This window comes from Halichoerus grypus, chromosome X, assembly GCF_964656455.1.
Source record: "Halichoerus grypus chromosome X, mHalGry1.hap1.1, whole genome shotgun sequence".
In the NCBI taxonomy this organism is placed as follows: Eukaryota; Metazoa; Chordata; class Mammalia; order Carnivora; family Phocidae; genus Halichoerus; species Halichoerus grypus.
In genome coordinates, this window is record NC_135727.1 from 92,301,714 (window position 1) to 92,373,802 (window position 72,089).

The 72,089-nt window shown below is 42.9% G+C and overlaps 2 protein-coding genes across 25 annotated transcripts in view; one reads left to right on the forward strand and one right to left on the reverse strand.

Moving 5' to 3' along the window:
• Positions 1–19,924: 19,924 nt before the first annotated feature.
• Positions 19,925–48,776, forward strand: ZNF674 (zinc finger protein 674). Of its 12 annotated transcripts, none has more exons than XM_078065397.1 (7): positions 19,925–20,351; positions 21,138–21,241; positions 21,901–22,418; positions 22,712–22,756; positions 26,587–26,713; positions 27,025–27,120; positions 46,715–48,776. In XM_078065397.1, exons 4-7 carry the CDS (start codon positions 22,742–22,744, stop codon positions 48,205–48,207), a joined length of 1,731 nt encoding a protein of 576 aa, XP_077921523.1. In that variant the 5' UTR covers positions 19,925–20,351; positions 21,138–21,241; positions 21,901–22,418; positions 22,712–22,741; the 3' UTR covers positions 48,208–48,776. The 12 variants fall into 12 exon arrangements, with proteins under 12 accessions (XP_077921523.1, XP_035960550.1, XP_035960551.1 ...); XM_078065395.1 differs by lacking the exon at positions 19,925–20,351 and adding an exon at positions 20,402–20,818; XM_078065396.1 differs by lacking the exon at positions 19,925–20,351 and adding an exon at positions 20,416–20,556.
• Positions 48,777–55,178: 6,402 nt separating this feature from the next.
• LOC118543525 (KRAB domain-containing protein 4) overlaps positions 55,179–72,089 on the reverse strand; it is a 26,769-nt gene continuing 9,858 nt past the window's right edge. For 3 of the 13 annotated variants that reach the window (XM_078065064.1, XM_078065057.1, XM_078065056.1), the window contains exon 6: positions 58,984–59,242. In XM_078065064.1, the coding sequence (XP_077921190.1) occupies positions 59,025–59,242 (218 nt within the window). In that variant the 3' untranslated portion in view covers positions 58,984–59,024. The other 10 variants (XR_013444762.1, XM_078065060.1, XM_078065061.1 and 7 more) reach the window with 9 other exon arrangements.

The following is a 72,089-nucleotide window of genomic DNA, read 5'->3' on the forward strand; positions in this document are numbered from 1 at the left end:
GCTCTGCCGCACTCAGGCACCCCCGGTCTTTCTGTGACTCCGAGGGTCCTGAGACCACACTGTCCCACGAGGGTTCCACCCCCCGCTTAGCCACCGGAGCGACGTCCCTCAGCGGAGCCGACTCTAAAAGTTCCGATTTTGTGCTCCGTGGCTCTATCACTTGCCGGTAGCGGCTGATGGAGGCCCCTCCCCCACCGTCTATCCTCCCGAATATCCCCTCGGATTCACTTCTCCGCACGTCCTACCTTCCAGAAAGTGGTCGCTTTTCTGTTCAGAGAGTTGTTGCTCTTCTTTTCTTCGATCTCCTGTTGAGTTCGTAGGTGTTCAGAATGGTTTGATCCCTATCCAGCTGAATTCCTGAGAGGAGACGAAATCCAGGTCTCCTACTCCTCCGCCATCTTGCTCCGCCCCCCTCATTAAGAGTCTCTTATGGCTTGTTTCCCTCTCTCCTTTTTTTCTTTCCAACTTCCCATATGTTCATCTATTTTCTTTCTTAAATTCCACATGAGTGAGATCGTATGGTATTCGTCTTTCTCTGACATATTTCACTTAGCATAATACACTCTAGCTATATCCACGTAATTGCAAATGGCAAGATTTCATTTTTCTGATGGCTGAGTAATATTCCATTGTATATATATACCACATCTTCTTTATCCATTCATCACTCAAAGGACATTTGGGCTCTCTCCATAGTTTGGCTATTGTTAATGCTGCTATAAACATTAGGGTGCATGTGCCCCTTCAAATCTGTATTATTGTATCTTTGGGTAAATACCTAGTAGTGCAATTGCTGGACTGTAAGGTAGCTCTATTTTTAACTTTTTGAGGAACCTCCAAACTGTTTTCCAGAGGGGCTGCACCAGTTTGCATTCCCAGCAGTGCCAGAAGGTTCCCCTTTCTCTGCATCCTCGCCAACACCTGTTGTTTCTTGTGTGGTTAATTTTAGCCAATGACAGGTGTGAGGCGGCATCTCACTGTGGTTTTGATTTGTATTTCACTGATGCTGAGCATCTTTTCTTGTGTCTGTTAGCTATCAGGATGTCTTCCTTAGAAAGGTGTCTATTCATGTCTTCTGCCCATTTCTTAACTGGATTATTTGTTTTTTGGGTATTGAGTTTGATAAGTTCTTTATAGATTTTGGATACTAACCCTTTATCAGCTATGTCATTTGCAAATATCCTCTCCCATTTGCCTTTTAGTTTTGTTGATTGTTTCCTTCACTGTGCAGAAACTTTTTATCTTGATGAAGTCCCAGTAGTTCATTTTTGCTTTTGCTTCCCTTGCCTCCGGCAATATGTCTAGTAAGAAAATGTTATGTCCAATGTCAAAGAGGTTTCTGCCTGTGTTCTCCTTTAGGGTTTTGATGGTTTCCTATCTTGCATTTAGGTCTTTGATCCATTTTGAACTTATTTTTGTGTATGGTGTAAGAAAGTGGTCCAGTTTCATTCTTCTGCATGTTGTTGTCCAGTTTTCCCAACACTATTTGTTGAAGAGACTGTCTTTTTCCATTGGATGTTCCTTCCTGCTTTGTTGAAGATTAATTGGCCATATAGTTATGGGCCCATTTCTGGGTTCTCTGTTCTGCTCCATTGATCTATGTGTCTGTTTTTGTGCCAGTACCATACTGTCTTGATGACTACAGCTTTGTAATATAGCTTGAAATCCAGAATTGTGATGCCTCCAGTTTTGTTTTTCTTTTTCAGAATTGCTTTGGCTATTTGGGTCTTTTGTGGTTTCATACAAATTTTAGGATTGTTTGTTCTAGCTCTGTGAAAAATGCTGGTGGTGGTATTTTGATAGGGATTGCATTAAATGTGTAGATTGCTTTGGGTAGTACAGACATTTTAACAATGTTTGTTCTTTCAATCCATGAGCATGGAATGCTTTTACATTTATTTTTTTAAAAAGATTTCTTTATTTATTTTAGAGAGAGGGAGCATGAGCAGAAGTGGTAGAGGGAGAGGGAGAGAGAATCTCAAGCAGAATCCACGCTGAGCACAGAGCCCAACCCAGGTCTCTATCTCCTGACCCTGAGATCACGACCTGAGCCAAAACCAAGAGTTGGATGCTTAACCAATTGTGCCACCCAGGCTCCCCTGCTATCCATGTCTTTGTGTCCTCTTCAATTTCTTTCATAAGTGTCCTATAGTTTTCAGAGTTCAGATCTTTTACCTCTTTGTTAGATTTATTCCTACATATCTTACTGTTTTTGGTGCAATTGCAAATGGGATCAATTCCTTGATTTCTTTTTCTGCTGCTTCATTATTGGTATATGGAAATGCAATGGATTTCTGCAGATTGATTTTATATCCTGCAACTTTGCTGAATTCACGTATTAATTCTAGTAATTTTTTGGTGGAGTCTTCAAGTTTTCTATATAGAGTATCATGTCGTCTGCAAATAGTAAAAGTTTAATTTCTTCCTTGCCAATTTGGATGCCTTTTATTTCTTTTTGTTGTCTGATTGCTGAAGCTAAGACCCCCAGTACTATGTTAAATACTAATGGTGAGAGTGGACATCCTTGTCTTGTTCCTGACCATAGGGAAAATGCTCTTAGTTTTTCCCCATTGAGGATGATATTAGCTGTGGGTCTTTCATATATGGCCTTTATGATTTTGAGGTATGTTCTATCTATCCACACTTTGTTGAGGGTTATTATCAGGAATGGATGTTGTACTTCATCAAATGCTTTTTCTGCATCTTGTGAGAGGATCATATGGTTCTTATCCTTTTATTAATGTGGTGTATCAAGCCACTCTGAACACCCACAAAATTAGCCTGAGATATAAGATTATATGTCTGGATCTCTATGGGGGCAGAGGATCATCAGTCAAGAGGGTGCACCTTGCCTGGATTGTGGTTGATATTTTTGACTGTACATCCCCTCAACCACAACTCAACAGAATGACTAGGAGGAGGAACTCCCAACAAAGAAAAGTCCCAGAGACAATGGCATCTCCTGCAGACTTAATGGATATTGATATAAGCAAGATGTTGGAAACAGACTTCAGGGTAACAGTTATGAAGATGATAGCTAGAATGGAGAAATCGATTAATGGCAACATGGAGTCTCTAAGGGCAGAAATGAGAGCTGAACTGGCAGAACTTAAAAATGCTATCAATGAGATCCAATCTAATCTAGATATTCTAACAGCTAGGGTAAACAAGGCAGAAGAATGAATTAGTGATCTAGAAGACAAACTGAAAGAAAAGAAGGAAAAAGAGGAGGCCTGGGAGAAACAGCTTAAAATCCACAAAAAACAGAATTAGAGAAATAAGTGATGCCATGAAATGTTCCAATGTCAGAATTATTGGGATCCCTGAGGGGCTGGAGAGAGAGAGAGGACTAGAAGATATATTTCAGCAAATCATAGCTGAGAACTTCCCTAATCTGGGGAATTAAACAAACACTCATGTCCTAGAGGCAGAGAGGACCCCTCCCAATATCAAGGAAAACAGACCAACGTCCCGGCATGTAATAGTAAAACTCGCAAATCTTAGAACCAAGGAAACCATCTTAAGGGCAGTTAGGGGGAAGAGATTCCTTATGTACAGAGGAAGGGACATCAGAATAACGTCAGACCTATCCACAGAGACCTGGCAAGCCAGAAAGGGCTGGCAAGACATATTCAAGGTACTAAATAAGAAGAACAAGCAGCCAAGAATACTTTATCCAGCAAGGCTCTCATTTAGAATGGATGGAGAGATGCAGAGCTTCCAGGACCAGCAGAAACTGAAAGAATATGTGACCACGAAGCAGGCCCTGCAAGAAATATTAAGGGGGGGTTCTATAAAAGGAGAAAGACCCCAAGAGTGATATAGAACAGAAATTTACAGAGATAATCTATAGAAACGAGGGCTTCACAGGCAATATGATGACAATAAATTCATATCTTTCAATAATCACTCTCAACGTAAACGGCATAAATGCTCCCATAAAACAGCACAGGGTTGCAGACTGGATAAAAAGACAGGACCCAGCCATACGCTGTCTACAAGAGACTCATTTTGAACCTAAAGATACATCCAGACTGAAAGTGAAGGGATGGAGATCCATCTTCCATGCCAACAGACCTCCAAAGAAAGCTGGGGTAGCAATTCTCATATCAAACAAATTAGATTTTAAGCTAAAGACGGTAGTTAGAGACACAGAAAGACACTATATCATTCTTAAAGGGTCTATCCAACAAGAAGATCTAATAATTGTAAATATCTATGCCCCCAACATGGGAGCAGCCATCTACATAAGCCAACTGTTAACCAAAATAAAGAGTCATATTGATAACAATACGTTAATTGTAGGAGACCTCAATATTCCACTCTCAGCAATGGACAGATCATCTAAGCAGAAAATCAACAAGGAAACAAGAGCTTTGAATGACACACTGGACCAGATGGACCTCATAGATATATACAGAACATTCCACCCTAAAACAACAGAATACTCATTCTTCTCAAGCGCACATGGAACTTTCTCCAGAATAGACCATATACTGGGCCACAAATCAGGTCTCAACCAATACCAAAAGATCGAGATTATTCCCTGCATTTTCTCAGACCATAATGCTTTAAAACTGGAATGCAATCACAAGAAAAATTTTGGAAGAAATTCAAACACTTGGAAGCTAAAGACCACTCTGCTTAAGAATGTTTGGGTCAAACAGGAAATCAAAGAACTTAAACAATTCATGGAAACCAATGAGAACAAAAACACATCGGTCCAAAACCTATGGGACACTGCAAAGGCGGTCCTAAGGGGGAAATACATAGCCATCCAAGCCTCACTCAAAAAAATAGAAAAATCCCAAATTCACCAACTGTCTTTACACCTTAAAGAACTGGAGAAAAAGCAACAAATGATGCCTAAGCCACGCATTAGAAGAGAAACAATTAAGATTAGAGCAGAGATCAATGAATTAGAAACCAGAAACACAGATCAGATCAACGAAACTAGAAGCTGGTTCTTTGAAAGAATTAATAAGATCGATAAACCACTAAGCAGACTTATCCAAAAGAAAAGAGAAAGGACCCAAATTAATAAAATTATGAATGAAAGGGGAGAGATCACAACTAACACCAAGGAAATAAAAACAATTATTAGAAATTATTATCAACAATTATATGCCAATAAATTAAGCAACCAGGAAGAAATGGATGCCTTCCTGGAAACCTATAAACTACCAAGACTGAAACAGGAAGAAATAGACAACCTGAATAGACCAATATCCAGTAACGAGATGGAAGCAATGATCAAAAACCTCCCAAAAAACAAGAGTCCAGGGCCTGATGGATTCCCTGGGGAATTCTACCAAACATTCAAAGAAGAAATAATACCCATTCTCCTGAAGCTGTTTCAAAAAATAGAAACAGAAGGAAAGCTTCCAGACTCATTCTATGAGACCAGCATTACCTTAATCCCCAAACCAGGCAAAGACCCCATCAAAAAGGAGAAATTTAGACAGATATCCCTGATGAATATGGATGCCAAAATTCTCAACAAAATCCTAGCTAATAGGATCCAACAGTACATTAAAAGGATCATCCACCACGACCAAGTGGGATTTATCCCCGGGATGCAAGGGTGGTTCAACATTCGCAAATCAGTCAATGTGATATAACACATTAATAAGAGGAGAGAGAAGGACCATATGGTCCTCTCGCAGAAAAAGCATTTGACAAAATACAGCATCCCTTCCTGATTAAAACTCTTCAGAGTATAGGGATAGAGGGAACATTCCTCAAGTTCGTAAAATCCATCTATGAAAAACCCACAGCAAATATCATTCTCAGTGGGGAAAAGCTGAGAGCCCTTCCCTTAAGATCAGGAATACGACAAGGATGCCCACTCTCACCACTGTTGTTCAACATAGTACTAGAAGTCCTAGCAACAGCAATCAAACAACAAAAAGAAATAAAAGTTATTCAAATTGGCAAAGAAGAAGTCAAACTCGCTCTCTTCGCAGATGACATGATACTTTATGTGGAAAACCCAAAAGACTCCACCCCCAAATTACTAGGACTCATCCAGCAATTCAGTAATGTGGCAGGATACAAAATCAATGCACAGAAATCAGTTGCTTTCTTATACACTAACAATGTAACTGTAAAAAGAGAAATTAGAGAATCAATTCCATTTACAATAGCACCAAAAACCATAAGATACCTTGGAATAAACCTAACCAAAGAGATAAAGGATGTATACTCTAGGAACTACAGAACATTCATGGAAGAAATTGAAGAAGACACAAAAAGATGGAAAAACATTCCATGCTCATGGATCGGAAGAATAAACATTGTTAAAATGTCTATGCTACCCAGAGCAATCTATACCTTCAGTGCCATCCCAATCAAAATTCCAATGGCATTTTTCAAAGTGCTGGAACAAACAATCCTAAAATTTCTATGGAATCAGAAAAGACCCTGAATCGCCAAGGAAATGTTGAAAAAGAAAAACAAAGTTGCCTGATTTCAAGCTATATTACAAAGCCGTGATCACCAAGCCAGCATGGTACTGGCACGAAAACAGACATATAGGCCAATGGAACAGAATAAAGAGCCCAGATATGGACCCTCAACTCTATGGTCAAATAATCTTCGACAAAGCAGGAAAAAATATGCAATGGAAAAAAGACAGTCTCTTCAATAAATGGTGCTGGTAAAATCGGACAGCTATATACAGAATGAAACTTGACCATTCTCTTACACCATACACAAAGATAAACTCAAAATGATGAAAGACCTCAATGTGAGAGAGGAATCCATCAAAATCCTAGAGGAGAACATAGGCAGTAACCTCTTCGACATCGGCCACAGCAACTTCTTTCAAGACACATCCCCAAAGGCAGGGGAAACAAAAGCAAAAATGAAGTTTTGGGACTTCATCAAGATAAAAAGCTTCTGCACAGGAAAGGAAACAGTCAACAAAACAAAGAGGCAACCCACAGAATGGGAGAAGATTTTTGCAAATGACACTACAGACAAAGGGCTGGTATCCAAGATCTATAAAGAACTTCTCAAACTCAACACCCAAAAAACAATAATCAAGTCAATAAATGGGCAGAAGACATGAACAGACACTTCTCCAAAGAAGACATACAAATGGCTAAGAGACACATGAAAAAATGTTCATCATCATTAGCCATCAGGGAAATTCAAATCAAAACCACATTGAGATACCACGTTACCAGTGAGAATGGCAAAAATTGACAAAGCAAGAAACAACAAATGTTGGAGAGGTTGTGGAGAAAGGGGAACCCTCTTACAGTGTTGGTGGGAATGCAAGTTGGTACAGCCACTTTGGAAAACAGTATGGAGGTTACTCAAAAAGTTAAAAATAGAGCTACCCTATGACCCAGCAATTGCACTACTGGGTATTTACCCCAAAGACACAGATGTAGTGAAAAGAAGGGCCATATGCACTCCAATGTTCATAGCAGCAATGTCTGCAATAGCCAAACTGTGGAAAGAGCCCAGATGTCCTTCAACAGAGGAAAGAAGATGTGGTCCATATATACAATGGAATATTACTCAGCCATCAGAAAGGATGAATACCCAACATTTGCATCAACATGGATGGAACTGGAGGAGATTATGTTAAGTGAAATAAGTCAAGTAGAGAAAGTCAATTATTATATGGTTTCACTTATTTGTGGAACATAAGGAATAGCATGGAGGACATTAGGAGAAGGAAGGGAAAAATGAAGGGGGGGATATCAGAGGGGGAGATGAACCATGAGAGACTACGGACTCTGAGAAACAAACAGGGTTTTGGGGGGGGTGGGGAATGGGTGACCCTGGTGGTGGGTATTAAGGAGGGCACGTACTGCATGGAGCACTGGGTGTTATATGCAAAAAATGAATCATGGAACACTATATCAAAAACTAATGATGTACTGTATGGTGACTAACATAACATCATAAAATAAAATTAAATAAATAAATAAATAAATAAATAAATAAATAAATAAATAAATCTTAAAAAAAAAAAAGAAAAGAAAATCCACATTTCCAAAGGAACATTTCCAGAAAGGACATGGGTGCATGTATCTTTGCTTGTTTTTTGAGTTAACTTTTGTTCAATCCCTGAGACATGCATTCTACCCTTGCTCTTTTGGTTTTCCCACACCAGAGAGTAACCTTAAGGAGAGTCAATGACCAGGTTAGGGTGACTTAGTTCCTGGTGGCATGGACTGGAACTAATGCCAGGAGTTCGTGACACCAGGCCTACCTGTCATTCTTGCAAATGAACTTCCTGAGTGGGATGCTTTGTTTTGTTTTGCTTTGCTTTTGTTGAGCAGAACGCTGTGCACCAGTTACCACCACAGGGGAGAATTCCAAACATCTCAGTCCACCACATCTTGGTATTGGAGTCACCAAGGAAAACACAATGCAGCCAAGCACTGGATGGAACAGCGTGTTACTTACATAGATAAAAGACAGAGCAAGATCAGCTTCAGTAGTGGGTGTTGGTCCCCCATGGCCAGCGGGTCTCTCCCCACAGCTGAACCAGGGCAATTCGCCTATGAACACCCTTCTTGTCCTTTCCCCTTGTTGGCCAGCAGTGGGGTTGGCCAGGTGTCATATGACACACATACTTAAGCAGAACAAAGGCACATACATTGAACTTGCAACAGGGAAAGATATTCACATGAGCACAGGCTGCATGGAGCTCTTCATCACTTGGTAAGGACGTATTCCAGCCCCAAGACCCATTCTTATATGGCCAGGTGGGAATCAAAAGACTGAAAGATGATACTGCGTGTCCCAATAGTTTTGTTTTTGGCAGGGGCCTGGGAAGGCAGAAGAAGGATTTACTATGAAGAGAAACCAGGACTGGAAAATGTCAGTGAACATCATAGACACATGAAGAAGCTGGCAAAGGCCAGCAACACTGAATTCAAGAGGATCTCAGTCACTTTGGAATACTGACAATAATGGCTAACCCTTATATGGTGCTTACTCTGTATCAAATACAAATAGGCACTGATTTATTTAGATAAATACAGATCTTATCTAAATACCGATAAGGCACTGTTCTAAGTACCTTATTGATATTAGTTCCATTTAGTCCCCACTCAATAGCACTAAGGAGTAGGTATACTTATTATTCCTATAATAATACAGACGAGAAAGCTGAGGCACGGATAGGTTAATTAACTTGCTTAAGACCACACAACTAATAAGTGGCAGAGGCAGGCTTCAAACTCAGGCAGTTTGGCTCCAGAGCACATGCTTTTAATCACTGTGTCACGATGACTTTTAGGAAGACAAGGAACTCATTGCAGTCTGACTGAGACAGGACCAGATCACCAAGATGGAAGAATACCCCTTGGATCTGAGAAATACAGAGACTGATGCCAAGGAGAAGAAAATGAATACAACCCTTGACTGTGTACCAGTGAGGCTGGTAGTTGGACTAGATGTTGTCAGTGTCATAAATAAGCATTGTTAATATGTTCCTTATAAATGCTTTATTTATTGATTATTTATGTGTGATAGGGAGAAAAGAGAGTGTAGGTCAGGTAGATCTTTTTTTATAAACCTAGTTGAAAGTATTTCCTACTTTTTATGTATTGGTTTTGAGAAAATTCATTTTGAGTAAAGCATTTAATTAGGCTTCCCTTTTCATGAGGCTAATTGTCATGGAACTCTAGAGATAGGTACATGGTGTTGGTCTAACAACTTTGGAACTGGGCAAGAGACATGAAGTTGCTTTGAGGTAGCAGCACAAGGATGTTGGGAACTCCTAGAAAGGAAATGTAAGATGTGAGCACTGCAACCCAGGCAACTGAATTAATTATAAAGAAAGAAAAGTATAGGGGTGTCTGGCTGGCGACTCAATCTTGGGGTTGTAAGTTCATGCCCCATGTTGGGTGTAGAGATTACTTAAAAATAAAATCTTTAGGGGTGCCTGGGTGGCTCAGTCAGTTAAGCGTCTGACTCTTGGTTTTGGCTCAGGTCATGATCTCAGGGTCATGAAATGGAGGCCTGCGTCAGGCTCAGCACTCAGCTGGGAGTCTGCTTGAGATTCTCTCTTCTTCTTCTTCCCCCTCTGCCCCTCTCATTTGCATTTGTGCTCACTCTGTCTCTCTCTCTATCTCAAATAAATAAAATCTTTTAAAAAATAAATCTTCGAAAAGAAAGAAAGACAGACAGACAAGTACAGACCAGTATCCCTCATGAACAAGGGATACAGAAATCCACAACTAAATATTAGCAAATCGAATCCAGTAATATATAAAAAGATATATCTTATTCCAGGAATGCAAGGAAGGTTTGATATTTGGAGAAATCTATCGATGTAATGCATCATATTAACATTCTAAAAAAAATGACTTGATAAGATCCACTGATGCAAAACAAATTTGAAAAAATTCAACATTCATTTATGATAAAAGTCCTTAGCAAACTAGGAATTCATCCTTTTGACGAGGGCTTGACTTGTGTTAGATGACGGAGGCATTTGACAATGATATGAGAGGGACTGATGAGAACAAAACAAAACAAAACTTGCCTTAGAAAAAATTCTCTCCTTCAGGTTCCTTTCACAGGCTTTTCTTCTTGTCTGTTTATCTGGACTCAAAATAGAGCCCATGTACTCCAGTGGGTGAGGATATGAAGTCACACCATTTTCACTCATAGGAGGTTACTGTAAGGGAAAGATCTCATTGATCACTGAAAGTCTAAAGAACCCATCACTTGTTCTTCAGTCTTTAACTCTTCTAGCCTTCTCTTTCCATCATTCCCTTGGCCCTCACTCCAGCTCCAGTTTTATTACTTCCTACCATCATCCATTCCCTCCATCTCAAAAGCATCATACAGCCTTGATAAGTAATGTAATAAAGCATATAGTATATGCAGTAGTGTGCCTCTCAGATGTCTCCTTCAGAATTAAGTAACTCATTCTCTCAGGTAGCTAATAACTCTCATCTGAGTCTCTGTCTAGGCACTTCCCTAGGATGAAGAAAGTTACTGACCAAAGTTATGTACCATCTCCAAGGGCAGTCCACCTCCAAATAACTGGTAGATGTGGGGTTCAAGGTCTGGCCCCCTTTGCCTCAATTAAGGATAACATTGAAGGGCATTTCCAAATCCATGAAGACTTTATACAATTCACCAATTAACATAGGGTTCCAAAGCTTGACAATTCAATTCAGAAAATTTATCCCCTTATATCTGAGCTGGATATTTCTCTTTGCCTCTACAGATCCACTCACCACCTTCTCTATCCTGCCTGTGTGTCTAAGGAGGCTGGCCTCTGCATCTATCAGGCTCTCTTGCCTTCTGGTTTCTAGTCGGATTCAGCCAATGGGGGAACCATCCAGAGAGGCTACATGAAAGGCAGGAGGGAGTTGAGAAAATGGGAATCCAAAAGCAATTATTAACAGAGTAGGAACATGGGAGATAGTAAAAAACTCCATCTCAGAGAAATTTTTTTTTCATTAAAAAAGCTCTCTGTGCAGTTATGAGCCTGAATTAGACCTGTCATCCCTCTCTATTAAGGTCATAATGAGATTTCTGCCGTGAGAAGACAATTAAGGCACTGGTTTGACTGTAGTACTTAAAATCAGATTAATTTTTCTTAAAGATTTTTTTATTATTTATTTATTTGACAGAGAGAGAGACAGCGGGAGAGGGAATACAAGCAGGGGGAGTGGAAGAGGAAGAAGCAGGCCCCCCGCTGAGGAGGGAGCCCAATGAGGGGCTTGATCCCAGGACTCTGGGATCATGACCTGAGCCAAAGGCAGATGCTTAACAACTGAGCCACCCAGGTGCCCTAAAAGCAGATTAACTTTAAGGGTTACATATTTAAGATATTACTTCTCAAATGCACAAATTTAAGACAAGGTATAAAACCTCCCATTTATTTATCTAGTCATTCAACAACTATTTATTGAGCATCTATTATGTTCCCAACAGTATTCTAGGCACTGAGGTACAAAATATACAAAAATCCCTGTTCTCATGGGGGCTTATATTCTACAGAAGTGGTGGAGAATAATAGCATATCCATGCCTGAAAAAGACGACCTTACCAGAAGATTTAAGGTGTGTTTTTGTAATTGTTAAATTAAAATTTAATTCACATAACATAAAATTCACCATTACAAAGCGTTCAATTCAGTGGTTTTTAGTATATTCACAATGTTGTGCAACCATCAGCACTCTCTTAACTCCCAGAAAATTTTCACCACTCTCAAAAGAAACTCCACACCCATCTGTTACAGGTTGAATTGTGTTTGTCCCCCAGATTTCATGTTTAAGGCCCTAATCCCCAGAAAGCAACCTTATTTGGAAATAGGGTCATTGCAGATGAAGCTAGTTAAGATGAATTCACAGAGGGGTAGAATTGGTCCCCAATCCAATATGACTGATATCCTTATAAAAAGGGACATTTGGACACTGAAACAGACACACACATAGGGAGAATACTAGTGAAGATTAGATTTAGGCTGCCACAAGCCAAGGAACTACCAGAAACTAGGAGAGAAGTCTAGAACAAATCCTTCCCTAGTACCTTCAGAGGGAGCATAGGCCTTGGTGACACCTTGATTTCAGACTTCTAGTCTCCAGAACTGTGAGACAATAAATTTCTTCTTTGTGTGTGAGACAATAAATTTCTGTTGTTTATGCCATCCAGTTGTGATACTTTGTTATGGCGGCCTTAGCAAACTAATAAACCATTAACAGTCACTCCATTTCCCCTTCCCCTCAGCCACTGGCAACCACTAATCTACTTTATGTCTTTAAGGATTTGTCTATTCTGGATATTTCTTCTTTTAAGATTTATTTATTTGAGAGAGAGAGAGCGCACGCGCGCTCGCACGCGTGGAGGGAGGGGCTGAGGGAGAGAATCTTCAAGCAGACTCCCTGCTGAGCATGGAGCCCAGTGTGGGGCTGGATCCCATGACCCATGAGATCACGACCTGAGCCGAAATGAAGAGTAAGACGCTCAACGGACTGAGCCACCCAGGCACCTCTATTCTGGATATTTCTTATAAATGGAATCATAGAAGGGGTACCTGGGTGGCTCAGTCGTTAAGCGTCTGCCTTCAGCTCAGGTCATGATCCCAGGGTCCTGAGATCGAGCCCCGCATCGGGCTCTCTGCTCTGCAGGAAGCCTGCTTCTCCCTCTCCCACTCCCCCTGCTTGTGTTTCCTCTCTCACTGTGTCTGTCTCTGCCAAATAAATAAATAAAATCTTTAAAAAAAATAAATCTCAAAAAAATTAATGGAATCATAGAATATGTGGCTTTTTGTGTCTCGCTTTTTTCACTTGTGATTTTGTCAAGGTCCATCCATAATTGTTTATTGTATCAGTACTTCATTTCTTTTTATGATTAAGTAATATTTTACTGTATGGATATACCGCAATTTGTTTATTCATCACTTGATTGACATTTGGTTTATTTCCACTTTTGGTTACTAGGAATAACACAGCTATAGACATTCATGTACAAGTTTCTTTGTGTATGAACACATGTTTTCAGTTCTCTTGGGTATACACCTGGGAGTGAAATTGCTGGGCCCTATGGTAACTCTATGTTTAACTTTTTGAGGAACTGCCAAACTGATTTCCAAAATGGCTATACCTTTTTACATTCCCACCAGCAAAGTAGGAGGGTTCCAGTTTCTTCTCAGTAATTTTTTTTTAATTTACTTGAGAGAGAGAGAAAATGTGAGAGAGCATAAGAGAGAGAGAGAGCACAAGCAGGGGCAGGGGTAGAGGGAGAAGCAGACTCCCCACCGAGCAGGGGGGCCAATGTGGGGCTTGATCTCAGGACTCTGGGGTCATGACCTGAGCCAAAGGCAGACACTCAACTGAATGAGCCACCCAGGCACCCTCTTCTCTGTAATTTTAATGCAATGATTGTATGTTACCATGTGATTAAAAATACGATGATGAATTTGTTTGGGTCTTAATAGATTTGAGGTGTGAATTTGGTTTCCAAGCATTAAGTGCAGTTGGCAGCAGGAAATGTAGAATTAGAGCTTAGAAAAAAGTCAGAGTTAGAGATATGGATATGAGATTCATCACACTTCCCCCTCAAATATGAACTTCCTTTCTTCCACCTTTGAAACACAGTGTACCATTCAAAAGAAAAACAAAACTAATTTCAAAATAATTACAACTTTTTTCTTGTTCTGTGATTTGCCTCTTCATATTCTTCATTTTTCTATTTGTATATTCTCTTTTACATAAGAGTTTGTGGGGACATTGTTTATCAGGGATACTAACTCTTTGTCACAAATGTCGCAAATATTTTCCCCGATATACAGTTTGTCTTTTGATTTTTTTGTGGCATATGTTCTCTTTTGGATTTTTATGTTTGTTCTATTTGGATATCAGAAATATCCATGTTTATTTAAAAAATTTTTTTAAAGTAATCTCTACACCTAATGTGGTGCTCAGCTCAAACTCACAACCCCAAGATCAAGAGTCGGATGCTCTACCAACTGAGCCAGCCAGGTGCCCCTTCTTTTGGATTTTAAAGAGGTTTTATTTATTTATTTATTTATTTATTTATTTATTTATTTATAAGATTTTATTTATTTGTCAGAGAGAGAGAGAGAACACAAGCAGAGGGGAGTGGCAGGCAGAGGCAGAGGGAGAAGTAGGCTTCCCGCTGAGCAGGGAACCCGATGTGGGACTTGATCCCAGGACCCTGGGATCATGACCTGAGCCAAAGGCAGACACTTAACCGACTGAACCACCCAGGTTTTCCTTAAAGATGTTTTAATGAAGTCTAGGATTTACTTTATGGCTTCCAGTTTGGTTTTGTTTACCCAACACTTTTATCATATATTATTATCCATATATGCATGAATATACACTGGACATCTTCTACTTTTTTGTCAGCCATTATAACCTAGCATTAAGTAAATTTATAGAAACTTTATATATAGTAAGTCAAATTCCCCTCTCAATTTCTTATTTTTTCATACTCTTGTTAGCTAAACTTGAGACTTTTAGTGTTTCATATACTTGATTCTGATTTCTTATTCTATTTCAGTGATCTCTTTAATTCTGCTCTACACCACGTTTTATATTTTTAAATTTTTTTTGTGTGCCACGTTTTATTTAGTGTAGTTTATAACGGAGTATAATATAAGTCTTCCCTTATTACAACTATCCTCAGAATACTCTTGGCTGTTTTCATATATATATATTTTTTCCCTGCCAATTAAAATAAAGATTGTCCTATAGGCCCTCCATCCTACTGAGGATATTGATTCAAATTGCCTGAAATTCATGGACTAGGTTTATGGGCAATTGGGTTTTTCCAGTATTTCATTTACATTCAGAAATACAGTTTATTTTCTTTTTTTTAAAGACTTTATTTATTTGACAGAGAGACACAGCGAGAGAGGGAACACAAGCAGGGGGAGTGGGAAAGGGAGAAGCGGGCTTCCCACTGAACAGGGAGCCCGATGTGGGGATCGATCCCATCATGACCTGAGGTGAAGGCAGATGCTTAATGACTGAGCCACCCAGGCTCCCCTATTTTCTTTTATATAGATGATGTGCAATCTTCTTAGGTTTATTTAGAGTTGTATTTTTGCTTTTTGATGTGCATCATTCTTCCTAGTATATATTTTACTCATTATCACCAACATGTACCTGATGGCTAATCTAGATTCTACAAAGTCCCTAGTCGGTATCTAGCTAGGAGGTCCATGCATGCTGAGAATGACACAATTTTCATTTTAGAAAAAAAAAGTGACAATGCAAAGGTTAATTTGAGAAGCAGAGGGGAAAAGGGAAGCATTTCAGGTAAAAGAGAGTTATCCATACTAAAGAAAAACACTGAGAAAAGAAGAGGCAAATGTAACTGGTGAAGGTTTCCATTTGAAGTCAGTGGTTGTTAAACAAGAGCATTTTCACAAAAGGAATTAGAGAACCACAAGAGTATATGTATGATCAAAAATTCCCAAATAAATTTAGTTACAATAAAGCAAGCTGCTTATGCAAAAGAAACCCCCTTGAAATGAAATGGACGTGAAAAGAATTCTACTCGTTTGCTCAAGGACAGAGATTGTCTTTTGGAGAAAAGACAGACTTTTATGTAATGCTTAGACTTTACGTAACATCAGAGAATGCAGAGAATTCAGAGAGCACAGAGAAAGCCTACGATTTAAATCAATTCGCAAATGCATTTAGTTCTGGATTACAATTTATTCAGCATTAGAAAATTCATACTGAATAGAAACCTTGTTAAAGTTAGGAACATGAAGGGGCACCTGGGTGGCTCAGTCAGTTGGGTATCTGCCTTTTGCTTGGGTCATGGTCCCCAGGGTCCTGGGATCGAGCCCCGCATCGGGCTCCCTGCTCCGTGGGAGCCTGCTTCTCCCTCTCCCTCTGCCTGCCGCTCCCCCTGCTTGTGCTCTCTGTCAAATAAATAAATAAAATCTTTTTTTAAAAAAGTTAGGAACATGGAAAAGCCTTAGCCAATACCCACAGCTTACTCAACATAAGAGAATTCATATTGGAGGGAAATTCTGCAAACGTGTTGAATTCGCCAATCCTCACATCTTACTCAACATCATAGCATTCATACTGAGATGAATATAAATGAAATAAATATATATAAATATATAAATGATGTGAATGAGGAAAGGCCTTTAGACATGACTTTGCCCTCATCAATGTGAGATAATTCTTGCTGGGGAGAATCCTACAAATGTATTATATTTGGGAAATCCCAAATACAGACATGGTTGCACTGTTGGCAAGCATTAGAGAATTCATCTCGGAGAAACCCCTATGAATGTAATAAATGGAGAGAGGAAGGAATGTGTTCATCTCCTACTCAGCACGAGAGAATTCATATAAAATAGAGATAATATGAATCTACGGTATGATCTTTTACCCAAAGCTTATACTTTAGTCATCAACAGCTAATTTATTATAGACAACAAAATAAAATTAAAATAATTGTAATTCATGGGTCATCCCTGGCTTAGCATGGGAAATTCACACTAGAGATGGATATTAAGAATTTTGTTCCGTGCTTCAACATTAATCAATAGGAAACCCATATAGAGATAACCAAAGCGGGTAGAAATGTAAAAATCTATTTGATTGTAGGCAATAACTTTCTTACATGAACCAGTATTACACCAAAAGTTACCTACTGAAAAGATGTCTGGCAGAAACAACTGATAAAGTCACAGGAGACAGTGACTTCAACAGAGGAGGGGACTATAAAGCACAGATGAGTACAGGGACTGGCCCTGAAGACCTTCATTTCTGACTATAGCAGCACCACTCACTCTTGGTCCGCTCCTGCCTGTGGCAATCTGAAGGGTCAGTCGGAGAGAGGGCAGGGCGGTCTAGCCAGGAGAATGCCTGCAAGTGGCCTTCCATTCTTGACAACGACTCATGCAGTTCAAAGAGCAGAATACCATCCAGGCATAGTTTGCCAGGCCTGTCACCTGGGCCATTGTGGGGAAGAACTCCAGGAAGAGGCAGGTACCGGGGATCCTCGGCAGAATGCAGCAAGAAAGCAAGCTCGCTCAGCTCCTGCTCAGGCAGGGCACGCACCCAGGACCTCTGTTTCTCAGCGATGGAAAAGCACAGCTGCGCCCTCCGGATGCCGCTGCTCGGGGCTGCGACCCGCCTATTGCTGAGGGCACAGTCGAACTGGGTTCAGAAGGTCCACCTCCCGGGATGGCACAAACACACGGTGGAGCGGGTAGCCATCTGAGCATCTGCAGCAACGCGGGTCTCCAAGACCACCCGCAGGCTTGAGGATTCCCCAGGACTCGTGCCTCAGAAGAGCGGTTCTCCTTCTGAGTCCCGGGAGGCCTTCTGAGCGCTTGGATACGCGGCTAAGACTTCTTGCAGGGAGAGTGTGCAGAGTGGAAGCAGTAAAGGGAAAAGGGGCGGGGGGGAGGCCCCGTAGCAACCAGGCACGACACGGCACTCGTTTCTTCCCAAAGGGGTCCCACGGTCAACGCATAAGTCGGCCAGGACTGCTGTGCGCCCAAACCTGCGAAGCTCGGCGAGCCAGGGAAGCTCACCCAGGCCTAGGGGCCAGGGGTTTTCTTGGAGGTTCTGCGAGCATGCAGCATCCCTGTGAGGACTTTAGCTACTCAGGCCACAGCCCTCCAGATGTCAAACTGATACAGCACGGCCCGAGGCCGCACGCAGACATAACCAGATGTTCACCGTAAGTCACCCTGTTTGCATAAACCACCGGGCCAACTTGGAACAGCGATGCTTGGAACACAAAAACCCTCCCACTAGGCAGAATGTGACAGGGGCTTAGTGGTGGTCTCCCAGGAGCCAGACAAGGACCAGTCCTCCTGAAATGGGATTTTCGGGGGCATGGACGGGCCTTGAGCAATCCAGGCCTCCTAGGTTTACCCTTTACAATTCGTTTTCACTTAATTAGAAGGCTTAGTGGCCGACGGAAAAAATGTTTTCAGTTGAGTATGAGTGGTAATCCTGGGTAAGGTTGGAACCGGGCACGGGCACAATCGTGCAAGGAGGCGGCAAAGGGGGAGCCCACACTATGGGAAGGTACAGCAATGGCACCAGCACGTTACCGAGTGTGTATGAGAAAACAATGTAAACTGCCACCACAGACCGGGAGCCTGCCCTGGGCTAAATCCTGGGGGCTCTAAGATGCACCCTACATCAGTCACAACAGCCCTTTAGGCAGGTGGTCTTCAGCTATGACCCGAGGGGCCAGAGGGTGGTGGGGACAAGCCTTCTCCCCTATGGATGGATACATCCGAACAGCCCGGGCAGAGGATGGACTGGAAGAACACCTTGCACGTTTCTCGGTTCCGAAACGACAAAGTCACACTAGAAATGCTGGCGTTGTATGACTAACAAATCTGCGTCCTTCCCCGGGCCCCACCCAAACCGTTAGGTCTTCTCTTTCTCGGCAAGCACCCGTCCCTGTCTTATCAGGATCTGGGGAGAGTCCCACCAGGGCCAAAGACCAGGTATTTCTGCAACTGGGGGTTTCTCAATTGTCCCTGGGACACTAGCATACTAACTCTACTAACCTTCTCCTGCCTCCTGATAGTGATCTCCGAAAAGAAGGTTAGCAGGTCACCTCTCCTCTAGAAACGAACAGGTAGCATATCTAAGCCGGGCCATCACTTACAAACGCACGAAGAACGCATTCGCAGTGGGGAGCAGTACCCACTCACACGCCTGAGGGAGAACGGGCTCTTCTCCCGGGACTCCTACTCAAGGCTTGGACAGTCACTTACTTCCCAGAACTCTGCGCCGGAGATCTGGGCTACGAATCATCCAAACCACCCGGGGAATGTTAGTTAACTCAGAGGGGAAAGGGAAGGACAGGGAGAGAGCAGTATGTTCCAAATGGAAGCCTCCATACGTGTCTGGTGGACTGCATGATGGTTTTTGTCACAGGCTTCTCTCACAGTGCGTGGCACCTGCTGGCTCTAGCTCAGAAGGAATTGGGTGCATCTGAGCTGAGAGCCGACCACGCCCCGCCCGAAGGGTTCTGCTTGGTGACCAGGCAGCTACAAGGGCAGCACACACTTGGCCTCTTTTTCCCAGACCCTACGGAAACACACACGTTGCTCAAGGGCACTTGCAGGCTTTTTTAGCAGGCCAAGCTACCAGGGGCTGCCACTGTCAGAGACCAAGATTCTCTCGTTCTCTAGGCAGTGTCGTCAGAAAGCAAAACCACTCTCCCAGGACGCCCGGGGTCCCCGAAACGCGAGCAACCCGATTTATTTCAGGAGAATGAGGCAGCGGGCTTTCCTCGTCTGTGGGTGTGACCGGCCCTCCAGCCCGGCTACCAGACCCTCCTCGGGGCCACTTCCCCCGCCTGGGCCGGACCGCTGCTCTCTGACCCCTGGGCCTGGGAAGGGCACGGGTCCCAGGGAACGGCCCCGCCCCCAAGATGGCCGCGCCCATGTGCCGCTGAGGACCGCAGCAGGCGCCGCTACCGTTTCTTATTGCGACGAGCTGAAGGGAGCGGAGAGCGTGGCTTTGCGGGACGGAGGGTGCGCAGCAGAACGGCGCGGGAGAGAGCGCCTCGGCCTCGGAGGCGGCGGAACCGGAGCCGCTGAGACCCTCCGCGCGCGCCTAGCCGCCCGGAGACGCCATTTCCGCCCCGCCCCCACCCCCCACCGCGCCGCCGTGATGTGCGACTCGTCGCGGGAAATATTCGCACGCTCTGGTCACTGCTTCGCGCCTCGGACGAACCCCGGCCGAATCACTGTCCGCGACACGCGCCATCTTGCCCATTGACAGTGGGGACCACCCCCCCCAGTGGCTTGTGCGCGTGCGCCTCGCTCCGACCTCGGGCTGCGCGGCGACGGGAGCGGAAGTGGTCCGCTGAGCCGGGGGCGGTGCGAGGTCCCACCCGTTGTTGTTCTCCGCCCCGGCTGTCGGGTTGTGGGAGGCAAGGGCCGGGAGGCGGAGCGGACACGGGCTGCAGGGGAGGGCGGGGGTGGTGGGTTCGCGCCTCTGCGGGCTCGCGGCACTGGGCGGCCGGCTGAGTGTGGGCAGCGGGATGCGGGCGACGGCAAGTGAGACAATCAGTGAGTTTGCTGAGTGCCTAGTAAGTGCGAGGCGCCCTTGGGGTTCCCGGGCATCTTCCCGATGGCCTGTGAGCAGGTGCTACGATGATCTTCATTTTATTGCGAGGAAGCAAGAACAGAAAGGCTCGGACTCCTGTCCAAAGTCACACAGCTAGTCAACCCCGGGGGATCCTTCAGTCTTTTTTCCCCGTGCCTAGCACTTAGCCTTTCTAACTAACGTTCCCGAAATTGATCAAGTTGTAGTTGCTGTCTGCCTTCCCTGCTCGAATACAGCTCCACAAGGTCGGGGACCTCGGATTGTTTTGTACCCTGATGTATCCGCAGCCCGTAGAACAGGCACATAGCGGGCCCTCAACATTTTCACTGAATGAATAAAAGCGACAGAGCAGGCAATCCGTTCGATTCCGGAGCGGGGACTCTTACGCATAGGGCAGTGCTCAGCTCCTTGTCTGCTGATAACTGGGGTCCTACTAAACGTTACTCTTCAAACTCAGAGGAGGCCTTGTGCTTCCTTCCATAAATGAAAACATTTGAGTTTTCCTCAACTTCACTCCATCATAGGGGCTGCTAATGACATCTCCTGTGTGGTCCTTCTTTCCAGGAGCAGGGTGCGTCACTGAGACCGCTGCTCACCAACTGCAGATTCCAGCTCGCCTGCTCCTGGGCTTCCTAGTCTGCGGAAGAGCCAGTGTGAAGCCTCAGAAGGTGAGTCCCCCTGGGTCAGAGGCACAGACATGGTGCTGCAGGGATGGTCCCGGCTGAGATGGGTTTGTCTCTGAATCCTTTGGTCCTGCATCCTTAGGAACTAGAGAGCTCTTATGAGGGGCCTGGGAGGAGGAGCCTCAGCCCGGGGCAGAGGATGCAGGGTCCCAGGTCAGATCCAGAACCCAGTGCAGGGGGTGCAGGCTCCCGGGACAGACCCGGACCCCGGGGCAGGGGGTGGAGGCTTAGAGGACAGCAGGTCCAAGAAGAGCTGGACCTGCAGCGGCCTCTGTCCCTCGACCAGCTGCGAGACAGCATGCCCACTGTGTGACCGTGGGCAGTTGGACCCCATCGGAGGAGAGAGATGAATGTGCAGGTGGATGGAGGGATACTACCATGAGGCAGTGGCCTGCCGCAGTCCTGCAGGGGCAGGATCAGGGTGACGAGGATCACCGCCAGCCTGGAAGGACTCTGTCCCGTCCTGCCACGCCTGTGTGCACGGCATATGCCCCCCTCTTTTCCATCGGCTGTCTCTGGATTTGCGTCAGCCCTAGAGCGTGAACATCCCACCCACCTCTGCACAAATGTTGAATCTCCCCCTAGTCTGAGCAAAGTGCAGAACACTTTTGTTTTCTTTTTGCCTTGGTAAAATTTGCAAGTAGCCTGCAGGTACGCTGTCTTCTGGTTCTGCTGCCTCATTTCGGTGCTACTGTGACCGGGCCTGAGAGCAGGAGACGTTAAGCTGCGTGGAGCTGAGCGCTGGTGTCCTGAGGCTGCCACCGGGGTTGCTGGGGCAGCAGCTACTCTGCAGAAGCTCCTGGCGGAGACTTTGTTTAGAAAACTGCCAAGCAGGGGCGCCTGGGTGGCTCAGTCGGTTAAGCATCTGCCTTCGGCTCAGGTCATGTTCCCAGGGTCCTAGGATCGAGCCCCGCGTTGGGCTCCCTGCTCAGTGGGAGGCCTGCTTCTCCCTCTCCCTCCCTACCTGCAGCTCCCCCTGCTTCTGCGTGTGTTCTCTCTCTCTCTCTGTCAAATAGATAAATAAAATCTTTAAAAAAAAAAAAGAAAACTGCCAAGCGGGGAAGAGCAGGCAATTGAATAGACATCCTGGGAAAGGAGGAAGTCACGAGCCGGGACCGGGGTGGAGGCGGGCAGTGAGGGGCAGTGTGCGCAGAGTGACAAGGTCAGTGGTTTCCAGCTCCTCGTGGAATGGCCGGTGCTGGGCTCTTCATTCCCTTCCCGCTCCCTGCCCCTTCCCCAGCCCTGGTTTGTCTCCGTCCTGCAAACCACAGCCAGAGGTCCCCGTCCTCCAGACTCTGCCCATATGAGCTTATCCACGTCGCAGGGACCGGGCTGGAGCTCCCAGGCTCGTTGCACGTCATTCTCCCCAGGTGCAAGGGTGATGGTCATCAGGCTGGTGGGACGGTCTCATGGCTGAACGCACTGATCTCGACCCCCCTCATTCTGTCTTCCTAGATCCCCGCCCTTTGTCTGGGGCAGAACAGGATGGCCGCGGCCCAGGTGAGCTCCTGATTTCCCCCCTCCCTTGTTTCCAGGGAACTTGAGGCAGCTTTGGGGCACCTGTACCGTAACCTTGACAAATCTGTCGCTCCCTTCTGCCGTGGCTGTTTTCCATTCAAGCTGTAATCCGCTCCGGTTTCTCCGATCCTTCCGCTCGCCACAAAAACCCAAAATAGAAAACAAGAAAAGAGAGAAGGAAAGTGACTGTTCTCATCTACTTCTTCCTCTGGGAAACGCACCTCCTCTTTGTTCTTCTGCTTCTCAGGGAAGCTCGTTGAAGCCCATAGACTCACTTTTTCTGTCTTCACTTCCGCCTCACTGTTTGCTTTTTCATTATATTCAAATAATGAAAGTAAATCCATGCTTGATGTTCTGTGCACTGAAGAAGAGTCACAACATCCCTGTTTCTTCGGCCCCCGGTGCCACGTTTCTCCTCCGAGTGCCCCCTGGTAACAGTGTGGGGATGGTGTGGGGCGGCTGCGTTTCTGTGAGCTTCACGAGCTGACCACAGGTCCGTAGGCCGTGGTGGGTGAGTGTGTGCACAGATGCCGTGCCAGCCCCGCTCCCGTCTTGTTTTTCCCGCCTGGTTCTACTCTGTGTGCTGTTGCCTCTCAGTGTAGAAAGAAGACTTCCGTTTCCATGCGGTGCTCTGGATGTATCATTCAACTGTTGCTCTCTTTGTGCATAGTCAGCATTTGGATTTTCTTTTTCTGTTCTGTACGGTGCCTCTCGGACGACTCCATGTGTGTGTTCAATAGTGCGGGTATTTAAGGAGGATCCACCCAGAAGTTGGATTTTGGGGTCAAAGGTATTCATACTTGAATTGGCTGTCCCAAATCCTAGACTAATTATGACTCTCCCAAAATGTTAAAGACCAGATAATTTCTGTGTTCAGCTTTTCCAGGCTGTTGAAAGTTGAAAAGGAAACCAGTTGGTTTTATGGAGCCACTTATCTTTAAATTTGATAAAGATATTACAGAAAGTAAGTTATACACCTGATTCACTTGAGACTATGGATGTCAAGATTCTAAACACAGAGTCTGAACAGAGTGTTGATACGTTGAGTCGAGCACTGTGAAAAATGATCTGTACATACGGTAAAAAATTCAAAACAAAAGCTTGTTTAACAAAAGGTGAAAAGTAATTCTCCCCGTCACCCCATGTCCCGTGTCCTTCCTTGTTTCATACGTTCTTGGCGAGATCACGTATGCACGAGTCTTCGCACCTAAGAACACCATTTACTTTGGAACTCTTCCTTCTTCACATATTCCAGCACATTCTGGACTTCCCCACGACCATTCCGTTTCACTGTGTGTTCGAACAAGCCCAGGTTTTTCCACCTGGGCACGCTTGACATTTGGGGCCAGGCAGTGCTGTGTTGTGGAGGGCGGCTCTGTGCCCTGGACGCTATCTAACCGTCCCTGCCCCGGGCTCCCCTGAGGCCAGTGTCCCCACCTCGCCCCCCTCGTGGTGACAGTGAAGAGTTTCTCAGACACTGCCACCCGTTCCCCGAAGGGCTAAATCACCCCCGGGTGGTACCCCATTTACAGAAATGGCTCTGTGATATTCCACTGGCTGGAAATACCGTCCTGTATATTTGCCTTCTGCCAGGGCTGAGCATTGAGGACAGTCTTGTCTTGTGATATCATAAGTGATGCAGCGACACTCAGCCGTGTACGGTTCAGGTTGTTCCTTGTGAGCTTGTCTCATCTGCAGGATAGCTGTCTGGAGGTGAGGATTCTAGGTCGGGGGCTCTGCGCATCGTGAATTTTGACAGCTGAGGGCCTCTGAGCCAGGTGTTCCCCTGCGCTCACCAGTGTGGTCTTGGTCCCCAGCACCTGAGCTGTCACTTGGGAGGGGTGACAGGAGGGTGGCTGCTCTGAGAGCCCCACCTTCCCGTCACTGTCCTGCTGCCCAAGGCGTGTCCCGGCTCGTCTCCGTCTGCAGCGCTGAGTAACCGGCTGCCCCGTGAGGCCTGTTGGGGCCCTGTGGGTGCCACCTGTCTCCCGGACTGAAGACCGGCCAGTGGGGGTGGGGGTCAGGAGGAGATGCAGGTGTCATCGGGGGGGTCCTGCTCTCTCTGTGAGGAATGTGGGCACTCAGAAAAGTGAGCGTTTGTTTGGTGCCGACAACCAAACACAGACGTGTCCTTCCTTACCTCAGTCTGCTGACCAGGTCAGACTCCCACCCTCCCGCTTCCTGTTCCCTCTCATGGTGGATTAGGCACGATTAGCAGTCGGGTGACTGTGCAGCCGCCTTCTGGAGGGAAACAGCCCGGTCCTTGCCTACTGTGTCTTCCCTGCCTGCCTTTCTCCGGCGTGTCTCCTCTGCCCTCACACAGAACACTTTATCTCTGACACTTCTGGTCACCAGATGTGGAGAAGGTTTCCGCACACCACACAACTCGCTGCCGCACCCGATGGGTGTCCTACACGTGACTCAGCTTTGACACTGGCTCCCTGGAGATAGCATCGGATCCCACAGCTTAAGGGTTCAGTCCCACCACACGGCCACCCCCGTGCCCCCCTCAGATGCCAGCCCCGAGTTGCAGGCTTTTGACCAGCGGGCTAGAGGTCAGAGGTCCAGTGACGCCCTCCTTGGATTCGATTATTTGCTAGAGCGTCTCATAGGACTCGGGGACACGCTGACTTAACATTTACCAGTTTGTTAAAGGATATGATGAAGGATACACACGAACAGCCGGATAAACAGATACGTAGGGCAAGGCCTGGGAGGGCCCTGAGCACAAGAGCTTCTGTCCGTGTGGACTTGGCAAGCATCATCCGCCCGGAATATGGATGTGTTCACGCGCCGGGAAGCTCCCCGAAACCCATGCTCTGGGGATTTTATGGCGGCTTCATAACGCAACTCCGATCAGTGGTTAACTCCATTTCCAGCCCCTCTTCCATCGCTGGAGAAGGGTGGGTGGGGCTGAAAATGCAGAGCTTGCAGTCACAGCTTGGCCTTTCTGGTCTCCAGCCCCATCCGCTCACCTCGAGTCACCTCATTAGAACACGAGATGCTCCTTGTATTCTTCTCACGTGCGGATTTGTCAGGGTTTTAGGAGCTCTGCAACAGGGACCTGGAGCCAAGAGCAGTACTTATCTCCTATTACCTCACAGTCCTGACCGAGGAGCTGTGTTCAGAACTGTTGTCATAGCTCTATGTCCCCTGCGAAGCCTTCTCTGCCCGCCCCGAGCAGAACTGACTCCTTTGTAGGCTCCGTTCCCTATTCTGCCTCTGCCATTGCCCTGGGAGGACAGGCAGCCCGCCCTCCTGCCCTCCCTCCCTTTCCTGTGTGCCTTGGTAAGTGCGGCGGTTCTCCCTCTACGAGGGGAAGCGCCCTCAGTTCAGAGAGGGTGTGTTTGTTTTTATTATTCCTTATATCCTCTGGACTTAGCAGCTTGATCTGTGTTCAGTCAGGGAGCTGAAAGATTGCATTTCCAGAGGAAGCTCTCTTTACCGCCTCTTCTGTTTCTTTATAACGTTGAAAATAATTTAGGGGGCATAAACATTGCATCCACTATACGGTCCGAAATTGTGCGGCGAACAGCAGGGAACAGTTGTGTCGAGAAAGGCGGGGCAGTGTCATGTTGAAAGACGTGGGTGTGGCGAGCAGAACGCATGCATTTTCATCCCTCTGTCCTCGCTGTGTGACTCTGGGCAAGTGACTTCCCACTGTGCAAAGCCAGTCTGTCCTCCTGTGTCCGGGGTGTCCCGGGGTGGGCGCCAGATTGAATCTCTGCTGCGTGTGGAAGTCTGAGGAGGGGACACAGGGTCCCGATCCCCGAGCCCAGCACTCCGGGCTCATGAGGAATGTGCCGTTGCAGGAATCCTTGACCTTCAGGGATGTGTTTGTGGACTTCACCCTGGAGGAGTGGCAGCAACTGGACTCCGCTCAGAAGAACCTCTACAGGGATGTCACGCTGGAGAACTACAGCCACCTGGTGTCCGTGGGTGAGGGACGGCTGCGCAGCGTGACTGGGACACGCGTGCTCGTGTCACCTCAGCTGCTGCCCGCTCCGGGGCCTCCGGAGCCCGGAATGAGCTGGGGCCTCAGGCTCACCGCTGGGAAGTCAGAGCCCCGTGTGCACCCCGCCCCGGATGTCTGTGCTCTCGCCCTCTCGGTGACTGGTCTGCACTGAGGGGCACAGAGCCGTCCTCGGGGGGCCGCACCGAGGCCAGACCGTGTCGGTTGGCAAGGAGAGGCCCCGGTTCTGGAACACGTCTGGCATTACTAACGAAGTCTGTGTCGTTTCCCCTCCCAGGATACCTCGTTGCCAGCCCAGATGAGGTCTTGAGATCGGGACGAGGAGAAGAGGCCAGGAGGGCAGAGGGAGGGCCGTCGGCATGGAACTATCCAGGTGAGCCCGCACGCGGCCCGTCGGGCCAGGGCAGGGGACCAGGAGGTCAGCGAGAGCTGGGCGTCATGGGCAGGCCTGGGGGCTCTTCTCAGAGTCCCTAGACTCGGGGACCTGACTTGGCTTCGATGAAACCAGCCGCCGTGGTAGGCACATGACGCCCACCCCCCCACCACCACCACCCTTCCGCAGCCCCTTTGTTCTGCTTGGGGTTCAGGTCCCAAGTCCACATCCCAGTATCCTGGGTGGCCTTCCCCCTTTCCTGCTCCCCCTCCTTTCTGGAAGCTTTGAGGGTGTTTCCCCTCCCGTGGGCATTTGCCTTTTCCTCAGAAGAGATGGGCTGTAGGTGTGACGCGCCCTCTTTATCTGTCGTCCTGTGGGCCCTTTACATCTGACGCTGGGAGCCCTCTTCAGCCTCAGGGAAGTCATCCCGCCTGGCTTGCTGGAGCTGGTGGGGACCAGAAGCTTTGCTGGTGGCCTCCAGCTCGGCCGGGTCGGGCAGCCCCCGTGCTCTCTCCGCGCTCCTGTCGTGCTCAACCGCGTCAGCCTTCACGGGACCCAGTCCTCGCTTCTCAGTCCCCCCGTCTCTTCCAGATGTGACCTGACTCCGCCTGTTGTCAGCTTCCTGCTCTTACCACTGCCTCCCTCCCACTCACCTGTTTTGTCCTCCGTGTCATCTCTGTCTTTCCCCAGAACACAGGGGACCCGGAGAGGACATCCCTCCCGGGCGGCCTGCTTCAGTGAGCGCCGCCTCCGTCCTGGGCACAGCGGCTCTTTGCCTCCTCCGTGGGTTTGGTTGGTTTGGCTCTGGGCCCCCTGTGGGGATCCACACACTCTTCAGACGCCGGTCTTCCTCTTCTTCTGGCGCGCTCCCAGCGGCCACCCCGACGGCTTCCCCACAGCCCGCCTCTGCTGGGCTGTGCACCCTCTCTCTGTCGGGGCCTCCTGGGCTGGCCTGCACCTGCCTCCCCCACGGCTGTTCGGGGGTACGGTGTCCTCTTTGTGCTCCGTCAACCCCATACTCGCTGCCGTGTCCAGATCCATCAGCATTTCTGCTCTGCTCGTGGCCTGCTTTTTCCTGCCTCCGGGGTTTTCAGGAATTGAACTGGCGGAGTCTCGTTCTCAGTTCAGTGGTGCCCTGGAAGGAGAAAGTGCAAGCTCAGAGGCGCAGCCCCCTCCCTGAGTCCAGTAACCTTACGTGAACACCTGTTCTGTTGGAAGGAACCGTATCCACGTTGGGTGTGCGTGCAGGGCAGTCCGGGATCCAGGTCATGTCAGCACATTCCCAGCTACACCTCCACATTCTGCCTCTTCTCGGGGTTTCTCTTTATAATTCTGCGGATGGGCACCTCCTGGGTCCCGGGAATCCCTTCATACCTGCATTTCTGGAGATTTCTATTTTATCTCCCCTCTATGAAAACTCAGGATTTATCTCAGTTCCACCTTGACCTTCTCCTTAGCTCTTCACAATGCTTGTTATTATTTGTAGTTTCTCTGTTGGTTACATTTGTAAGTGTAAATAATAGAGCTCAGCTTCTATGTCTGCATTCCATTTGGTAACTCTCTAAACCTAGCTAAGTGTCTGTGGCTTATTCTCTGCCTAGAACACAGAACCCCAGAGAGAATGCCTGCATCTTATTCTTACTGTCCCGGTGTGGGGCTGGTGGAACATTCCATAAACAATCTTTCCTTTTGGAGGAGGGCAGAGGAAGGAGGTTCGGTGCTCATCCACAGCCAGGGGTCACTGGCTCCGGCTTTGGAGCTCACAGCCCAGACTGGATTTCTGGCTTCTTGGCTCGCTAGCTGTCCCTCTGCACACTCGCCTCAGAGCCTCTTTGCCTGCTTGTAGAGTGGGGCTGATGCTAGAACTTACGGGGTTGTCAGAGCTTAATGAGTGGATGAATGTAAAGCACCAAAACTGGTGCCTCGACCCCCGGGAGCTTTCAGTAGTGGGTATCACTATTTTTATTGTTGTTTTTAATAAAACATGTCTTACTACAGTCTTTGTTAACCCAAGGCACTCACATAGTGACCTGTGGACCCCACAGGATTCTCACGGTTAGGCCCCACCCGATGGAAATTGTTCCAGAAAGCCCCGGGTGGTCCTGGTTCTGTGCACTGTGAGGGACACTGCAGATAGCCCGACGCCCATGGCCAGGTAGGATCCACCGTTTTAAATATCCCCTGAGAAGAGTTCAGAGGCTCGGGGGACACGGCCAGGCCTCACCGAGGAGCATGGGGTCGGGGGGAGGAGACGACAGGAGCAGGTGGACAGCTTTTTCTCTTCCGCCATTCCTCCAGACTTCAAGCTGCTTCGGGACTGCATATTCCCCTGGGCCTATAGGAAATTTCTGGCAGGTCCCAGAAATTCTCTGGTTGTTCTGATGGGGCTCCTGGGTGACTCAGTCAGTTGGGTGTCTGACTCTTGATATTGGCTCAGGTCGTGAGCTCAGTGTCCAGGGCTCCAGCCCTGCATCGGGCTCTCCGCTCAGTGGGCAGTCTGCTTGTCTCCCTCTCCCTCTGCCCCTCCCCCTGCTCACTCTCTGTCTCTCTCTCTCAAATAAATAAATAGATCTTTTAAAAAAATTCGCTGGTTGTTCTGAGAGAAATCTTCTAGAAATGGTTAGTCTCAAGAGTGGCCTCACTCTAGTAATCCGAATTGTCCAATCCCATGGAGTAGGCTGAAGTCTGAAGTTCATCAAAAGGTTGTTAAGCTTTTCACGGAAAGGTCTTTGCCTTTGTGAATTTTCCCTCTTGTTTTCCGTTTTGTTCATTTCTCCTTTTACCTTTATTTCCTTTTTCCTACTTACTTTGGGTTTACTTTGCTGTTCTTTAGCCTTTCTCCCCAACATTTTATTATAAAAATTTTCACACCGAACAAGTGAAAGAATCATAGTTTGAACACCCACAGAATTCCCCCTGGAGTCTACAATGAACATTTTGCTGTATTTGCTTTTTCTTCTTTGTACTAATTCCTCTGTCCTTCCATCAGTCCTCTTTCTTTTTGTGATGAGTTTCATAGTAAGTTTCAGAGATTGGTACCCTTCACCCCTAAATACTGCCAAAGGCATTCATTAACTAGAGGTCACAACTTCTTAATATTGTTTATTCTTAATGTTTAATAGGTATTTTAATAAAAGGAAATTAATAAATAGCACCATATGGCATTTGGTTGTATATAAAATTTTAATGTAATTCACATTTTCATGTATTTTCAATATACATTTATGCAGATGTGACTGTTCTTTTTTTAAGTGAGGTTTATTGAGGTATAATATATATACCCTGAACTTCACCTTTGTTAGGTGTATGATTCTATAGATTTAACAAAGATTTAGTGATGTAACCACCAACACCATCAACATATTGGACTTCTTCATTCCCCTAAAGCATCCCTTTGTGCCCCTTTGTAATTAAAATTCTTTCTCACTTACATATCTGGGATTTGGATTTGGATTCTTCTCATTTCTATTCTTCTAGTTTTATTCTTTCTAGAATATAAATGCATTTCATAGTAAATAACTTTATGTGTCTTGCTTCTTTCACTTACCTTAACACTTTTTAGGTTCATCCATGTTTGATATATGTCAGCAATTTGTTCCTTTTTGAAGGTAAATAATGTTATATTTGTTTATTCACTAAGCAGTTTACACACATTTGAATTTTTTGAATTTTTGGTTATTATGAAAGAAGCTGGTATGAACATTCATGTCCAGGTGTTTGTATGCACACTTATTTATCTTCTTAGGTAAATATCTGGATTGGGATTGCTTGGTCATATGGTGAATGTATGTTTAACTTCATAAGACAGCATCACACTGTTTCCCAGCACGGCTGTACCATTTTTGTTGACCATCAACAACATGAGAGTTCTAGGTGTTTTGCATCCTTGCTAGCACTTGGTATTATGAGTATTGTTAGTCTTTCTTTCTAGTACTTGTGTTGGAGCATCTCATTTTGATTTTAATTTGCACTTCTCCAATAACTAATGTTTAGCGTCTTTTCCTGTGCTCATTAGACTCTACATCTTGGGTGAACTGTTTGTGGTAACTTTTTGCCATTTTTGTTGCTATCAAATGGTTAAGAGTTCTTTATATATTCTGGATGCAAGTCCTTTAGCAGCTATGTGTTTTCCATGTATTTACTCCCAGGCTGTGGCTTGTGTTTATCTTAATAGGATCTTTCAAAAAAAAAGACATTCTTTATTTTGATAATGCCCAGTTTATCAAGCTTTTCTTTTATGATCCATGCCTTTTGTGCCCTATTAAACAATTCTCTTTCTAATCCTAATCCATGGTAACAAAGAGTTTCTCATATGATTTCATTCAGAAGATTTACAATTTTTGGCTCTTATATTTAGGCCAATGGACATAATGAGAGAAGTATTTTTTACCTGGTGTGAGGTAAGGATCAATGTTCTTTCTTTTGCCTATGCATATTCAATTATTCCAGCAGCTTTTCTGAAAATACTATATTTCCTCTATCAGTTTACCTTGGCTCCCTTGTTGAAAACAGTTGAACACATATGTGTTGATCTATGTGCCTGTACTGCACTTCTTAATTACTGTAGCCTTACATTTAGTGTTCAGATCAGGTGCTATGAATCTTCCAGCTTTGTTCTTCCTTTTCATAATGTCTTGGCTATTCTAGGTCCTTGATAGTTTCGTATAAGTTTTAGAATCAGCTTGTCAGTTTCTACATAATAGCCTGTGGGGATTTTGTTTGGGATTGCATTCATTCTGTGGATCATTGAAATACCAATATTGAGTCTTCCAATTCATGAACGTGATGTATCTCTCTATTTATTTAGGTCTTTTAAAATCTATCTCAGTAAGGTTGTAGTTTTGAATGCACAGGTCTTGCATAGGAAGTGCAATTGCAATTTATTCTATTTTCAGTATATTTACTTTTTGTCAATATCTCCGTATTTTTTTAGTTTAATAGTTGCTCTAGGGATTAAGATACACAGTTAATCTTTTACATTGTACTTGGGCATATATTTTATTTTGCTTTTTTGTTTTCATAACTTTTAATTTTGATATAGTTTCAGATTTACAGAAAATTTCAAAATCAATACCAGAAACTCCTATAGACTCTGCCCAGATTCACCAGTTGGTTGCATCTTGCCCTGTTTGCTTTGTCGCGTTATGTATCTACGTCTGTCTATTATCTATAGGCATGTATTTATATTTAAATGCACTTTTCTGAACCATTTAAGACTGGAGGTGCAATGCCCCTTCACCCATAACACATCACTGTATATTTTCTAAAAACCAGGATTCCCTTTTATAACCCACTGCGGTTATCACAATTGGGAACTTCCACATCAATACACACTGTCCGCGTATTCAAATGTCACCAGCTGCTCAAGTGATGTCCCAGTGGGCGGCCTTGGTAACCAAGCCGGTTGCCAAGGCAACAGATTCCTGCAGCCTTGTCAGCGGGCAGCAGCTCAGAGGAGCTTGGCTGTGCCTCCTGGGGAGCAGCCTGGGGGAGGGCAGCCCCCACTAGGCTTGGAGATGGTCCTTGCCCCAGGGTCAGCGTTCATGGAGCCTTGGGGACCACACAGAGTGAAGTTCCTCCTGGCTACTTAGACGTACGTTTTAACATTTCAAACAATATGTAGAAGCTTTAATATAGGTCCCTTTACCTTATCTCCTTTATGTTATAGTTTTCAAATGCATTATATGTACATACATTTTAACCCCCCCCCCCGACAATGTTACCATTTTTGCTTTCAACTACCATACATATCTTAAATAATTCAAAAGGAGAAAAATGATCTGTTATACTTACCCAGATATTTTACCATTTCTGCTGCTCTTTATTTATTCCTGAAGTTCTGTGCTTCCCTCTGATACTATTTCCCTTCACTCTGAAGATCCTGTGTCATTTCTCTTAGAACAAATCTACCAGTGACAATATCTCTTCGTTTTCCTGTGTGAATTTTTAAATTTCATCTTCATTCTTGAAGGATATTTTTGCTGGATACAGAATTCTGTTGACATTTCTTCACCTTTAGTATTTTTAAGATGTTCCATTATCAGTGCGCCTGGGTGGCCCAGTCAGTTAAGCATCCGACTCTTGATTTTGGCTCATGTCATGATCTTGGGGTTGTGAGATCAAGCCCTGCATGGGGCTCCATGCCCAGCTTAAGATTCTCCCTCTCCCTCTGCTGCTTCCTGCCCTCCCTCTCTTAAAAAAAAATTCTGAAAAAAAAAGATGTTCCATTATCTTCTGGCCTCCATTATTTCTGATGACAACTTCACAGACATTTGGATCATTGTTTCCTCATATGCAGTGTGCTTTTGTTCAAGGTTTTTTTTTTTTTTCCTCAACTTTGCTTTCCAGCAATTTGATTGTAATGTTTCTGGGGGTTTCTTTGAGTTTATATTTTTTCTGGTGTGCTGAGCTTCTTTTTTTTAAGATTTTATTTATTTGTTTGAGAGAGAGAGCAGGGGGAGGAGCAGAGGGAGAGGGACAAGCAGACTTTGCGCTCAGCGCAGAGCCCAATGCGGGATTGGATCCCATAACCTTGATATCATGACCTGAGCTGAAACCAAGAGTCAAGACACCCAACCAACTGAGCCACCTGAGCCACCTAGGCTGTGCTGAGCTTCTTGAATCTATAAATTTATATCTTTCTCCAAATTTGGTACCTTAAAAAAATTTTTTTTTAATTTTTTAAGTATTTTTTAAAAGATTCTATTTGAGAGAGAGTAGAAAGAGCATGAGCAGGGTGGGGGCAGAAAGAGGGAGAAGCAGACTCCCTGCTCAGCAGGGAGCCTGACACAGGGCTCAATTCCAGGACCCTGAGATCATGACCTGAGCTGAAGGCAGATGCTTTACTGACTGAGCCACCCAGGCGCCCCCAAATTGGAAAATTTTTGGCCATTACTTCTTTCGATCTTTTTTTTTTCTGCACCAGTCTCTTCCTTTGAGGACTCTAGTGACATGAATGTTGGATCTTTTGATATTGTCCTACAGGTATCTGATACCATTTTTTCCTTTCTTGTTTTTCCCAGTCTTTTTTCTCTCTGTTCTGCAGTTTGACAGGTTGGATCATCTTTGTCACTTTAACTCCAAGTTCATTGACTCTTGCCTCTGTCATTGCCATTCTGCTAAGTCCATCCCATGAGTTGGTTTTCTAATTTCAGATAATTGTGTTTTTTAGTTCTAAATTTTAATTTCTTTTTTACAGTTCTATAATCTTGAGAATTTCTATTTATCCATTTATTTCAAGTGTATTTACCTTTATCTCATAGAGCTTAGTTATAATAGTTGCTTAAATGTCTTTGATAATTCTAGTACCTGCGTGATCTCAGGATTGGCATCGGTTGATTGTCTTTTCCCTTAAGAATTGGTCAGATTCAGGGGTGCCTGGGTGGCTCAGTCATTAAGCGTCTACCTTCGGCTCAGGTCATGATCCCAGGGTCCTGGGATTGAGCCCCGCATCAGGTTCCCTGCTAGGCAGGAAGCCTGCTTCTCCCACTCCCACTCCCCTTGCTTGTGTTCCCTCTCTCACTGTGTCTCTCTCTGTCAAATAAATAAATAAAATCTTTAATTTTATTTTATTATGTTAGTCACCACACATTACATCATTGGTTTTTGATGTAGTGTTCCATGATTCATTGTTTGTGTATAACACCCAGTGCTCCATGCAATACGTGCCCTCCTTAATACCCATCACCAGACTAACACATCCCCCCCTCCAAAACCCTCAGTTTGTTTCTCAGAGTCTATAGTCTCTCATGGTTTATCTCCCCCCCGATTTCCCCCTGCCTTCATTTTTCCCTTCCTACTCTCTTCTTTATTTTTTTTATTAACATAAAATGTATTATTTGTTTCAGGGGTACAGGTCTGTGATTCATCAGTCTTACACAATTCACAGCGCTCACCATAGCACATACCCTCCCCAATGTCCATCACCCAGCCACCGCATCCTTCCCACCCCCCTCCACTCCAGCAACCCTCAGTTTGTTTCCAGAGATTAAGAGTTTCTTACGGTTTGTCTCCCTCTCTGGTTTCATCTTGTTTCATTTTTTCCTCTCTTCCCCTATGCTCCTGTCTTGTTTCTCAAATTCCTCATATCAGTGAGATCATATGATACTTGTCTTTCTCTGATTGACTTATTTCGCTTAGCATAATACCCTCTAGTTCCATCCACGTCGTTGCAAATGGCAAGATTTCAGGGTTTTTTGATGGCTGCATAATATTCCATTGTATATATATATATATATACCACATCTTCTTTATCCATTCATCTGTTGATGGACATCTAGGCTCTTTCCATAGTTTGGCATTGTGGACATTGCTGCTATAAACACGGGGGTGCACGTACCCCTTTGGATCACTACATTTGTATCTTTGGGGTAAATACCCAGTAGTGCAATTGCTGGGTCATAGGGTAGCTCTATTTTCAACTATAAATAAAATCTTAAAAAAAAAAAAAGAATTGGTCAGGTTTTGCTGGTTGGTTGTTATATTGAATAATTTTGAAGATTTTATTTATTTATTTGAGAGAGAGAGAATGAGAGACAGAGAGCATGAGAGGGAGGAGGGTCAGAGGGAGAAGCAGACTCCCCGCTGAGCAGGGAGCCCGATGCAGGACTCGATCCTGGGACTCCAGGATCATGACCTGAGCCGAAGGCAGTCGCTTAACCAATTGAGCCACCCAGGCGCCCTATATTGAATAATTTTGGATTCTATCCTGAATAATGGAGATTGTTTTGTTGTTTTTAATCTTCGTTTATCACATAATACACCTGGTTAGATTCAGACCACCAGTTTTGTCTCACCTTCTGTGGGTGTTAATTCCATTCAGTTCAGTTTTCAAAGCCTTTGCCATTTTTCTTAGCATCTTTCCTGTGTATGCACCATTCAGGGGTTAGTTTGAGACTTGAGTGGTGATTTAAGTCTTTGTGCAATTATCAAAGACTTTGCGTTCCTACTTCAGGTCTCTCTCAAGCATTTGTTATTCCGGTGTTACTCAGACTTGACCTGTGGTTTAAATCTTAGTTTAGTTCAGTTCTTAAAGCTTTGGTGTGAGGCTTTCCTTACCCCTGCATGCATAGTCCTTGGATGAGCTCAGAACTTGTGGAGGTTCATAGGCCATGGGGACAGAGTCTTGCAAAAATATGAGGGGGGACAAAAAGGAAACCCACTGTATGAGCTGCTTCTCTACCTTTTGACTCCCCCTCAGAGTGCCTGCTTTTGTTTATTTTTCAGAATCCTCAAGTAATTGCTTTACATATTTTGTCCAGAGTTTTTCGTTGCAAGAGCAGAATCAGTAGGAGAGAGAGGCTATGGTAGATCTCCTCCATTGTGGCCAGTAATGGAAACCTTGATTTTATTCATTCTTGCTTTTGTCTTTGTTATTTCTGTCCTTCTGCTAGTTTGAATTGAATATTTTCTCCTTTCCTTGTTTCATAAGGTAGAAGCTTAGGTCATTGCTTTAACAGCTTCCTTTTCTAATGTAAGCACTGGGAAAGCTTTGACTGTCTCTGAGTACTGATTTAGCTATTTTCACCCCTTTATTGTGGTATAATTAACTTATAAGAAATTGCATGTCTTTATAGTGCACAATCTGGTCAGTTTTGACATGCACACCCATGAATCCATCACCACAATCAAGATAATGAAGTCATAGAATGAACTGGGAAGGATTTCCTCCCTTTTCAGTTCTTTGGAAGAATTTGTATAGAAGTTGGTATTATTTCTTCCTTAAATGTTTGATAGAATTCCCCCGTGAAGTCATCTGGGCCTAGAGTTTTCTTTGTAGAAAGATTTAAGCTACAGTTTCAATTTCTTCAGTAATATCTATTGAACCAATATCTGGTTTATTCATATTATTTCATCTTTTTTTTTTCTTTTGCATATAGTCTTTTTTTTTAAATTTTATTATGTTATGTTAGTCACTATACAATACATCATTAGTTTTTGATGTGGTGATCCACGATCCATTGTTTTCGTATAACACCCAGTGCTCCATGCAGCATATTATTTCTTCTTCAATGAGCTTTGGTAATTTGTGTCTTTCAAGGAGTTTGTCTGTTTCACCTAAGTTGTCAAATTTCTTGGCATAAAGGTGTTCATAATATTCTTTTATTATCCTTTTAATTTCTGAGGGTCTGTGGTAGCCTCATTTCTAGTTTTAAAAGTCCAATCACATGTCGTCGTGAAAACTATGAACTTTATTGAAAGGGAAATCTCTCCCCCAACAAATGCCTGCTTCACTGCTTCAGGCTGGGCAGTTTTAGTGGCTAAAGAAGCATGCTCAGCTTTTTCTTTCTTTACTCTCCTCGCTAGCTCTTCTCCCTTTTCCTCATCCCCCACTCGACAACTAGGCCGTCTCTGGCTCCGTGGCTCCCTGGCTGAAGCAAGTGAGGAAGGAAGGAGATACAAAGGACAAAAATAGTTCGACCTGATTGATAAAGATGTAATTAGATATTGGTGCCCTCTGCACATGGCAGATTCCAAAGACCAGTTCTTCTTCCTGCCCTTGGCACTTTAAGGTTTCCTTAGAGATGCCTCGGCTAGGGCCCTGATTGCAATTTTCTCCTTATAGGCAGTGTCTCTACTCCAACAAGGCATTTAGCATATCTCCTCCCTGTTTAGCAAACCTCCAGCCCCATGGCACACCTCCAGTCTCTCTTTGCTGAGGTCACCGTGATGCTAGCAGGAAGCCCTCTGTCCAAAGTAACCTGCCTGTTCACATCTAGAAGGGCCACATCTGCCTTGTAGTGTGTGTGTGTGTGTGTGTGTGTATCCCTGGCACCTTGATCTCTTCACCCCCTATGCAACCTCTTTGCTGCCACAGACTACCTGAGCCCACGCGGCACCTGTAGTTTTTCTAGGTGCAGATTAGGTGCCAAGTCCTCTGTGTGCCCCAAACTCTAGCAGACGTATATCAAGCAAGTTGTCTCCTTGAAGTCCTTACTAGATTAGGGGTCAGATGAACATACTCCTCCCACCCCTGTTGTTGGAGAGAGAAGATACTGCAGTTTTCCCACAGCTCTCCCGGAAGCAGTCTTCTTCCTCAGCTTATTCGACCTTAACCTCTTAGACTTTTAAGGTATATGTTAGTGCTGAGGGACATGGTGGTTTTATGAGGGACATAAATGGTTTTGACCTGCTCCTTTTAAGTCCTGCAAGGGTCTCTGGACTGGAGAAGCACTTGGTAGGATTGTATTACCAGCCTTTGAAACAAAAAGTGCGCTTTTTTTTTCTTGTGATAAGAACTTTTAAGATTTACTCTCTTAGCAGCTTTCAAATATATAATACAGTATTATTATTAACTATAGTCACCTTGCTTTACTTGGGTTTTAATACCGTGTTAAACCAATTCCCTAAGAGTATGGGTTGCAGCTGGGTGGGCAGAGAGAGCTTCCTGAAATATCTGCAACTTGAGGTTTGGAATGGGAAGCATCGATCGATGTTAAAATGCAAAGCTCTGTAACATTATGCGGCCAAACTGATAGTACAGACAGGGCGTGATTTAGATCAGGGCCGCCTAGTAGAACTTTCTGCACTGATGGCAGTGTTTTTTTCTCTCTCTCTGTGAAATTGTAACATGGGCACACTCTTTCCATTTTACTCATCTGGTAAGTGTGAATTGGTGTCTTACTGTAATTTCCATTTCCCATTCTAGTAAAGGTATTTATCATTTCATATGGTATTGACTCTTTGGATTTCCTCCTCTGTGGCTTGCCTGTTCATATCCTTCGTGTTTTTGGTGGGGTGTTTGTCTTTTTTTTATTGATTTAAATGGCTTCTTCATATATTCTCGATTCCAATTTTGTGTGTAGTCAATATCTTAGTTTGGGCTATTGAGGTGTTTTTCGAGTAGAAGTTTTGATTGTAATGTAATCAGATTTATCAGTTTTTCGCTAGTTGGTGCTTTTTGTGTAAATTGAAGTAATTTTTTTCTGGTTGAGGTCATAAAGATGTTATCACATAATATTCTCCCAACACTTGAAAATTTTGCTTTTTTTTTTTTCTTTTTTACTTTCTTACAATCTGCCTGGAATTTGTTTTTATGTAACTCGTGAGGAAGGAGCTCTTAGTTCACCTTTTTTCCCCACGTGGACACCCACTCATACCATGCCATGTATGGAACTCTTTCCACGATGGTGTGTGACACCAGTTCAGTCAGAGGTCAAGTTACCCAGATGCGTGGGTCTGTGCCGAGGCTTTCTATTTTGTTCCATTGGTCTGTTTGTCCCTCTGCCACTATCATTATTCAAATGAGTTAAAAAATATAAAGCCCTTAAAACTGCCTGACACTTAGTGAACGGCACGTAAATGTCAGCCGCTGCGCCATTCTTACCGTTGCTGATGTTGGTAATAGCTCGTCGGATGACTCCCCCTTATCTCCTTTGACTCCTTGGTCATTCACATAGGAATTTTAGGATTGGTTTCTCAAGTTCTATGGAAAACCCTGTTTGGGATCCCTAATGCAATTGCACTGTGTTTGGAGATGAGCTGGGAGTAGGTTGGGGATGGGCATCTTGACACTATTGAATTTTCCTGTCAGCGAACTCTTAACTCAGCTTCTCTTTTCTGCCATTCAGTAGTGTTCTGAATTTGTCTTCAGGAAGTGCTTCCATATCTTTTGTTAGATTTATTCCTAGATATCTCTTAGTTGTTACAGCAATTGTGATTGAGATCTTTTTTTTCCTATTACATTTTCTAATTGGTAAATACTAGTGCATGAGAATGCTAGTGATGTTTATATATTCAACTTGTGAACAGAAACCTTTCTAGTTGCTTTTCTTAATAGTTTTTAGATTCTCTTGAGTCTTCTGTGTAAACAGTTGTCTTCATAAAAACAATTTTGTCTTTTCCTTTCCAATTATACATTTTCCCATTGACTGATGAATGGATAAAGAAGAGGTGGGGTGTGTGTGTGTGTGTGTGTATGTGTGTGTGTGTGTGTGTGTATGATGGAATATTAGCCATCAAATCTTGATGAAATCTTGCCATTTGCAATGACATGGATGGAGCAAGAGGGTATTATGCTAAGTGAAACAAGTCAGTCAGAGAAAGACAAATACCATATGATCTCACTTGTATGTGGAACTTAAGAAACAAAACAGATGAACATAGGGGAAGGGAAAGAGAAGAGAGGAAGGCAAACCTTAAGAGACTCTTAACTATAGAGAGCAAACTGAGGGTTGCTGGAGGGGAGGTGGGAAGGGGGATGGGCTAAATGGGTGATGGGCATTAAGGAGGGTACTGGTTGGGATGAGCACTAGGTGTTGTATGTAAGTGATGAATCACTAAATTCTACTCCTGAAACCAATATTACACTACATGTTAACTATGATTTAAATTAGAACTTAAAAAAAAACCCCAATTGCACATTTTCTTTCTTTTTCCTATATTAGTCAGGGCCTGTAGTATAGTGTTTAATAGATGTAGTGATAGTGAATTCCCTGTTTGTTTCTGATTTTAATGAAAATAATGGGGACAGTGATAGTAATATAATGATAGGCAGTATCTGAGTGTTTGCTATGTTCTGGATGCTTTGTACATACTTAATCCTCTGAACAACCCTATCAAGTAGGCTGGTTGGTATCCTCATTTTATAGATGAGAAAACTGAGGCACAGAGAGATGACAGAGCTCCTCCAACTCACCATTAAGTATATTTGCTGGGGTATGTTGAAAGCTCCCTTTCATCAAAAGCTTCTTTTATATTCCTAATTTGCTAAGACTTTCTTAAAAATCGTAAGGGGCACCTGGACGGCTCAGTTGGTTGAGCATCCAACTCTTGATTTCAGCTCAGGTCATGATCTCAGGGTCATGGGATCAAGCCCCAAATCAGGCTCTGTGCTCAGTGCAGAGTCTGCTTGTCCCTCCCCCTCTGCTCCTCTCCTGCTCGTGCACTCGCTCGCTTGCTCTCTCTGTCTCTCTCAAATAAATAAATAAAATCTTTTAAAAAATCAAGAACGGATGTTATATTTTCTCAAATGCTTATTTTCTGCATCTATTGAGAAGATGATTTTTTTCTCCTTAATCTGTTAATGTGGTGGATTATATTAATAGATATTAATATAATAGATAATTGAACTGTGGGGCGCCTGGGTGGCTCAGTCGTTAAGCGTCTGCCTTCGGCTCAGGTCATGATCCCAGGGTCCTGGGATCGAGCCCCGCATCGGGCTCCCTGCTCCGCGGGAAGCCTGCTTCTCCCTCTCCCACTCCCCCTGCTTCTGTTCCCTCTCTCGCTGTGTGTCTCTCTCTCAAATAAATAAATAAATAAATAATAAATATTATACACACACACACACACACACACACACATATATATATAAAATTGAACTGTTCTTGCATTCCTGTGCTTAAATTCTACTTCGTTGTGAAGCATTTTTTTTTTTTTAAAGATTTTATTTATTTATTTGAGAGAGAGAGAATGAGAGAGAGAGCACATGAGAGGGGGGAGGGTCAGAGGGAGGAGCAGACTCCCTGCAGAGCAGGGAGCCTGATGCGGGACTCGATCCCGGGACTCCAGGATCATGACCTGAGCCGAAGGCAGTCGCTTAACCAACTGAGCCACCCAGGCGCCTGAAGCATTTTTTTTTAATTCATTGAAGTCAGTCTACTCAAGTTTAAGAGTTTTGCATTAATGTTTAGAGATGAGTTAGATTTCCTTGCCTTGCGCCGGCCTCTTACTCTCGTAGACACGGTTATACTGGCTACATAAAACAGACCGGGTACTTGCCCTTCTTTTTCTAGTTTCCGAAACTGTATTGACTAAAGTATACCTGTTCTTGTGAGGTGGTATCAATCATCTACAAAAACATCTGGATAGGATGCCCTTTTTTAGGGCAAGACTTTTGATTACAGAGTGAAGTTTATAATTTTTAAAATAATTACTGATTTATTCATGTTTTGTACATCTTCTGTCAGTTCTGGTCATTTTTCTAGACAATTATGTTTCGTTTGAGATTTCAAATTTACTGACTTAAGGCAGAATTCTCTTGATGAAAAGAAAAATAGGTTTGATTTTATCAAAGTAAATCATGGCCAAGGTTTAAAGAATAAAATAAGTGTGGTAAAACTATAAAGAAAGTCAAAGGCATATAAACATAAAATTCAGGATAGTGATTATCTAAGAAGAAAGAAAATGAAATGGGCACATCAACTTCAAAGGGAACAATAATTTGGTTTTTTTTTTGTTTTTTAAGTAGGCTCCACACCCAACATGGGGCTTGAACTCATGACCCTGAGATCAAGAGTCGCATGCTCTACCAATGGAGCCAGCCAGGCGCCCCATGATAATTTGTTTTTTTAACAAGTGGTGGATAGGCAGGTGTTTTTTGTATCACTATTCTTTATAATTTACTGTGTCTTCAAATAATTATGTAAAATTTTCTGCTACGGAAGATTGCTCACCTTACTGCCCCTGCCACTCACACACATACTCACACACAGAGACTTTTGGTTCCCCAATGTTCCCGATATGGTTATACCACAAATTTGGTTTCCGACAGTACTGTTGCTTACGACATTATGACTGTGTAAACACTGGACACAGTTGAGCCATGTAGTAATCTAGGATTCATTTAGCTTTCCTGTATAACTTTTTGTTTCCTTTGGTTAATAATTGTTTTGTTTCTTTTATTTGCTTCTTTCTCTCTGTACTTATCACCAGTTCAACTTTTAATACTCCATATCCAGCTGTCTAGAGTGACTCTGAATGCTTCCAGAACTATCAGGGGTTCCATCAATGTTCTTCCCCTGAGTTTGTCTGGAGCCATCTGACCGTCTCCCTTCTGGGTGGATTATCCTCATTCCTGCTCGTGCGACTGCCATCCTCACATCCTTCACCATCACTCAGGGGATTCCCGCTACTTTCTGCATTGTTGGAGTCCCCATTTGCTTTATGCCATGACTTCTTCCATATTTCATTGGAGCACATTCTTCCAGTACCTAACGAAGAAAGAATGTAGGTCCATGGGAGGTAAATTTTTTGAGATTTTTTTAATATCTAGACGTGTTTGTTATCCTTGTCCTAGATGGAGAGTTGAGCTTGGGGTAGAGTTCTAGGATGGACATTTCTTTCCCTTAGACTTTTGAAGGCATTGCGCCATTGTCTTCTGATTTTCAGTTCCTTTTGAGAACTCTGAATCTATTCTGATTATTGATACCTGGTATCAATTTTTTTTTTCTGTCTGTAAGCTTAACCCCCTCCTCCCCTTTATCTCATGCTCTCTGACTTTTCTCCGTGTGCCCTGATGTGGGATCATTTTCACCAGTATTGCTGCGCCCTGGGGTAGGAGATAAATCCCCACAGGGATAGTTGCTCCGTTCTCGTGCAGAGCCAAGATGCTGCAGAGCTGGACGGCTACATTTCAAGTCCAAGTGGCCAGCACGGTTTTTTAAAAAGCCCTTTTCACTTTGTGGAACGTTCCAAGTTGACCCAGTAAAAATAGGCGCCTCAGGCCAAAAAATCATCAGCCTCTAATGGTCAGGCATCTAGGCTCCCAGAAGAGAACAGGCGTTCAGTGCCCCAAGCCGGCAAAATAGTCTTATCAACATAGGGAACGTTCCGAAAGCTGAATTCCCAGCCTTGAGCCAGGCGCCTGGCTTGCTGTGTTAGCACTTGCCTGCCCACTACCTTTACTGGTGCTCTTTATTTCTTCATGTGGGTTTGAGTTCCCATATTGTGTCCTTTCTTTCTTAGAGCGGAGCTCCCAGTTAGGTCAACAAGTGAGGATGGGGCTTTTGATGGAGGCCCAAAACACGTCAGCCCCTCAGGCTCCTGGGAGGCTGCCAGTTTTCACTGCTTATGGGCCAGAGTTGGGGAGCCGGTGGCTTGGGGTAGGGGGAGAAGAGGTGAGTAGCGCCAAGTGAAACACTACAGATTTGGCTCTTCTCACTGAGGTTCACTGGTTCTTCTTGAATAAATGCTTCTTGATTCCTTGTGTGCCTTTGGTTAATTTCCAAAGTCTTGAAAGGATAGATATTGATAATTTTGCCAGTATTTTCATTGTTCTCGTGGGGGAGATTTACTGAGATCCTCACTGTCTTCCCGGAAGTCCTGCCTTAGGGCATTTCTCTTAAAACTACAGAAAAGTACAGAAAATCATCATTGTAACTAATACCCGTGTACTTACCTACCAGAAGTAGCAAATGTCAATATTTTGATACTTGCTGGTGGTGTTTTCTTTAATAAAAGAAATAGAGGTTTACAAATAAAGGTCAAGGCCTCTTCCTTTCCTGAGGCCTGTTCCTCTCATTCACTCCCCAGGCAAACAGTATCATGAATTTGGTGACTATCCTTCTAATCGATGTTTTTATATTTGCAGTACATAGATTTGTATCTGTAATCATATAGTGTTCCTTTTGTAAATTTACCAGATTACTGGGCTTGAACTGTAAGGTTTTTTCTAAAACTTTCTTTCTGTATTCAGCGTTGCCCTTTGAGCTTCACCTCTGCTGATACATTACATTTAGTTCATTCATTTTAACTCTGGTATAGCATTCCAGCATCTGAGTATTGCAGTCCATCGATCCGTACCTCCATTACTGGGAAATTTCATTGTTTATATTTATTGCCATTCTTGTACATGTATCCTGGCCCACACTTGCAGAATTTTCTCTGTGGTGTAACTACAAGTGTAATACACAGTAGGGTATGTACATTTTTAACATTACTGGATGTTGTTTACCTTTCTTCTCTCCCATCCATAGAATCAGTTTGCCTTGCATATTTAAGAATTCTGCATCTGTTTGGGGCGCCTGGCTGACCCAGTCAGTGAAGCATGTGACTCTTGATCTCAGGGTTGTAGGTTTGAGCCCCGTGTTACAAATAAAATCCTGAAAAAAAAGAGTTTTGCATCTACTTAAGTGAAATTGCTTCGTAATATTCTCATATTCTGTTCTTATTTGCTTTTGGCATCAAGATCATTCAGTTTTATATAACATAAGCATTGTTTTACCACCTGTGTTTTGGTTGTTAAGTACCAGGTACATCTCTTTCCATAATTTTATTTTCAATATTTCTCTCTCATTTTGCTCTAATTATCTTTGGAAAACATAAAGCTGATTTTGAAAAATACAATTTAATATGATTGCCCTTTAACTAATGGGGTTAATATATATTTATTGTGCCATTACTATGTTAGTATTTCTTCTTTTCTTGTATTGTCTATATATCCTGCTTTTTCTTTACCTCTTTTTTTTAAAGACTTTATTTTAGAGAGAGCGAGAGAGCGAGCAGGGGTAGGGGCAGAGGGAGAGGGAGAGAATCTCAAGCAGACTCCATGCTGAGTGCGGAGCCCGACACGGTGCTCCACATGACCCGAGCCAAAATCAAGAGTCAGATACCCAACCTACTGAGCCACCCAGGTGCCCCTCTTTACCTCTTTCTTCCTGCCCTTATTGCATTTTTACACCCCTCCCCCTGACTTTTTCCCTTTGGTTATTTTCCTCCTGAAATATTCAAGTATCAAGCATTATTGTTAGCCAGGCTTTGTGTGTGATAAATTCCCTGCCTTTTCTTGTCCAAAACCACTCTCTATTCTTTCCATTTGGATTTTCTATTAAACCTATGGTGGAACTTACATTTTTCTCTTTGTCTTACCCTATTTCCATTTTGTTAGCTCTTTATGTTACATTCTGGGTGACTTCCTAAGGTCTGTCATCTGATTCATTAAATCTGTCTTTATCTGTGACTAGTCTGATGTTCAACTTATTTAGAGTTTTAATAATATCTATATTTTCTATTTATATGTTTCTTTTTTCAAATGTTCCCTTTTTTACCCCATAATATAGCTCTTACTCTCTTTCTTTGAATATTTGAAATTTTAAAGTCTAGATTTTTCTGTTAGCTGCAGTTCTAGGAATGGGGTATCTTTAAATGTATCTGCTGATTATCTCTCAAGATGGTTCATTTCCTTGTGAGGTTTAAATTATTTTACTGTGAACTCTTCAGTGAGAATTGGTTTTCCATAGAAGTTCTGTGAGTCCTAAGCTATAAAAACATAAGAATATATCTTTTAGAGTTTGCCACTCCTAGGAACCTACGAATAACAGGACCAATTTTTATGTTAATTTTTCAGCTTGTGGGCTCTTTACTAAAACTATGATATTTTCAGATTGAGTTACATTACTAGGCCTTTGCTTTCTTATATATTATATCTTTCTTTCCAGTTTCCTTGACCAGTGGGGAGTCTTTCTAGCTCCCCATTAACAAACATGGAAGCCCCTTGTGATTCCAGCTGTAAGTGGGAATTACATACCAGTTTCCTGAACATTTTTGCCCTGTGGTCTGGATTTCACTGCAAATCCTCAAACTTCAGTTTCTGTTCACCCCATCACTTTAAATTTCCGCTTCACTTTTGACACCCAATACATTTCTTGGTTTTGAGCTTGACTATGTATTAAATTACTTTTGTTAAATATGGGCCAGCATTTCTTTGTGTTTACAGTCAGAGGAGGTGGTGCTAGTGAGGCATGGAGGGAGCCCATCCACATCAGCTCAAGTCCTACTGATAGGAGTTCACAGCAAGATGTTTATGAACTAATATTATCCCATAACATTATAGTAGAAATGTTTACAAGTTTGATGAGTTCTTTGCAATTTTTTATAGAATTCTGGCAAGTTGATGACCAGATAGACAACCACAAGGAAAGCCAAAACCAACTTCTGTGGCAAACTGCATTAGTAGACAAGGAAACACAGAAGGATCAAAGCGGCCAAGAATTCACAAGCTTCAGAAAAATCATTTATCCAAACACAGACTTTGTTTCTATAAGACAAAGACTCCCTAAATATTATTCCTGGGGAAGGTGTTCAAAACATAATTTAAACTTTCTTTGTCAAAATAGAAGCTATGTAAGAAAGAAAGATGATGAATGTCAGGCACATTGGAAATTATGCTTCCATTCTAATCTCAATAATGCTCAACCTGCAGAGAAATTTTTTGAGCCCAATCAACGTGGAAGAGCCCTCCACCAGAAGCAAGCACTTAATAAAACTCAAAGAATTCAAACTAGGGAGAAACTCTATGAGTGTTCTGAATGTGGGAAAGTGTTTATCCAGAAAGCAAACCTTGTAGTACATCAGAGAACTCACACAGGAGAGAAGCCTTATGAATGCTTTGAATGTGCAAAAGCCTTCAGCCAGAAGTCAACCCTCATTGCTCACCAGAGAACTCACACAGGGGAGAAGCCCTATGAATGCAGCGAATGTGGAAAAACCTTTATCCAGAAGTCAACTCTGATTAAACACAAGCGAACTCACACAGCAGAGAAACCATTTGTATGTGGTGAATGTGCAAAAGCCTTTAAGAGTTCATATCACCTTATTAGACATGAGAAAACACACATTAGGCAAGCATTTTATGAAGGAATCCACTTTGGTAAGTCCAGCCTTATGCATCAAAGGACTCATAACGGTGAGAAACCTGAGTGTAATAAACATGGGAAACCCTTTGATGAGAAAGCCAACCCCATTAAACACCAGAGATCTCACACAAAAGAGAAACTTTATGAGTGCAGTAAATGTGGGAAAAGCTTCAGGGGAAAGTCACACCTCTCTGTTCATCAGAGAATTCATACAGGGGAGAAGCCTTATGAATGCAGCATATGTGGGAAGACTTTCAGTGGGAAATCACACCTCTCTGTCCATCATAGAACTCATACAGGAGAGAAGCCTTATGAATGCAGAAGATGTGGAAAAGCATTTGGTGAAAAGTCAACCCTTATTGTACATCACAGAACTCACACAGGAGAGAAACCCTATAAATGCAATGAGTGTGGGAAAGCCTTCAGCGAGAAGTCACCACTGATAAAACATCAGAGAATTCATACAGGGGAAAGGCCCTATGAATGCAGTAACTGTGGGAAAGCATTCAGTAGGAAGTCAACTCTCATTAAACATCAGAGAATCCACACAGGGGAAAAACCCTACAAATGCAGTGAATGTGGGAAAGCCTTTAGTGTGAAATCCACTCTCATTGTACATCACAGAACTCATACGGGAGAAAAACCCTATGAATGCAGGGACTGTGGAAAAGCCTTCAGTGGGAAGTCGACTCTCATTAAACATCAGAGAAGTCATACAGGAGATAAAACCTATTAAGATACTTGAGAGTGAGAGAATGTCACTATTCGTTATACCTCATTATGTATCACTTCATCCTGGGGAGTAACCTTATAAATGTCAAGAATGTCAGAAAGTCTTCAGGTATTATTTAATGTTCCTTTAATATAATAAATGGTACAAAAGCATAATTCCAGAAGCATGTAATAAATGTGATCAGTTTTTTACCCAGAATTCTTACCCACGAGTGGAAAATTGTACATCAGAGAATTTGAGGAAATGTTTGTGGTAATCTGTTAAGTGAAAAAACGGATTATAAAACAATATACCATATGGTTTACATTGTAAAAAAAAATAGGAAGAATAGGCACCATTGTATCAGTGATTCTGGGTGGTAGAAAAATGGCAACTTTATGATGAGTAAAATTGTATGCACATATATATTTGTGTTATATTTATATCTATTTTAGGTGTGTGTAGGTAGAACAAAAAGCTAGGAAGGAAATATACCAAATTATTAAGCAAATTATCATTTGGGTGTTGGGAAATTGATTTTTAAATGTTTTGAGCATAGTCTCCAGAAACTACCAATAAATTGTTTAAAGTAATCCTGTGTATATTTGATTCTGTCTTCCCATCCATTTTCCCTTTCAGCTTTGTCTTTGGGTTTGAGAATGTATTTTGCATGTTGAGAATGGGTATCCCGTGATTTTAATATCTGTATGTGATTTTTTAATAAAAATAAAAATACCTCAGGGGGCACCTGGGTGGCTCAGTCATTAAGCATCTGCCTTCGGCTCAGGTCATGATCCCAGGGTCCTGGGATTGAGCCCCGCATCGGGCTCCCTGCTCCACAGGAAGCCTGCTTCTCCCTCTCCCAGTCCTCCTGCTTGTGTTCCCTCTCTCACTGTGTCTTCTTTCTGTCAAATAAATAAAATCTTTAAAAAATATAAATAAAAATAAATAAAAATACCTCCATAGTTCACCAAATCCTGTGACATAAGTTATCAGCTAACAGATTTTTACAAATGAGGTGTAGTGAATGGTCAAAGATAACCACAAGTAACGAGACGAAACTGACTTCTGACACCAAATACAAAGCTCATTTCACTGTGGTATCTGTGAATGCTACTTGCTCACATTCCTTCCTTCTCTTCTTGTCCTATTATCAGCACTTGTATCGGGCACATCCCAGGTGACCCCAATGAATTGTGCCCTATATAATCCTCTCCCCTTGAGTGTGGGCAGAACTGAGACTTGCTTCTAGACAACAGATTATGGCAAAAGTGATGTGATGTCGCTCCTGTGAGTATGTCATATAAACTCCATCTTAGCAGACTGGAAAGAAACTTTCCTTGCTGGTCTGATGAGGTAAGCAGCCATGTGGAGGAAGCGCATGGGCCAAACAACTGCAGCTGGCTTCTAGGACCTGAGCGAACCCTGAGCTAAGACAGTAGGACTGGAGTGGCAAAACCTTGGAGACAAGAGAAGTGAAGAAAAATAAGCCCAGTAGAGCTTTTTCCCACAAGGAGCTGGTCGGTAAATGGTGTGAGATAAATTCAGAGATGCACAACAGCCAAGTGCCTGAGGTACCAAGGAGCGCTTTCAGCAGAACCATGTACCAAGGTGATCAAACTTGGACTTCAAATCCCACCAGTGATGAAGGGCCCTGGTAAATGCCCCAAGACTCTCAGTTGGAATCTCTGAAGGACTTTAGGAATTAGGGGGAAGTAAATATAAACCAGAAAACCAGATCTTTAAAAGATTGATACCTCAGCTTGAATTAGCTCACTAGCTAACTGAATTAAGGTAATTTATATAACTGCCTGTCAGGAACTAGATAGAGCTCATCTAGAGTTTATACAATTTCTCACGCACTGTGGTATTCGACTGAAAATTGCCAAGCACACCCAGAGTCAAGTTAAGAAAAAAGTGGACAGCAGAAAGCAGACCCACAAGTAATTCAGACATAGGAAACACAAGTCATGGTCTTTATTTTTTTAAAGATTTTATTTATTTGACAGCACAAGCAGGGGGAGCGGCAGGCAGAGGGAGAGGGAGAAGCAGGCCCTCCACTGAGCAGGGAGCCCGATGCAGGACTCAATCCCAGGACTCTGGGATTATGACCCGAGCCAAAGGCAGACGTCCAACCGACTGAGCCACCCAGGCGCCCCAAGTCATGGTCTTTAAAATAACTGAACAATATGAACAAGAAAATATAAAATGAAATTCTTAGGGAAATGCAAATTATTTCCAATAATTATTTACTTTTTTGCCTAGTGCTTTATTTTCCTGGAGTTTCTAATTGCCCCCCCCTTTTTTTTTCATTTTTCCAGGGTCACAAACATACCGTCCAATCTATGGAGGTTTTCTCTCTGGTATTAGAATTCAGGGTAGTTACTACCTGAGGGGGATGGCTGAGAAAGGGCAGAGGGAGGAGCCTCAATGCAAGCTAGAAACTTTTCTCCAAAGAATAGTTCCTGCAGAAGATGGTGTTGCTATACTCCCAAATCCTCATGGACTCTACTGTGACTCTCACACAGGGACCTTCCAGAGGCTCCATCCATCGTTTCTACATGCCATAGCCTCTTCAAGCACCATATGATATGCTAGGTCATATAGCCCAAGAGACAGTGCATAGTAGACCAGACCTATTTCAAAGTACATTCTTGCTCTGGGCCATACTAAAAATCAGCATTTTGTGTTATTCAGTAAATGGTCTGGAGCAGCGTGACAGAATGGGGTGTATGGTGTCTAACAGGGTCCAGCAGTGGTTCCTCAAAAGGAGTATCCTCGGGGCGCCTGGGTGGCTCAGTCGTTAAGTGTCTGCCTTCAGCTTGGGTCATGATCCCAGAGTCCTGGGATCGAGTCCCGCGTCGGGCTCCCTGCTCGGTGGGAAGCCTGCTTCTCCCTCTCCCACTCCCCCTGCTTGTGTTCCCTCTCTCGCTGTGTCTCTGTCAAATAAATAAAATCTTTAAAAAAAAAAAAAAGGAGTATCCTCTCTTGCAGATGCCACGGCCTCCCTCCAAAGTCTCAGGGACCTGAGTCTCACACGGCAACTTTTCCCACCTCTGACACCCTTGACACCACGGGGTCAGCCAGATCATGGGTCCAAGCACTGAGCCTGCTTGTGCTGCAGCCTGGGCTTGCCACGGTCTTTCCTGCCTTAGGCCCCCCTCAAAGCTGGCAGCCTTCTGTCACCCGGCACGTGGGCCAGGGAAGTACTTCTAGGTATGGAATACGTTCCCTCCAGATTCTGAAGAGGCCTCTATTTCTCTTTTCTGAAGTTAAACTTTGTGTGTTTGAGCTTGTGATAGCTTAAACTCATTATTCCATTATTCTAACTGGTTTCTGCAAGGGTCACAATGATGAATTAAACAGAGATATGATTAAGGGCCACTAAATCCCCTGCATCCTTTAAGCCTTTACTAGTGGCACTGATCTCCATCATCCCCTAGGGTGCAATATTTGTTTCAGTTTACCATCTTGGTTGGTGGGGGAAGGAAAAAGCAAGGGTTTTCCATTTTGTTTTCCCCACTATGAAGGATCTTACTACACAGGCCAAGGACCCAACATGGACATTAAACCAACAGCTAAGACTGGGAAATGACCACTGGGCATGTCTGCAGATGCAGTGGGCCACTGTGAGTTGGACTTAAGCTAGGACTCAGCCCCCACACTAATAGGAGGGCCATGATGATGCTTTGAGTTTCTGGGTATTAATGTGAACTCAGAAAGCTATGTCCAGCAGTCCTAAAAATATCTGGGAATTCCCCCTTTTCTCAGTGTATAGTGACCCAAATAAATGGCCATAGGTTCGGGGGTGGGGGGACTAGGATGAGCAATATATACCTGCTACAGTGCTCTAAGGTCCTCCTTTGAGGGACGTGCGCACCTCTCCAATTGGTTCCAGGTCTGAAATTTGGCTCAGATCTGGCAACTGAGCAAGGGACCCTTACTTTTTAATGAAGCAATTGCCCTCAGACTCCTGCTCTTTGAATTTTGCCCTTTTCCGATCATAATGTTAACAGCATTCCTACTGGCTGCCCAACAGTTTTACTTCTAGGGATGCCAGGCTTATCAGCAGAGTCAATACAGATGAGGAAAACTTAATGAGCTTGAGGGATAGTATTTAGGCTTTGCCATTTAATATGATGTTGGCTGTGGGTTTTTGTAGATGTCTTTTTAAAGATTTTATTTTTAAGTAATCTCTACACCCAGCATGGGGCTGGAACCCACAACCCCAAGATCAAGAGTCACGTGCTCCACTGACTGACCCAGCCAGGGACCTCTGTAAATGTCTTTTAATAGTTTGGGGAAGTTCCTTTCTACTTCTAGTTTACTGAGGTTTTTTTTTTTTTTTTTTATCATGACTGTATATTAATTTTATCATGTTATTTTCCTGTAACCATTGAGATGATGTTTTCCCTTTATTGTTAATGTATTCAGTTAACATTGAATTCTGAATGTTAAACTTGTGTTCATTTTCATGTATTCTTGGATTCCAGCTGCTAATATTTTAAGGGTTTTTGTATCAGTCTTCATGAGGGTTATTAGTCTGTACTTACCTTTTCCTGTAATTTCTTGGTCCAATTCCGGTGTCAGGGTAATGCTGGTGTGAAAAATTCACTGGGAATTATTTCTTCCTAATTTTCTTCAAGAGTTTGTATAGGATTGATACTATATCACTGTAAAGGTCTTGGAGGACAGTCTTCATGAGACCACCGTCACTTCTGACGCTAGTTGAAAGTTCAGGGGTTCCCAGGGTCACTGAATACCAAAGTTCAATAATTATATAGAAGGACTCACAGAATTCACTAAAAGTTGTTACACTTATGATTATGGTTTAGCATAGCTGAAGGATACAGACTAATACCAGCCCAGGGAAGAGATACATAGGGCAAAGTCCAGGGAAGTACCAAACGTGGAGCTTCCAGTTCTGTCCCTGTGGAGTCCTGGACAGTGTTACTTTCCTGGCATTGATGTCTAGCAATACGCAGAGTACTGCCATCCAGGGAAACTCACCTGAGCCTTGGTGTCCAGAGCTTTATTGGGGCTCTGTCACATGAGCATAGTTCACTGCCCACATGGCCAGTCAGTCTCCAGGCCCTCAGGAGGTTGAGCTGATACATGACCCAAAGGCCACACCCTAAAATATGTTGTTGGTGTGGCTCAAAGCTCCTACCCTAAATCATGGTGTTACTATCTGCCTGGCCCAAGGCACCCAAACAAATAAAAGCACGCCTATGGGGCCTGACAATCCAAGAGCTTAGAGATTACCTCCCAGGAGGCAAGGGCATAAAACCAGACCTTTCTTTGGGCAAGGTTCAATTCTTTACTGTACGATCATCCTTAAATGTAGCTAAGATTCACCACTGAGATTATCTGGGCCCTGAAGTTTTCCTAGTAGGAAGATTTAAACTTACAAAGCCAAATTCTTTGATAGAGGGCTATTCAGATTTCCTATTTCTTTTTGGGACAAATTTGATACTTTATGTCTTCCAGATAACTTGTTCATTTCTTATAAATTGTCTAATTTATTGACACAATTGTTCACATTTCATGTTTTCTTATACATTTAATAGGTCTCTAAGATGTACTTCTTTGATTTATTATATTGGTAATTCGTATCTTTTCCCCTTTTTTGTCAGCCATCTGGCTAGAAGTTTATTAAGTTTACTGCATCGGGATGCCTGGGTGGCTCAGTCAGTTAAGTGTCTGCCTTCAACTCAGGTCGTGATCTCAGGGTCCTGGGATCAAGTCCCGCATCGGTCTCCTTGCTCAGTGGGGAGTCTGCTTCTCCCTCTGTCTGCTGCTCCCCTTGATTGTACTCTCACGTGCTAACAAATAAATAAATACAATCTAAAAAAAAATTTACTGCATCATTTCCAACATGTTTATCTTCCATTTCTTACATCGTCATGTTTCCTTTCAATCCTCAAGTATATTTATATTTCAACAGGTGTTTTTTTTTTAAAGATTTTATTTATTTATTTGACAGAGACAGAGATAGCGAGAGCAGGAACACAAGCAGCAGGAGTGGGAGAGGGAGAAGCAGGCTTCCCCCTGAGGAGGGAGCCCGATGTGGGACTAGATCCCAAGACCCTGGGATCATGACCTGAGCCGAAGGTAGACGCCCAACGACTGAGCCACCCAGGCGCCCCTCAACAGGTGTTTTAAAAGTCTACCATATTTATCCTTTTTTGGTCTGTTTCCATTATCTGATTATTTTTCTTGGCTATGAATCACATTTTCCTATATCTTCACATCTTAATATTTGATCGGATGCTGGACATAGTAAATTTACACCACTGAACGCTAGATTTTGTTATATTCCTTTAAAGGATGCTGGACTTCATTTTGGCAAGCAGTTAAGATACTTGAAGATCAAATTAATTCTTTCAAGGCTTGTTTTCAGCTTTGTTAGGGTAGGTTTATGGTACCCTTTACTCTAGGGCTAATTATCCCCACTACTAAGACTTGCCCCCAACTCCCCATGTCTCCACTGATTGATTAGGGTGTTTAACCAGAATTCTCCACTCTGATCTGCCAGAACTCACATATTCCAGTCCTGTGTGGCCTGGGAACCCCTCAGCTTATTAGTTTCCCAGTTGTTCTTTTCCTGGCCTTGTGGAGTTTCACTCTCTCTATATATATACACAGCTTAGTATCCAGTTAAAAACTGATGGGGACTTCCTATTCCTTTTTTTTTTAACAGGAGAAAATGCAATTTAATAGGCATTAGTATGGGGAATCCACACAGACAGAAAATTCCAAAGACGATGAGGCAACAAGAAGCTTCTATGAGCTAAGGAAAAAGGTAGGGGCCTGAGGACACAAAGGGAAGAAAACTCATTAGCAAGAAGGTGAAAGGAGAGGTTTGGAAAAACAAGATTGTTCTATTATGCAGATGAGCTCCTTTGGTAAAGGGGGCCTCTGTTAATACTTCTTTTCCTGTTGCAGACTCTTCTCTCCAGTGTAAATTTAGGCAGTTATGGGGGAGGCAGAGCACCTTTCCTGCATCTGCTGGGTTTTTATTACTTTTAACTTGAAACAATCTTTATGCCAAAGTGGCACATTTTGCGGTGTCCCATCCTGTACCCCTTTAGTTCCCCCATCCGGAACTTCCCGGGAGGTTCCCCATATTAAAAGTTGAGCTGGTAAATAGCTGGTCTCATTGAGGCAGGCTTAGTCCTGACAATAGGTTCATTTAGTTAAACTCATTTTAAGAGATGATGATGCAGATGTGTTTTCAAAGTTGGGCCTCTGGTTCAGGAAATCAGGTATTCAACAAGAGGCATTTCTATGGAAACAAAAGAAAAACAATGGTTAATGATTAGGTCATAAGTCAGCCGTTGAGTCCTGAGGATAGCTGGTGGAGATTTCTAGCTGTCAGGTTGAAACTTCCTCAGATACAGGGAGAGTAGCAGTGGCAGCCGGACAGATTTCTCTGGTTTGCAGTTCACATGTCTTGATATCGCTCCATGTCCCACACAGCAGCATGCATGAAGATCGCCACACACGAGCGGTTGTGGTGATTTCTCTTAAGTTTACATCCAGTTGTTCATGTAGTTTGCAAGGCTTCAGGAAAAAGGGCAGCTTTCGTTCTCAAATGAGACCAACTCAAAGGTGGGAGAAAAATAAAAAATGTTACTTGGAGAGTTGCAGTCAGGCACTAGAAGAAATCAGGATGTAGTCCAGTTTATAATAAACAGTATTAGGGGGCACCTGGGTGGCTCAGTAGGTTAAGCAACCAACTCTTGATTTCAGCTCAGGTCATGATCTCGAGATCGAGCCCCTCATCAGGCCCCGCGCTCAGCACAGTCTTGTCCTTCTCCCTCTGCTCCTCTCCCCACTCATGCTCTCTCTCAAATAAATAAATAAATAAATAAATAAATAAATAAATAAAATCTTTTTAAAAAACTATTAGAATCTAATATTTACTCGGGTATGTTATTGAAACATTTTTCTCTATAATCACCCTCATTTTTACCAGAGATAGCCAAATTCACATTTGTTTGTAAACAAGTCTAGTTTTAACAACTTGGCCTAATAATTATTTACGGAAGCTCGGCAGGAATACTGATTGGCCATGTAGGTTCTTTTAAATCTGCTTTGCTGGAATTTTTCATAAGGAATTTCTAGACTGAACTTTAAATAGTGAGGCCAGAAGCCAAGCCAAAATGTGCACCAAATGCTTGCCAGACCTTGCCTGCAACACCTATAGATTTGGGCGAATTCCTCTCTCCTCGAGGAGGGGGCCTCCCTACTTCTGTTGCTCTTTCTTGTCAGTAACTCTCTCCTCTGTACTACTGTGCCCTGAAACTTCTAGTTGCCTCAGCCTTCCTGAGCACTCATCTCTTTCTCAACTCCATGAACCACCAAACTCTTCTTGGGATCCCCTCCCTACATCATATTTTGCTACTGTCTCCCAGCAGGAAGCCAAGGCCATCAAAGGGCCTTTGTTCTCAATGGTCTTTTCGTTCTCAGCTTTATGATCCCGCATGGCCTTTGCTCGCCGTTATGAAAACTGTTAGCCTCGTATAGTGTATCTACGATAGCTAGTTGTTTACGGTAGGTAGGGAAGTTTGGTCCTGGTTACTCCATCACGGTTGGAAATGGAATGGTGTGATTTTATTACTCTTGCTTGGGATTCTTAGAGCTTCTTGACTCCATGGCTTGATCGCTTTCCTTGACTTTTGTAAATTCAACTGCTGTTTCATAAATATTCCTGCTCTAGTTATATGTGCTTTACCTTTTGGCTGTTTCCCAAATGCCTCTCACAATTTGCTTGCAGTTGTTTGCCCTTTTTCCCTCTCTTTGGGACAAGTCTATGGTCCTCAAAGGCACTAATCCTGTCTTCTGCTGTGTCTAATCTGCTGTTAAACCCATACACAATGACTTCTTGGTTACTGTGGTTTTTTTTTCAGTTGTAGCATACATGTTTTATCCATTTTTAAAGATTCCAACAATTTAAATCCTCTTTCACCCATTTTGTCTTTTCCTTTATTTCTGTTATATTAATGGTTAAAGTGCTTTTTGCTGAGTCCAATATCAAACTCATCTGGATTTTCTGTGTTAGTTCTCTATTGCTGCTGAAACAAATTACCACAAATGGTGGCTTAGAACAGCACCCATTTATCAATTCATAGTTCTGTAGGTCAGAAATCCTGGTGGGCTTAGCTACTTTCTGTCTCAGAAAGTGGGAATCAAGGTATAGGCTGGGCTGGGATCAAGGTATAGGCTGGGTACAGGCTGTGGGGAAGGACCTACTTCTAAGTTCATTCAGGTTGTTGGCCAAATTCAGTTCCTTATGGCTGCTGGACTGAGGCCCTCATTTTCTGGCCGGCTGTCAGTCAGGGGCCACTCTCAGATCCTGGACGATGCTCGAAGATCCTTCCCCATGTCAGCAACAGAGAATCTCTCGTGTTGAACCCCTTCCATAGCTTCAAATCTCTGACTTCCTCTTTGGCCACCCAGCTGGAGGAACTGCCTTTAAAAAGCTCCTATGAAAAGATGAGGCCCACTCAGATCATGTCCTTTCGGCCAAAGAATGTAACATAACCAGAGAAATGGTATCTCATCATATTCATAGGTTTTACCCACAAAGGGTGGGGGGGGGGTAGATTATAAAAGAGAGTCCATGGGGGTCATTCTTAGAAGCATGCCTACTACAGTTGTTCATTTTGTTTTAACAGCCACATCTTTCTGCCTGTTCTCATGTCTAGTAATCTGTATCAGACACTGTATATTAAAAAACTGTATAGTTTGCCTTTTCCTCTATTCAGCAGATCAAGTCTGGGACTGAGCACCTCAAACCAATCAGGGTTGTATTGCAGTGTTAAGATAACCTAGCTCTCTTTAGCGCTGTTCCTCAGGCTATCCCTTCTGCACTTTTGTTTGACAGCCTGTTGGGTCTCTGTCTCCCCAGACCAGAGACTGCTTGAGATTTAGTTCCCCCTTCATAGATACTGAGCTGAGCTCTTGCAGGCCTTTGGTTCAATCTGGACTGTTTCCAAAGCATGTGACACCAAACAAGGGCTCACTTTGCCTTTCTGGCCCAGCCCACTAACCCCCCTACACCATCACAAACTCAGCAAACATCCTATGGACAAAACTAGTCATGCTCCTGGAGCTCTTTTCATTTCCAAGTCAGCCCTATATAACCTCTAAAAGCTCTTCTAGATCTCTTTCCCCTTGTAAAGTCTGGCAGCCTGGGCCAAGCCCATCCTCAGCTCACACCCAGAATCAGCAAATACCTCCAGATAATGGACAGCAATTGTCTGGTCACCTAGAAAAGGCACTTCACTCTCTAGAATTTTAATTCATCTAGTCCTCATTGTTTCCACAGCTCTGCCACAGCTCCAAAATATTTTTTTTTCCATTTATCCCGTTCCCCCCCACCTAGTTGTTGCATGATTGCTGGCCTGGCAAGACCAACTACAATGTCCATGGAAATGCAAGTCTGCTTATTACTTTCTATTAAACATTTAAATCCAAGACAAAAGTGAGACAGTAGTAAGTAACCACGTATGATGTTCCCACCTTCCTTCCATTGGGTGAGGTCTGGAAGGATGAAGGGCCTTGTGGAAGAGCACACAAATGGGCTTCACAAAGGAGCCACGGACTGTGACTCAGAGTAGGTGGCTAATGCTTGCTATATGGCTTACTAGCTCTGTGTCTTAAACACACTCCTTATGATTGTTTCCTCAAGCTGTGAAACATCAGGATACGTGTTTGCTTGGGGGGCGTGGGACTGTCATTATCCTTGCTTATGAGTGTTACTGAGAAGCAGAAAAATCCATTAATGTACTATTTTTATGAAACAAAAAAGCCTTTACTTATGTAAAGAAAGTTTAAATTATGTTTTGAACACCTTCCCCGTGAGTAATATTTAGAGAGTCCTTGCCATAGAGAAACAAAGTCTGAGCCTGGATAAGTGATTTTTCTGAAGGTTGTGAATTCTTGGCCACTTCGATCCTCTGTGCTTCCTTGTCTACTAACGCAGCTTGCCACAGAGGCTGGTCTTGGCTTTCCTTGTGGTTGTCTGTCCGGTCTCCAACTTGCCTGAATTCTAGGGCAACAAATGCAATGAATCATCATTTCTGCTATATATCGTGTTATGGGATAACATTAATTGATCAAAGCCCTGCTGAGAAGCCCTGTCACTGGGACTTGGGCTGATGCGGATGGGCTCTCCCTGTGCTCCACCACCGCCACCTCCTCCAACTGCAACTACAGAGAAATGCTGGCTGATATTTAACAAGAATAATTAACACTCAGTCAAGCTGAAGATCAATGACGAACATGATGTGACAAAAATGAAGAGGAGATTTAAAGTTGGGGTGAACAGAAACTGATGCTGTATGGCTTTGCAGTTGGGGGTTAAGGCTCTAACTCATGAGCGGAGTGGATTCTAGGCCACAGGACACAAATGTGCAAAGAACTAGAACTGAGCTACCTCCTAAAAGCTGGAAGTCAGAAAGGACATTGCAGCTTTAAAAATGGGAACTAGAAAGAGGTCACTCCCTGGGTGATGAAAACAGAAGAATCGGGAGTTATTTACAACAAATTAGAACTCTAGTCCTGTACCACAGGTAGGCATGCATGCCAAATGGACAGCTGAAGTAGAATACAAAACCTAGGAGTTGAAAAATCCCCCTAAACAATTGGTCCTGCATTAGTGAAACCACTGGGCCCCACTTAAAGGAGTTCACAGTAGGGGCGCCTGGGTGGCTCAGTCGGTTAAGTGTCAGACTCGATCTCGGCTCAGGTCATGATCTCAGGGTCATGAGATCGAGCCCTGTGTTGGGCTCTATGCCGAGCATGGAGCCTGCTTCAGATTCTCCCTCTCCCTCTGCCCCTCCCCACCCCTGCTTGTGCAGGTGCTCTCTCTAAAATAAATAAATGAATGAATAAATGAAATAAATAAATAAATAAAAGGAGCTCACAGTAAAAAAATTAAAAACCTTAAAAGGAAATGAGCCATGAGTTGAAACTTCAGTCCACAGAAAAACTTGCACGTGGAAATGACAGCTTCATAGCGGCTTTATTCACAATGTCCCACTGGAAGCAGCCTAGAAGCCCTTCAGTAGCTGAAAGGATGAATGAACTGGTACATCCATACAAGGAATAAAAAGAAATGAGCTACCAAGCTACAGAAAGACATGGAGAAACCTTAAATGCATATGGCTAATGGAAAGAATGGTTAAACTGTGTAAGATCCATTTAGTGACTACTACTCAGTGACAAAAAGGAAGAAACTACTAATACAAAAACTAGATGAATCTCCAGAGAATTATGCTGAGTGAAAAGAATCAATCCCATAAGACTACATACTATATGACTCCATTTGTATAATATTCTGGAAAGGACAAAATTATAAAAATGGAGAACAAATCAGTACTTGCCAAGGTTTAAGGAAGGGTAAGGGTAGGGGTGGGAAGAAATGGATATGGCTATAAAATTCCTTATGGTGATGGAAATGTTCTGTATCTTACCTGCATTCATGTCAATATCCTGGTTCTATTTTGTATTATAGTTTTGCAAGATGTCACCACTGGGGGATACTGCAAAAGGGTACAGGAAATCTGTCTGTATTATTTCCTTATCAGTGCATATGAATCTAGTTATCTCAAAATAGAAGTCTAACTTAAAAAAATAACCAAATATTCCAAGGAGAGGAAAGGGGAAGCAAGACAGTAACAACCAAAAAAGAGAGGATAAAAAGAAAAGTAATAAAATGACAGAGTTAAATCCAACAATATACATAATCACATGAAATATAAGACTAAGAAAAAACACAATCATATTAATTAATCCATAAAAGCATTTGCAACATTCAATACCCAGTCATGATAAAAACTCTCACAAAACCAGGATTAGAAGGAAATATCCTCAACCTCTACCAGGCATCTATGAAAAACCCTACAAGGTAAATTATACCTAATGGTGAAAGAGTGAACGCTTTTGGCCTAAGATCAGGAACAAGGCAAGGATGTTGCTCTCCCTATACCCAGTCAACATTATACTGAAGGTCTTAGCCGGTACAATAAGGCAAGAAAAAGAAATAAAAGTATCCAGATTGGAAAGGAAGAAATAAAATAGTCTTTTACACAACTACAGGATTGTTCATGTAGAAAATGCCAAACTATTGTCAAAAAAGCTACTAGCACTGATATGTGAGCTGAGGAAGGTCCCAGGATACAAAGTCAATATAGGAAAATCAATAAAACTTCTATAAACTAGCAATGACCAATGGAAAAATGAAATGCAAAAAAATGAACACACACAACACAAACCCCACCATTCATGTTGTAAGAATACACAACAGGAATAACTTAAAATATGTGTAAGACCTGTCCATTCAAAACTATAAAATATTACTGGGGCACCTGGGTGGCTCAGTTGTTAAGCGTCTGCCTTCGGCTCGGGTCGTGGTCCCGGGGTCCTGGGATCGAGCCCCATGTCCAGCTCCCTGCTCCGCAGGAAGCCTGCTTCTCCCTCTCCCACTCCCCCTGCTTGTGTTCCCTCTCTCGCTGTCTCTCTCTCTGTCAAATAAATAAATAAAATCTTAAAAAAAAACTGTATTACTGAAATAAATTCTAAAATACCTAAATAAATGGAGAGCTATACTGTGTTGATAAATTAGAAGACTCAATATAGTTGGCACAACCACAGATTTAATGCCATCTCCAACAAAATCCCCTGCAGACTTTTTCTCATAGAAATTGACAACCTGATTCTAAAATTTATGTGAAAATAGCAAGGACCTAGAGTTGCCAAAACAATTATGAAAAGAACCAACAAATTTGGAAGACTCACACTACCTGATTTGAGCACTTAATATAAGGCTATAGTAATTAAGACAGTGTCGTATAGACATACAGACTGATGCATATATATTCAACTAATTTTCGAGAAGGCTGCTAGGGAAATTAATTGAGAAAGAAGTCTTTTCGAAAATGTTACTGAAACAATCAAGCACTTTCCAACATGGTGGAGGAGTAGGAGACCTTAGTTTTGTCTGGTTCCAGGAATTCAGCTAGACAGTTATCAAATCATTTTGAACACCTGTGAACTCAACCAGAGATCTAAGAAAAGAACTGCTGCAATTCTACAAATAGAAAAGCGACCACTTTCTGCAAGGTAGGAGGTACGGAGACGTGAATACAAGGTGATATATCAGAAGATAAACTGCAGGGAGAGGGAGCCTCCATAAGCCAGCTATGATACAGCAGCAAAGCACAAAATCAGAACTTGGAGAAGTCAGCTCTGCTGAGGGACGTCCCTGTCTGAAAGGTGCTCAGGTGGCGAAACGGGGCGGAATCCTAGGTGGGACAGTGTGGTCTCAAGATCCCTGGGGTTACAGAAAGAACGGGGGTGCCTGAGTGCGGAAGAGTTCCCAGGCACTGGAGCGGGAAAGCTGGCTGCAAGCAGGGGCCCAGCAAGCAGCAGAATCACGGTGAGACCCCCTCCTTTCCCCGCCAGGAGGAGCAGGTGTGGGCTGCAGGAGTCTGCAGGGCTTGGAGACTAGAAGCAGGCTCGCATGCCTGAGATAGAAAACACTGGGTCACAGGCCAGGTGAGCATGGAGTGTGGACAGAGACCAGGTAGACAGGAGTGATTGACTGCTTTTTCCCTGAGAGCTCACTGAGGAGTGGGGGGTGCAAACTTTAGGCTACAGGGCTGGCGACTGGGAGGCCGCCATCTTCATTCTCATCCTCTAAAGCGGAGCATAAAGGCAAGGGGCCTTCAGGGAACAAAAGTCACACAGAGCAATCTGGAGCCCCTTACTTAGCCCAGCCCCCTTGCAAGGGCGGTGCAATTCCGCCTGGGGCAAAGACACCTGAGAATCAGCACAGCAGGCCCCTCCCCCAGAAGATCAGCAAGAACATCTGGCTAAGACCAAGTTTATTCATCACACAGAACTGTAGAACTCCAGCACTAGGGGAAAATAGTATATAGAATTCATGGGTTTTTTTCTCATGATTATTTAGTCTTTCAATTTTAATTTTTTTTTCTCTTTCCCTTTCAACCAATTTCTTACTTTATCAACTATTTTTTAAGTCTTTTTTAATTTTCATTTTTATAGTTATATTCTATCATTTCATTGTATTTAATTCTATTTTTGTATATATAAGTTTTTCTTTCTTTACAATTTTGGGATGCAGTTTAACAAACAGACCAAAATACAACTAGGACATAGTGTATTGCTCTGTTCTGTTCACCTGTCTGTTTATATTCTTTTTTTTGTCTTTTAAGTTTAATTTTTACAATTACATTCTATCCTTTCATTGTATTTAATTTTATTTTTGTACATATATAAGTTTTTCTTTCTTTACAATTTTGGGATCTAGTTTTCTAACAAACAGACCAAAACACACACAGAATCCAGTGTATTGCTCTGTTCTGTTCACTTTCTGATTATATTCTCTTTTTTTAATTCTTTTTTGGTATCAGGTCTCTTCTGATTTGCTTATTAGTGTATATTTCTCTGGGGTCGTTGTTGCCATTTTAGTATTTTGCTCTCTCGCTCATCTATTCTCTGGACATAATGACAAGAAAGGTGGAAAAACTCACCTCAAAGAAGAGAACAGGAGGCAGTACTGACTGCCAAGGACGTAATCAATATGGACACTAGTAAGATGTCGGAACTAGAGTTCAGAGTAACGATTATAAAGATACTAGCTGGGCTTGAAAAAAGCATAGAAGATACTAGAGAATCCCTTCCTGAAGAAATAAAAGAACTGAAATCTCACCAAGTCAAAATCAAAAAGGCTATTAATGAGATGCAATCAAAAATGGAGGCTCTAACTGCTAGGATAAATGAGGCAGAAGAGAGAATCAGTGATATAGAAGACAAAATGATGTAGAATAAAGAAGCTGGGAAAAAGAGAGATAAACAACTACTGGATCATGAGGGGAGAATTCAAGAGAGAAGTGATACCATAAAGCGAAACAATATTAGAATAATTGGGATCCCAGAAGAAGAGGAAAGAGAGAGAGGCACAGAAGGTACACTGGAGCAAATTATACTTGTGAACTTCCCTAATTTGGGAAGGAAACAGGCATTCAAGTCCAGGAGGCACAGAAAACCCCCCTCAAAATCAATAAAAATAGGTCAACACCTTGACATATAACCGTGAAACATGCAAATCTCACAGACAAAGAGAAAATCCTGAAAGCAGCTCAGAACAAGAGGTCCCTAACCTACAAGGGTAGAAAAATTAGACTGACAGCAGACCTATCCACAGACACCTGGCAGGCCAGAAAGGACCGGCATGATATATTCAGGGTGCTAAATGAGAAAAATATGCAGCCAAGAATACTCTATCCAGCAAGGCTGTCATTCAAAATAGAAGGAGAGATAAAAAGCTTCCAGGACAAACAGAAACTAAAAGAATTTGTGATCACTACACCAGCCCTGCAAGAAATATTAAAGGGGATCCTTTAAGCGAAGAGAGAGCCCAAAAGTAACATAGACCAGAAAGGAACAGAGACAATTTACAGAAACAGTGACTTTACAGGTAATACAATGGCAATAAATTCATATCTTTCAATAGTTACTCTGAATGTAAATGAGCTAAATGACCCAATCAAAAGACACAGGGTATCAGTCTGGATAAAAAGCAAGACCCATCGATATGCTGTCTACAAAGGACTCATTTTAGACCCAAAGATACCTCCAGATTTAAAGTGAGGGGGTGGAAAACCATTTATCATGCTAATGGACATCAAATGAAAGCTGGGGTGGCAATCCTTACATCAAATTAGATTTTACACCAAAAACTGTAATAAAAGATGAGGAAGGACACTATCATAACTAAAGGGTCTATCCAACAAGAAGATCTAACAATTATAAATATTTATGCCCCTAACATGGGAGCAGCCAATTAATAACAAAATTAAAGAAACACATTGATAATAATACAGTAATAGTAGGGGACTTTAACACCCCTCTCACTGAAATGGACAGATCATCTAAGCAAAAGATCAACAAAGAAACAAGAGCTTTGAATCACACTGGACCAGATGGACTTCACAGATATATTCCAAGCATTCCATCCTAAAGCAACAGAATACACATTCTTCTCTAGTGCACATGAAACATTCCCCAGAATAGATCACATACTGGGTCACAAATCAGGTCTCAACCGGTACCAAAAGATTGGGATCATTCCCTGCATATTTTCAGACCACAATGCTTTGAAACGTGAACTCAATCCCAAAAGGAAATTTGGAAAGAACTCAAACACATCGAGGCTAAAAAGCATCCTACTAAAGAATGAATGGGTCAATCAGGAAATTAAAGAAGAATTTAAAAAATTCATAGAAACAAATGAAAATGAACACACAACTGTTCAAAACCTTTGGGATGTAGCAAAGGTGATCCTAAGAGGGAAGTATATAGCAATACAAGCCTTTCTCAAGAAACAAGAAAGGTCTCAAATACACAACCTAACCCTACACCTAAAGGAGCTGGAGAAAGAACAGCAAATAAAGGCTAAACCAAGCAGGAGGTGAGAAATAATAAATATTAGAGCAGAAACCAATGAAATACAAACCAAAAGAACAGCAGAAGAGATCAATGAAACTAGGAGCTGGTTCTCTGAAAGAATTAATAAGATCAATAAACCCCTGGCCAGACTTATCGAAAAGAAAAGAGAAAGGACCCAAATAAACAAAATCATGAATGAAAGAGGAGAGATCACAAGCAACACTGAAGAAATACAAACAATTATAAGAACATATTCTGAGCAACTATATGCCAACAGATTAGGCAATCTGGAAGAAAAAATGGATGCATTCCTAGAAACATATAAATGACCAAAACTGAACCAAGAAGAAATAGAAAACCTGAACAGACCCATAATCAGCAAGGAAATGGAAGCAGTAATCAAAAATCTCCTAACAAACAAGAGCCAGGGCCAGATGGCTTCCCAGGGAATTCTACCAAACATTTAAAGAAGAATTAATACCTACGCTTCTGAAGCTGTTTCAAAAAAATTGAAATGGAAGGAAAACTTCCAAACTCTTTCTATGAGGCCAGCATTACCTTGATCCCCAAACCAGACAAAGACCCCACCAAAAAGGAGAATTACAGCCCAATAGCCGTGATGAACATAAATGCAAAAATTCTCACCAAGATACTAGCCAATAGGATCCAACAATACATTAAAAGGATTATTCACCACGACCAAGTGGGATTTATTCCTGGACTGCAAGGGTGGTTCAACATCCACAAATCAATGAATGTGATACACTACATTGATAAAAGAAAGGACAAGAACCATATGATCGTCTCAATAGATGCAGAAAAAGCACTTGACAAAGTATAGCATCCTTTCTTGATTAAAACTCTTCACAGTATAGAGAGGGAGGGAACATACCTCAATATCATAAAAGCCATCTACAAAAAGCCCACAGTGAATATCATTCTCCATCGGGAAAAACTGAGAGCTTTTCCCCTGAGGTCAGGAACATGACAGGGATGCCCACTATCACCACTGTTGTTCAACATAGTACTAGAAGTCATAGCCTCAGCAATTAGACAACAAAAAGAAATAAAAGGCCTCTGAATTGGCAAAGAAGAAGTCAAACTCTCAATCTTCACAGATGACGTGATACTCTGTGGAAAACCCAAAAGACTCCACCCCAAAATTGCTAGAATTCATACAGGAATTCAGCAAAGTGGCAGGATATAAAATCAATGCACAATCAGTTGCATTTCTATACACTAACAATGAGACAGAAGAAAGAGAAATTAAGGAGTCAATCCCACCTACAATTGCACCCAAAACCGTAAGATACCTAGGAATAAACCTAACCAAAGAGGCAAAGGATCTGTACTCAGAAAACTATAGAACACTCATGAAAGAAATTGAGGAAGATACAAAGGAATGGAAAAACGTTCCATGCTCACGGACTGGAAGAACAAATATTGTTAAAATGCCTATGCTACCAAGAGCAACCTATATTTCAATATAATTCCTATCAAAATACCATCAACTTTTTTCACAGAGCTAGAACAAATAATCCTAAAATTTGTATGGAACCAGAAAAGACGTCGAATAGCCAAAGGAATGTTGAAGAAGAAAATCAAAGTTGGTGGCATCACAATTCTGGACTTCAAGCTCTATTACAAAGCTGTAATCATTGAGACAGTATGGTCTTGGCACAAAAACAGACACAGAGATCAATGGCAGAGAATGGAGAACCCAGAAATGGACTCTCAACTCTATGGTCAACTAATCTTTGACAAAGCAGGAAAGAATGTCCAATGGAAAAAAGACAGTCTCTTCAACAAATGGTCTTGGGAAAATTCGACAGCCACATGCAGAAGAATGAAACTGGACCATTTTCTTACACCATACACAAAAACAGACTCAAAATGAATGAAGGACCTAAATGTGAGACAGGAATCGATCAAAATTCTAGAGAAGACAGGCAGCAACCTCTGTGACCTTGGCTGCAGCAACTTCTTCCTAGAAACATCGCCAAAGGCAAGGGAAGCAAGGCAAAAATGAACTATTGGGACTTCATCAAGATAAAAAGCTTTTGCACAGCAAAGGATACAGTCAACAAAACCAAAAGACAACCGACAGAATGGGAGAAGATATTTGCAAATGACACTACAGATAAAGGGCTAGTATCCAAAATCTATAAAGAACTTAATCAAACTCAACACCCAAAGAACAAATAATCCTGTTAAGAAATGGGTAGGAGACATGAACGGACATTTCTCCAAAGAAGACATCCAAATGGCGAAAAGACACATGAGAAAATGCTCAACATCACTCAGCATCAGGGAAATCCAAATCAAAACCTCAATGAGATACCACCTCACACCAGTCAGAATGGCTAAAATTAGTAAGTCAGGAAACAACAGATGTTGGCGGGGATGCAGAGAAAGGGGAACCCTCCTACACTGTTGGTGGGAATGCAAGCTGGTGCAGCCACTCTGGAAAACAGTATGGAGGTTCCTCAAAAAGTTGAAAATAGAGCTACCCTACAACCCAGCAATTGCACTTCTAGGCATTTAGCCCAAAGATACAAACATAGTGATCCGAAGGGCCACTTGCACCCCAATGTTTATAGCAGCAATGTCCACAATAGCCAAACTATGGAAAGAGCACAGATGTCCACTGACAGATGAATGGATAAAGAAGATGTGGTATATAAATATATAATGGAATACTACTCAGCCATCAAAAGGAATGAAATCTTGCCACTTGCAACAACGTGGATACAACTACAGGGTATTCGGCTAAGCGAAGTAAGTCAATCAGAGAAAGACAATTATCATATGATTTCACTGATATGTGGAATTTAAGGAACCAAACAGAGGATCATAGGGGAAGGGAGGGAAAAACAAAACAAGATGAAATCAGAGAGGGAGACAAACTATAAGAGACTCCTAATCATAGGAAACAAACTGAGGGTTGCTGGAGGGGAGCGGGGTTGGGGGGATGGAGTAACTGGGTGATAGACATTAAGGAGGGCACTTGATGTAATGAGTACTGGGTTATTATATGAGACTGGTGAATCACTGAACTCTAGCTCTGAAACTAATAATACACTATATGTTAATTAATTGAATTTAAATAAAAAATTAAAACTAAACATAACTCTTTACTGAAGATGTTAAGAAAAACCCTTATCATCAAAAAAAAATGTTACTGAAACAAATGGAATTGAGTATGCAAAAAATAGTAATAATAAAAGAATGTTGACCTATACCTCACAAAAGATTTAAAAGTTAATTCATGGGGCGCCTGGGTGGCTCAGTTGTTAAGCGTCTGCCTTCGGCTCAGGTCATGATCTCAGGGTCCTGGGATGGAGCCGCACATCAGGCTCCCTGCTCAGCAGGGAGGCTGCTTCTCCCTCTCCCACTCCCCCTGCTTGTGTTCCCTCTCTTGCTGTGTCTCCGTCAAATAAATAAATAAAATCTTTAAAAATAAATAAATAAATAAAAGTTAATTATCAGTCATAGCTTTATTATTATTATTTTTTGAAGATTCTATCCATTTATTTGTCAGAGAGAGAGACAGAACAAGCAGGGGAAGCAGCAGGCAGAGGGAGAAGCAGACTCCCCGCCGAGGTATGAGCACAACATGGGGCTCGATCCTAGGACCCAGGGATGATGACCTGAGTTTAAGGCAGACTCTTAACGAATGAGCCACCCAGGTGCCCCTCCGTCATAGCTTTAACTTTAAGAACCAAATTATAATCTTCTGTTAGAAAACATATGAGAGGGCGCCTGGGTGGCTCAGTCGTTAAGCGTCTGCCTTCGGCTCAGGTCATGATCCCAGGGTCCTGGGATCGAGTCCCACATCGGGCTCCCTGCTCGGCAAGAAGCCTGCTTCTCCCTCTCCCATTCCCCCTGCTTGTGTTCCTGCTCTCACTATCTCTCTCTCTGTCAAATAAATAAATAAAATCTTAAAAAAAAAAAAAAAAAAAAAAACATTCATAAAAAAAAAAAAAAAAAAAAGAAAGAAAACATATGAGAAAAATCTTTCTTACCCTGGGTTAGAAAGAAATTTGATAAATGGGCCACAAATGCATGAACCAGAAGAGAAAAACTTGCTAAATTGGACTTTATCAAAAATAAAAACGTCTTCTTCAAAAGACACAAACAAGCCACAACTTTGGAGTAAATACTGGAAAACACATGGAAGAGAAAGAACTTGCAACTAGAATATATAAAGATAACAGACAGACATATTTTAAGATATATATATTTATATACGTATATAAAGATAACAATTATATTACACACAAAAATGGCAAAAGATTACAATAGACACCTCACCAAAGATAAACAGATTACAGACAAGCACATGAAAAGATGCTCAAGATCAACAGTCATCACAAAAATGCAAATTTAAGGGGTGCCTGGGTGGCTCAGTCAGTTAAACGTCTGCCTTTGGCTCAGGTCATGATCCCAGGGTCCTGGGATCAAGCCCCGCGTCCGGCTCCTTGCTCAACAGGGGGTCTGCTTATCACTCCCCCTCTCCCCCTCCCACCTGCTCATGCTCTCTCTCTCTCTCAAATAAATAAACAAAATTTTTTTAAAAAGTGCAAATTTAAGTCACAATGAGCTACCCGTACACATCTACATGAAAAGTGTGTTGTTGGTGGGAAAACAAAATGGTATACCCATGTTGGAGAACAGTTTGGCAATGTCTTATAAAGTTAAACATATGCTTACCATATGACCAAGCAACCCTACTACAGATATTTACCCAAAAATATAAAAACATATGTCCACATAAATAGCTGTACAGTATGTTCACCAGTTTCATTAATAATAACCAAAAACCAGGAACAATTCAAATGGGCATTAAGTGCTTCAGGGATAAATGAACTGCGACATGACTTGGCTATAAAAGTGACAAACTGGGACGCCTGGGTGGCTCAGTCGGTTAAGCATCTGCCCTCGATTCGGGTCATGATCTCAGGGTCCTGGGATCGAGCCCTGCGTCGGCTCCCTGCTCAGCGGGGACTCTGCTTGTCCCTCTGTCTCTGCCTCTCCCTCTCCCTCTCCCCATACCTATTCCCGTGCTCCCAATCTCTCTCTCTCTCTAAGATAACTAAATAAAATCTCTAAAAAAGGCAACAAACTACCAAAAAATACCACAACATGAAATTAAAAAGCCTTAAGTGAAAAAAGTGAGATGAATAAGGCTACCTACTAAAAGATTCATTTATGTGACATTCTAGAAAGAATCAAACCACAAGAAAAAAAAAAAAAAGACCAGGTCTGGGGGTGCAAAGAGAAGTTTAAGAATGAAAGGAAACAAGGGTTTTTGGCAGGATTGAAAATGTCCAATATCTTGATGGTGGTGGTGGTTACATGACTACATATTTGTTCAAGAAAGGTGAACTTCAGGGTATATAAGTTATACCTCAATAAATCTCACTTAAAAAAAGAAGAGTCACATTCGCATAAATATGTAATGAAAACACATGGAAAACACATATGGGAATTCGTTAAAACATTATTACATACAACCAAATTCCATATGGTACCATTTATGAATTTCCTTTTATTAAAATATCTATTAAGCATTAATAAAAGCATTAAGAAAAAACAATATTAAAAAGTTATGACCTCTAGTTAATGATATGCCTGTGGAGGTATTTAGGGGTGAAGGGTACTGATCTCTGAAACTTACTATGAAACTCATCACAAAAGGAAAGAGGACTGATGGAAGGACAGAGGAATTAGTACAGACAGAAGAAAAAGCAAATACAGCAAAACGTTCATTGTAGACTCCAGGGGGAATTCTGTGGGTGTTCAAACTATAATTCTTTCACTTGTTCAGTGTGAAAATTTTTATAATAAAATGTTGGGGAGAAAGGCTAGATAAAGAACAGCAAAGTAAACCCAAAGTAAGTAGGAAAAAGGAAATAAAGGAAAAAGGAGAAGTGAACAAAACGGAAAACAAGAGGGAAAATTCACAAAGGCAAAGACCTTTCCATGAAAAGCTTAACAACCTTTTGATGAACTTCAGACTTCACCCTACTCCATGGGATTGGACAATTCGGATTACTAGAGTGAGGCCACTCTTGAGACTAACCATTCCTAGAAGATTTCTCTCAGAACAACCAGCGAATTTTTTTAAAAGATCTATTTATTTAGGGGCGCCTGGGTGGCTCAGTCGTTAAGCGTCTGCCTTCGGCTCAGGTCATGATCCCAGGGTCCTAGGATCGAGCCCCGCATCGGGCTCCCTGCTCGGCGGGAAGCCTGCTTCTCCCTCTCCCACTCCCCCTGCTTGTTTGTGTTCCCTCTCTCGCTGTGTCTCTCTCTCTCAAATAAATAAATAAAATCTTTAAAAAAAAAAAATCTATTTATTTATTTGAGAGAGAGAGACAGAGAGCGAGCAGGGGGAGGGGCAGAGGGAGAGGGAGACAAGC

Coding starts and splice junctions, on each gene's coding strand:
- ZNF674 (XM_078065394.1), top strand. CDS start 21,107: ATGACATCTCCTGTGTGGTCCTTCTTTCCAGGAGCAGGGTGCGTCACT. Junction 22,757..26,586: donor ACAGGATGGCCGCGGCCCAG/GTGAGCTCCTGA, acceptor GTGCCGTTGCAG/GAATCCTTGACCTTCAGGGA. Junction 26,714..27,024: donor CAGCCACCTGGTGTCCGTGG/GTGAGGGACGGC, acceptor TTCCCCTCCCAG/GATACCTCGTTGCCAGCCCA.